The sequence below is a fragment of the Haliotis cracherodii genome, unplaced genomic scaffold, assembly GCF_022045235.1.
Source record: "Haliotis cracherodii isolate W230 unplaced genomic scaffold, xgHalCrac1.p SCAF_4, whole genome shotgun sequence".
Taxonomy (NCBI): domain Eukaryota; kingdom Metazoa; phylum Mollusca; class Gastropoda; order Lepetellida; family Haliotidae; genus Haliotis; species Haliotis cracherodii.
The window spans coordinates 10,180,233-10,250,837 of record NW_027266297.1 but is presented as its reverse complement, the minus strand read 5'-3'; the positions used below and the strand labels follow the sequence as shown (position 1 = coordinate 10,250,837).

General features: G+C 37.4%; 2 protein-coding genes across 2 annotated transcripts; one reads left to right on the top strand and one right to left on the bottom strand.

Annotated features, from left to right (window-relative positions):
* Positions 1-12,773: 12,773 nt before the first annotated feature.
* LOC139479157 (uncharacterized PE-PGRS family protein PE_PGRS24-like) lies at positions 12,774-15,964 on the bottom strand. Its single transcript, XM_071261940.1, has 5 exons — positions 15,466-15,964; positions 14,781-14,869; positions 14,072-14,214; positions 13,358-13,505; positions 12,774-12,917 (listed from the first exon to the last, which is right to left on the bottom strand). The coding sequence occupies exons 1-5, from the start codon at positions 15,962-15,964 to the stop codon at positions 12,774-12,776; spliced, it is 1,023 nt and encodes a 340-aa protein (XP_071118041.1).
* Positions 15,965-24,177: 8,213 nt separating this feature from the next.
* On the top strand, positions 24,178-48,466 carry LOC139478728 (uncharacterized). The gene is made up of 12 exons (XM_071261337.1): positions 24,178-24,253; positions 31,431-32,297; positions 32,429-32,538; positions 33,012-33,276; positions 33,500-33,688; positions 34,034-34,210; positions 35,998-36,107; positions 36,440-36,540; positions 40,703-40,865; positions 42,888-43,024; positions 46,956-47,474; positions 48,397-48,466. The coding sequence occupies exons 1-12, from the start codon at positions 24,178-24,180 to the stop codon at positions 48,464-48,466; spliced, it is 2,784 nt and encodes a 927-aa protein (XP_071117438.1).
* The last annotated feature ends 22,139 nt before the right edge of the window (positions 48,467-70,605 follow it).

The window sequence follows — 70,605 nt, the reverse complement described above, 5'->3', positions numbered from 1 at the left end:
ATCGATCATACCTCACGTCGTACCACATTTTGGGCGTCATTGTAACCATGTTTTCCAGCACCACAACACCCGTGCCCACGCTGCCAGAGCAGCAAGGGACTTCCTGCAATAAAATGGCAACAACCATGCAGTGGCCTGACTCAGCCCAGATTTATACCCCATAGAAAACTTGAGGGACGATGTTCAGAGAAGACTGAATGAGGTGCGACTAAGGCAGACAACTGCGGATGAACTCAGTAAGGTGTGACTTGCATCGGAGTGGCGTTTCTTTTGCAGTTCAACATATATACATATCAGTCAAACTGGCACCAATTACGTCACAATCTAAGTGAGGTGACTATATTATGGAAAACAAAGGGCGCAAAACGGCATTATATTTTCATACGTGTTCACAGTTTCCTGCTTGCGATGAGAGAAAATTGGGCTTATATTTTCAAAACGACAAAATTGAATGACTCGAATTAAAACATATTTAATATTTTCGAAATAAGTAATGGATTGTGTCTCCCAGGGGCTGATCAGTTAACCACCCATTTAAGTATATTGTAAGTTGGCCTCCAGTCAGACATGTACCATTTTTAATCGATCAGTTTATCAGTTCTTCCTGACTGGAGGCTTTGAAGTTGTTGACAACGGCCAACGTTTTGGGATTTATTACTTGCCTCTTCAAAGGGACGGTACATTGGAGGAATGACGAACTAGATCATTAACTATTTATTGAAATAAGGTCTGATCATTTAATATTTTGCAGGGGAGCATTGTTTGAGACAGATTATTCAGAAGTCAGAGAGACAGAAGTCAGCGCTTTAAGAAATACAAATGAATCTTTCGAGCATTCTTGGAACAGATTACACTTTTCTGCTAGATCCCCAGAATATCAAAGGGTCGGTCTTTTATATCATTATTTTCGGCTGGGGGTACTAGATTTGATTGGTGATGGTGGGGTAGCCTAATGGTTAAAGCGTTCGCTCGTCGCGCCAAAGACCCGTGTCCGAGTCCCGACATGGGTACAATGTGTGAAGTCCATTTCTGGTGTCCCTGGCCGTGATATTGCTGGAATATTGCTAAAAGCGGCGTAAAACCATACTCACTCACTCTACTTGATTGAAGCAATGAACAAATTGCCTTTGGGTAAACTATAGATTTGTTTTTTTTGTCTCTTTCAAACACAAATGACTTATTTAAAAACATAAATGAATAAGAGTTACAAATTGGCAGCTATACTTTCTGAGTGGTTAAACTGTTCGGCGTTAAAATATAACTCAGTAACGCTAGCGGCTAGAAACATGTTTTGTGTTATTTTCTGCTTTTACTTTGAATGTATGTTTTCCTGGCCTTTAGGATCATTGTAAAAGTCTAAAGCCTGCATCGGTATCATTCCATTTTAGATTTTTTATTTAAAAGATTAAAGAAGAAAATGATCGAACGTTAGACTGCGACGCGTGGATCCGACAGAAATATACTACTCGCATACAGGATTGATAAGGAGCATATATGAACAGGATCCAATAAATCAACACCAATGCCCAAACCACATCGTTGGCGCTGTAAGTGTTCAGATGTGATAAAGCACCGCTGCCTAGAAACGGGAAGATACGAAGATCTGAAACCAGGGGAAAGATATTGTTTACATTGTCCACAGGAAATTGAATCAGAAGGGCATGTCCTTTCAGAATGTCCCTTTTATGATGATGTTAGATTTAATTTTTAAAGAAGTTATTTTACCTCTCCTGGGATTTTTATAAAAGATAAATGAAGTGAAATAATCACTACTTTTAAGCAACACTTTGATCTAAGAATATTCTGCAAAATTCTGCAATAATAGTTTACTTACTTCAACGGCTAACATTGATTCTTTATATAATGTTTACATACTTGTTAGGATTATTTATGATTTTTAGGTCTCTCTCTTATACTTTTTTATGCACAGATATTTGTAGGCACCCAGAATCAACATAAAGTACTTACTTACTTACTCGCCCCTTTCGGAAACACATTAAATGGCCTGGCCGGGCCCGTGTGCGAAATACGCATCAGTCGGAAAGCGCACGTTAAATCTCCAAAGTAAGTAAGTAAGTAACATAAAGTTAACACTTCCCTCTAGTATATGTAACTAAATCTTTAAACGGCAACAGTCAATTATCACTTATTTGAGTAGCATTAACTTCATTTTCCAATGTACAAAGAACACTAGCTCAAATACCAGTTCAAACTACAAAGCTGTCTGAAGAAAATTAACTTGATTGATGGGGAGTTGTTTCTCTTCTGAATGGTACGCCAATGAAGAGATCTCAGAAGTACATGAATCATTACATGGCAACCCTCTGGTTCTTAACCGGGCGGCTGTTATCTTGACCTTTTGCGGTCGCTTCACTTGCTCTATTGAAACTCCATCTAGAAGGCTGATGCATCAAATTTAGCTTCAATACCTCAATAACATTGACGCCATGACTGGTTTCCTTTCCACGCCACGCTGCTTGGGATTCACGTATGTGTACGTTATTTGGCTTAGTAAACATTTTGTCACATACTGTTCAGGAATTACTTGATAAGTCAGTTGATAAAGCATTAACCAGTATTGGTAGAAGCATTGATTATAGTGTTGAAGCTACTGATATGAAAAGAAATACATGCATTTTCAAGAATAATGATAAGTGATTTCATAGTGAATGTGTGGAATTGAAATCAGAAATATTTCGAACTGCAAATATATTTAGAAAATATAACGAAATATATTTTCAAGATCAATAAATGATATTAGACATAAACATTACTCCACTTGCAAGCGAAATAAAATTGAAGATTTTGAAGAAAGACAACAGTTTTTGGAAAACAATATTAATGGTACCCCACTTTCCCAACATTTGTCATAACAACATGTTCAGCCAGGCGTAGAACAATAGGAGGATTAACTGGGGTATTCCACTTTTAGCGGTAGCTGACAGTAGGATCAGTTCACCCTTCACTTAGAGTTCACTCTCTCACTGTCTCATATCAATCTCTACCATAACCATTAACTCTGTTCACCAACCATATCAATAATAAGTATTAACTGTGTTCATCACTTAGGCTCTATGTCTGATATAAAAAAAAGCCACAGTGCAAGTCACAAGTCTTGCACTGTGGCTTTTTTTATATCAGACATAGAGCCTAAGTGATGAACACAGTTAATACTTATTATTGATATGGTTGGTGAACAGAGTTAATAGTTATGGTAGAGACTTTGGAGTGCAAGTCACAAGTCGGAGTCCATACCACACAACCAACTAAAACCACACAATCCTTCCGACTCCCAAACAACCAATCAATATTCACGGCAGAACTAATGGGCATGGCCTCAGCCCTCCATAATCAAGAATCCAAAAAACACAAAAAAAATCCTAATACTTACCGACTCCCTAAGTGGACTGCAAGCCCTCCAAAACAAAAATACCAAAAACCGACCTAAATTAATAAATCAAATACTTAAAAGCTCCAACGACCTAACTAAGGCAGGCAAACAAATAACCTTCTTGTGGATATCCGCCCACGTAGGAATATACGGTAATGAAAATGCCGATAAAGCAGCTAAACAATCCCTCAAAATCCCAGAAATAAGCTTAAACTTACCAATCTCAAAATCAGAAATTAAAAGCGTATACAAGCAAAAAATCACCAAAAAATGGCATAACCAGCCAAAATAGCCAAATCAAAAAAGTACTCAGCAAACCACTAACCAAACCAAAAATTCTCCATCCAACAAAAAAAATCGACAGACTAATCACTAAACTCCAAACAGGACACACCAACCTAAATAACCATCTAAAAAAAATTAAAAAACCTACTACAGGTAACTGCCCACACTGCAAACAACTAGAAACCCCAGAACACGCACTCATCCACTGCACACACTACCTAACACATCGAACCACATTACAAACCACCCTCAATCTAAACAAGGCTTTCACTCTGGAAGCAATACTAAACCCACAAAATAAACTAGAAAACTTCAAGGCCTTAGGCGTATTCTTAATCAAAACGGAACTAATAAAACGCATCTAAAAGCACTATAATCTACCAAATCAAAATTACATAAACAAACAAACATCCACCATACCCAGCTCCCTTAGTTCTCCTCCCCAACCCCATCGGCATCTATTCCAAATCTCAAAATTCCCAAATTCTATATAAGCAACCCCGAAAGCCGCCTCTTGGGTTGCACACACCACTTTCGCCCCTTTCGGAAACACATTAAATGGCCTGGCCGGGCCCGTGTGCGAAATACGCATCAGTCGGAAAGCGCACGTTAAATCTCCAAAGTAACTAACTAACTAACTAAGTCACAAGTCAATGTCGATTATGTTAAGAAGGACTTTGTACATGGTGGTGAATATTTAGTTTATAAGGGGTATACGTCTAAGGAAGAGAATTTATGGATGTCAGCTTCACGTTGTACATCTGTGGCAGGCTCAATTATGTACATAACTTTTAATTAAGATTTATTAGTGGTCTCCTCCCATTAGTAAGACAGCCTAGTTGTGAGACACCTTAAAACAACAATGTCATACATGGTTGCACATGTCAATCAGGTAACCCCTATCATGAAAATGGACTTGTCTTATTATAGACAAAAGAAATGACTCAAGATGCTTGATAACCCCTTTTACTTTATTTCATTCAACATTTTAATTCATCCATCCCTTAAATCCATTGTTTTAAAATATTCGCCACTTAGAGTTCAGTTAAAGTTAATTTCACAGTTCACATCACAGTTCACATCGAGGTTGTCACACTGACACAACCGTAATCCATCTTCAGAAGTTTGCCAACAGCATCCAAGAACTGGAGTGGTGTCTTGACACCCTGGGATAGCTGATCCTTCAGTCTGGAAAGTCGATTGTCAATCTCCTTGTACACACGCTTTCTTGCTAGTGGAGCTGCACCTAGGTCTAACTGAGATAGCTTGGTCTTCTCAGATTTCTCAATCTTCTTGATGATCTCGATGAACCTGTAGAGATTAGGATGACGATGATTCAGTGATGCATTGAGGCGACTGTGGAAACACTCCAGGTTGTTGTTGGTACTTGGGCCGAATGTCTGGTGATGGTTCCACAGTGAAAGAGGGAATCTGGCTTCATAATCCACCCAGTTGGTGACTATGTAGTCGTTGAATTCGTCAGCATTCGGTACATCGGGAGACTGGTTCATGGAGTCAATCCATGCATCCTGAACCTGTTGAAGAGGCAGCAGAGGCAAGGCAGCAGCTCGTCGGATCCACTGTTCCACAAGGGGGTTATCTCTGTATCCAACAGCAAGATCAAGCTCCTGTGTTTTCCGCCAAAGGTAAAGGGTAAAGGGGAAGAAACACCCCTTGATGTCTGAACCTTGAAACTCTGTCCGGAGGGCTCTAATGGTTCTTCTCTTGCTCTCTTCCTTAAGCTGCCAAGGAACTGGATTCTGCTGGTGTCTTCTGGTGGGTGGTTGTGTACAGTGAAATTTCTGACAAAATTTCCAACTGTTGTACATTTGCCAATGCAGGTCTTAACGGTACATCGCCAGTGAGTACCAGTTTGTCATACTTTGTTCTTGTAGTGGAGATATCCCTGAAAGGGGACCTGGAGAGTACCTCTTTGACTGGTAATGAACTCAACCTGCTGCAGACCTGCCATGATAAACTCATTTATTTCCTGAGAATATTCAAACAGAATTACTGGCCTACTCATATTAATTAATCTGCTAATCATGGGCTGTGGCCATTGTTAAGTGGGGAGACTGGCTGTGTTTGATTAATTAATCCCACCTACTCCACTGTCTTACAATGGGTGTCTCACTAATGGGATGTCTTACTAATGGGATGTAACCTTATTAGTAAGTAGTAAGGTTATATGGCCTTGTTACCATTTTAACTGATTAGTTTATTACGATATTTACATGATAAGGATATATTATTAGCTATAATATTAGTTATGTTTTATACCTTAGCTGGCCATAGTTACAACAATGTTTGTTGGTGAATTTTAGAAAATCAGTGGCTATTGTCACCTCAAGGAAAGACTCAGCGAGATTTGTTACCGCATTCATTTCTATGTGAGGATTTGGATTTGTAGAGGGATTTATTCATATTTAAGGTTAGTTGATTATTCATTTTATGATGTTGTATATATGGATGTTTTCTAATTATTGCGATTAGATATAATATATATTGTAGAATGCAGTCTTAAATTGATTATTAGAAACATAATGCAACTTGTATATATTTATAGTTCTTGATGAACTCACAGTTCAGTGAGTAATTATTATTTGTATAAAATAGTATTAAACACGAAACCTAAATATATACATAAACTAAGTATTATAATCCCCCTCTGTACAGTAATGGAAAGCAAATGTATGTCTGTATGCTTGATGTATGTTGGTAAGTGCAGGTGTATGAGTGTTGTATGTCTGAAATGAGTGGCTGTTGTACTATATATTTTTATACACTATTTTACCATAGCGTATCACTTGTATATACTATTCTGCACTTGTATTTCTTTATTATGCAGATTTCTCAGTGGCAACGGTCACCGTACACTCATTGTTACGGTATTACCAGTTCAGGTTTAACCTATCTGGTATGTTATCTTCATTATCACTTTATTTTCATATTGATATATTTTGTAACTGTGTATTGATGTATTGTACGGAGACGTCTGATGTATTGTGTAATGTAAAGTAAATGCTATTCATGTTAATGGAAGTGATATCTATATTTTAGAAATTTAAAGAGTTACTATAACGGATTGTATATATTTATTTCTATGTTATATTTGCTTATGTTGTACTTTTATTGTTTCAGACTGAATTAAGTACGTACATTCGTACCGATAATAAAATAAACGTCATCAGCCTCAGCCTCCGATCTTAATTGCGTACCACTGGGCTTGCCATCTTTGGGCTATTGAGGCTTTGATTTTGATTTTTATCTCCAGTAGTTTACTAAAGGGAATAGACTGTATCCCCGCTTTGTCTAGAGCAAGATTCGCCAGTCTGTCTGCTTTTTTAATTTCCATAAATATCTATGTGAGACGGGATCCAACACAACTTCACATGTTGCCCTTGGTGGGATAGTTTTGTATATTCGTATATAAAATATTATTGACTGTGTTTGGCCTTGAGTTTGGCTCCTTTGGCTGCCTTTGCTTCCTGTAGTTCCGGTATGAGTTGGAGTGCATGATGAATTGCCTTCAATTCAGCGGTGAATACTGACTGGCCATCAGGCAGGCGAACCGAATGTGCTTGGGGTCTGGAGCTATGGATGCGGATCCCGTAACCAGCAGTGTTGTTATTGGGATTCTTAGATCCATCAGTGTATATAGGGGCCCAGGTCTCCAGGTAGTTTGGTCTTTACAGATAGTTACTGATCGCAGTAGGGTTAGGTTTTCTTTTTTAGTGACTTCTGATGTTAAAGCAGTGTCATCTTTTGGATTTTTTAAAGTCAAGGGAGGGTTTGTAGTGACTTTCTGGTGGCTGAATGTCATCACAATTGTGACTTCGGCTGAGTTCACGTTCTAATATCCCAGCTGGATTTAGTGAGGGCTTCATCTCGGGTGTTTTTGTCTTGCCACGATGATATTGTCTGCTGTCTTCTTGGTTTCAATGGGAGTTCTCTTGTTTCTACTTGCAGTGCTTCTAGTGAAATACCTGTTGCTGTACCTATGGATAGCATTCGGGCTTTGTTTTGCATTCTGTCGAGGCGGCTGAAGACAGTATTTGATGCTGAATGAAAGGCCTCACAACCATAGTCTATTTTGCATCTGATAAATGATTTGTAAAGCTCCAGCTGAGTGTCCCTCGAAGTGCCCCAAGATGTGCCTAAAATTCCCCGTAATACGCTCAGGTCTTTTTGACATCTGTTATCCACATATTCTATAAATGTTTGCTCCAAGTAAGGTGTTGATCTCTGGGATCACTGCCAGAAATATTGTGGATTTTTCGAATCTTTCCCCCTGCGTTTGAATAGAGCTCCCACAGTTTTGTCACTTGAAATGTTTAACCCCCATTTATTGCGCCATTTATCTACCCCGTCCACGGATGACTGGAGATTTTTTTCAGATTTATGAAATATCTCTGCTTTACCCATATTGCTCCGTCATCAGCGAAATCAGAAGTTTGGTGAAGAGTTGACATGATCAAATAAATCATTGATCCCGTAAGTGGCAGTGATCCCGTAATAAGACCGAAACCATCCAATTCTCACGTAAAGCTAAACCGTCTCTAAAGCGGAACCTACTTATGGACGGAACAATCATAAAAGAAGTCAAAAGTCATAAACATTTAGGAGTGACACTCCAAAGCGACTGTACATGGACTGATCACATTAATGATATTGTACAAAAAGTTCGCCCTATGATCAGTTGTCTGAGGAGTTTTATATACCGATTATCACGTAAAACCTTGGATACTATGTATAAGTCCTATATCTTGCCAACATTTGACTATTGTTCGCATATTTGGGATAACTGTACGTCTAAGCAATCGCGTATATTAGAAAGCTTACATCTTGATGCCCTGAGAAATATATGTGGTACCGTTCGTTCGAGTCATAAGAAACTTTATAATGAAACTAAATCTCAATCCTTGCAAGATAGAAGATACTGCCAAAAATTAACTTTTTTCTTTAAAATGTATAACAACCAATTCCCAAACTATCTTTGTGATTTGATCCCAAACTTTGTCTCCGAAACTACAAACTATAATTTAAGAAACAGTTCTGAAATACAAGGAATTTATAGCCGTACTTCCTCTTACGCCAAATCCTTTTTACCAGACACAAAACACTTATGGAATGCTCTACCAAAGTCCAAAGAATCAAGTAGTCTGTCAGAATTTAAAAACCTAATTACGAAAACCGAAAATAAAACTTATTTTGATCTTAGCTATGGCACTCGATTCTGTCAAATTGTTCACTGCCGTCTCAGACTCGGTTGTAGCGACCTAAACGCCGATAAGTATCATAACAGACATTTAATTGACAGTCCGTGTTGCTCCTGTGGATATCAGAGTGAAAACGCCCTACATTATTTTTTTACTTGCTGTAACTTTACTCAGATAAGACTTAATATGCACTTTTACAATACCGGTTATAACTTGGATACTATTATGAACGGAAACAATGAACTGGCTCACTCTGAAAACCAGAAATTAGTTGAATCCGTCCACGATTTCATCATCAAGACAAAACGTTTCAGCTCTTCACAAATTAATAATTAAATTAACCGGACAATAACCTCATGATTGACTATTACCTTTGTTACAAACGACTTGTTAAACAAACACACAAGCTGTAACCTTCGATTTATGTTCACTTTGTATTTGTATTTGATGTAATATGTACAAACATATTATTTAAATAATGTCTATATCGATGGCGTCACGTCCTTCATTTCAATATGTAATATATGTTGTATGGGAGCGGTGTTAACATAAGCTGTAACGCTTGTTCACGAATCCCAACTCATTTCAATGAATAAAAAAAATGTTTAAACCAAATCATTGATCATGATGTTAAACAGTATTGGGCTTATAATACTGCCTTGTGGTGTGCCATTGTCCAGTGACATAGGATCAGACTGATTGTTCCCTATTTTAACTATTTTTCTAGTCTTAGTATATGATCTAGACAGGAATTGTGAACATGGCACAGAATATATATAGTAGGTAGATAATAAACAGTATCAACAGAGGAAGTCGTGTAGTTAATAAAGCGTCCGTTCGTCACTCCGAAGACCCGGTTTCGATTCCCGACATGGGTACAATGTGTGAAGCCCTTTTCTGATGTCCCCCGCCGTAAAATTGCTGGAATATTGCTAAAAGCGGCGTAAAATCATACTCACTCTCTCAGTAACAACCACTGCATACATTACAAATAAGAAGGTCAACACTGAAACAACATGACGGACAGAGAATACATGATGAGGAAGCCGATAAGAATGGAGAATAATTAAACAGGATTAAGTATACATAGTATACATCGGTAGGGTGATTAATTTTCCTCCTACTCATGTTAATTTCTCTCATGTATGCAATTGTTGTTAGTGTTAATCCTCCGCCTGCTATATATATATATATGTATACGCTTTCCTTATATCATTTTGCAACTCTGAATTTCACGCACCCATGGTATTGCGTACGATCATCAGGCATAATGAAACATGGTTTTTAGTTTGACCCTTTCTTTTTTGCTCGGCTTGGGTGTTTACCATGGCGACAGGTGGAAATGAGCTCGCTTCTTTTGTGTAGCTTGTTAGCTGTTAGCATGAGAATCTCGAGCTTCTCTTCCATGCATAGGTTGCAAGTCCCTGAGTCTCTTTTGTGTTTGATTTCTTGATTATGTCCCATTTAATTTTGTAATTGGTTTTGTTTCTTTTTAACTTCCAGATGTGTTTGGAGAGTTCTGTCTCTTTTTCATATTTCTGAATTCTGAATGATTTTGTGTGGTTGTTATACCTTGTCTTGAAGGGACCGCTTGCTAACCCAATGTAGGTTACATCATTGGTATCTGTTGTAACCGTGGCCTTATAGACTACGTCTCGAGTGAGACATTTACCGTCTATTGGGCAATTGGCTTTTTGTCTGCAGTTACAGTCCTTTGATTTGGTTGATTGGTTGGCTGACTTCATCACCTTGCTGTTATGTGCCTTGATTATTTGTTGGATGTCTTTCATGCAACTGTAGCTGACTTTAACTGATGATCTGTTGAATATTTTATTGAGTTTGCTGTCCTTTGGAAAATGTTTGTTGATAAGTTTCAGGAAGTGCTTGCCTACATTTGTCTTCACATTTCTGCTGAAGGGGAGGTTGTACCAAATGATTTTCCGTTTTCTTTGCTTTTTCTGTTTTTGTGTTTGATCTTTATTTGGGTTTAGTTCGCACTTCGTGTTGTATCCTGCAGCTTCAAGGGCTTTTTCGTAGTATGGTATTGACAGATTGAAAACTTCTTGATTTGAAGACAGGTTTGATACTCTTTTTACTATAGCCTCTGGTATGTTTTTGATAATTGTTGGTGGTGGTTTGACCTTGAGTGGACATATACTGTTTCATCGTTTGGCTTTCTGTAAGGTTTGTGTAGTCCGGTTTTTAGGTCCAGATTTACATCTAAGAAATTGACATTTGACAGGTTGGTTTGTACGGTGATTTTCAAACCACATGATCGAAAGATTTTGGTCAGATCTTTCCTTGTTCTGTCGGCTTCGCTTCCTGAGCATGATCTTAATGTTGCCAGCCCGTCATCTCGGTATAATCCGACACTGTCTAGTTTGATCTTCTTGTCAATTTCATTAAGAATGTATAATCCGACCAACTCGCTTACTTCTGCTTCGTCAAACGTGCCCATAGCTACGTCAAACTGGTTTGTGGTGCTAATATATATATATTCTGTACCATAATCATTAATCAGGCTTGCTTGACAACGATATAAGCATCTATACCGAAACGTCGCCTTTACAGTAAATAAGGAAATGGTTATCAATAGTCTGCGTCTTCTTTATATTTCTTTCGTCTGGCATATTTCAAAGGCTGGTGTATATTATATATAAGACCCGCATTATTATATGTTCAAACTATTGAAGCTATGATGAGTCAGAGGTTCAGTCACTATATTACAAAAGTTACAGATGCTATTATCAACTACTTTAATTTTTATTGAAACATAATTCGATATAGAATCCCACATTTATAATTCAATGTAGAACCCACATTGAACATCGAGGATTTTAACACCCTTGATATATTTTAGATAAAAAGAATTATATCTTTTCACGTGATATTCATGAATGTTCCCTCGCTCTTATGAAATGCATGCACAAGGCTAATGTACCATTCTAAGTACTTAAAATATTAATGACAATTGAACGCATACATGTATATTGTCACGATATGTTCAGTGGAAAAGAGTTTGTTGAATAAAATAATAATAATCATTGTTTAAGAATTGACGACAATATGTTTGCAATCTGCATGGGGAATTACGCAAACTGGGTCCACTATCTGTTTACGTTTATAACTCTTTAAAAGCAAAAACATATTGAAGCCGAGTGTTATGAATAAATATAAACTGCGTTCTTAAATTATCAACACAAAAATAACTAGACAGCAATTCGAAATCACTGACATCGTCCAGTTTAATACCGCAACACAAGTCCCCGCCCATACTGTTATCGGCTAATCAGGGAAGAGCAGTCCGTTGGCAGGTGTGGCCTCATTTTTTAAATGCCACGGAATCACTTGCAATTTATTTGTTCCAAAATATACCGGGAAAATTTTATTTTGCCTGTGGTTTTGCACACATACTTTAGTGATCTGGATGTCCTGCAAATAATGATCCATGTGAAAAACTAGACCCTCGAGTCAACCATTCCGTGAAACTAATGTATGTGTTGAAGCAGCGACAGAAACAATATTCTGTCTCTGACCGATAAACATCGATGAAACAACGTTAACTGTGCTCGTCGTGCCTGTAGCATAACATGCCATGCTGATAAAAGTTTTACTCAGTCTGCCTTTTTTAGTCATCAAACATAGAGAATAACTAGTGATATACCCATTCCTTTATTATTTGAAAACAACTGGGTAGGTTTTAGTTTAAAAGACTTGCTTGAATTCTGAAGTCTTAAACACTCGGTTTATGAGCCCAGGAAATTATAACACACAAAAAACAACAAATCCTGAATTTGTTCGTAGAGCTGTATTACGCCATGGGATTGCATTGGACAGTCTGTCGATTATCCGGAAGTGACATACGGTGACGTTTGAGGTCAACGGGCGTCACCTGTGAATCGGCCAAATGTGCAACAGGCCTGTGCGGTTCCTGTGCAGCGGAAGTTTTGCGGTTGGAATAGGTTGTTCAATCCAAAAACTACCGAATTTGAGGTGGAATCTTGTTCGACCCCGGTACACAACTGAAAACAGAAACCACAAAAATCAACAACAAAAATGATCAAGACATTCAGAGAGCCTGCTTTGTTCGACTATGGTCACATACGCCAACCATTACATCAGTAACATATTCATTATAGTCAGGGCATAATTTTATAAAAGCCGGACGAGACATAAACGACGATATATGTCTGGATGTTTATGTTTAGTATAGCGTTAACCACCACCTTGAGAGTGTGAAAGAGTTGTGTTTAACGTCATTTTGAACAGTATTTCAGTTTATATAAAACTTATATCACGGCTAACAAACAAAGGCTTATAACCAGGTCGGATGCTTGCGTGACAAAGGGACGGAAATTATGCAGCCAATTGCGGCGCTTTAAAAGACTGGGCCTTTCGTGTCCCCCTTTAAGCTTGGTTTCCTTGCTGAAAAAGGAGTCAAGCCTTGTCGATGCAAACTTACGGCAATGGATATTCCAAAGGCCTCTTGTAAAGATGAGATGGGGAGAGTTCTGAATGTTTTCGTCGGCACGGTTTGGCTAGGTTGTAGCGTCAATGTTTCTAAGACACCATTGTTGGTTCCAAGGTTGAAAAATGGGTCGAAGTTCCCCCTGTATAAAGTAAATAAGAATATTTGTATTGTACAATTGGTGTAGTGTACACGTCCTAATTTGTATTTATGTCAAACAATTAACACGTTATTCTGCATCGTAATACAAAATGATGGCAAACATGTTTCATACAGTAATTATATTACGTTCTATGTCAAAGTTGAATTAAACTCGAACATGAGAGCCTGATTCACATAACAATGGCAACAACACAATGGACTTTTCATAATATAATATAATTCCTAACACACTTTTATAAACACCGAAACAGCGATAATGATGCTCTGGAAATACTGTAGCACTACTAACATGGCATTACAAGAGTCAACTCCCACATTTTGCATGTGCTTTTGTACCAACATATGTCTCCTGCGGCAGTTTTATGTTAACGACCTTCGATATTTATGTTAAACATGGAACCTCAAGGCTAACAGTTTACAGTTTGTTTCAGTTCATCCTCGCAAATTAGCAATATCATAGCTGGATGACGCTAAATTCTAACACAGAACCCATATGGGAAGTTCCATAGTAACGCGACAACGATTCATCAGTACAAGTATTGGTACCTCTGGAGAATAGTCCCAAGGTTAGCAGCACTGCATCCACCCGTATTACTTCCACCCCCAAGAGATGTCAGAACGATGTTGGCCGTTCCAGAGGCAGCCGCGCCAGTCGTGATGTCCACAACTAGTTCCGTTTGGAATCCAAGCTAAAACGCAATCAGCGGTTCAGATATTGTAAGACATATTTTATTAGCATGCGAAAGAATCGGGATGGCAATAGAAAACGTACGCAAAACACTGAAAGAATCATAGCCCTGTAACACTACCCATAACTTTTGAAACGGGACTATCTGAATACGAGCCATTTTCCCTGTGAAAATAGAGACCACCATTTTGATATTCGGGAAGGGGTGGGGATACACTTTTTGAGCTGTTTTATTTATTTTTAATACAGTTCCAGAAAATAATGGGAAGAAATACGTTGCCAAAGATTTTACCAAAAAATGTTCACTGGGTGTTCTGAAAACGAGAGAGACAAAATATGTTTGTTTTGAAGCTGCGTCTCGAAGAAAAACACAGAGCGCTTTCCACTTCCCCCGACTATTAAATGATGTGTCTCCCGGGGTAAATGTTGACTGACTGTATCCATAAAGCAATAACCAGATGAATAGTGTTGTTTGAATTTTTTAATCAAACGTGCCAGAAAAAACAATCTGACCACGACAATTTCAATACGGGTAATATATGAAGTCAAGTATCAGTCAAAACTTACGAAAATATTAACGAGTGTCCTTCGAATAGTAGCAGTGAATGTGACCCCAGTCCCAGCAGTGTCCATTGACGTACACACAGCTGTAGTTGCTGAAACAAAGTAACTCGACGTGAAATGTTTTCATTTGATGCTTTCTTTAAGTGTTAGGAAGCTAGTGGTTAAAGCGATCGCTAGTCACATTGAAGGCTCTGGTTAGATTCCCCACATAAGGATATTGTGTGAAGCCCATTTCTGGTGTTCTCCGCTGTGATACTGCTGAAAATTGCTACACAAGGCGAACAATCTTACTCTTTTTGAGTATATTGAATGAGTGAATATTCAACGGTCTTTCTATTCTATTGAGGTATGTCAACATAATATGGAATGAAAGCCAATAGCCATTCATGGCCTAGATGTTTGACACTGTGGTGAAACTTACAAACCAAGGATCATATTCTTAAGGATCAGCAGATCCTGGCAATACTTAGTGATATATAGAGCGAATTATGGCGCTTGGACGATCGGGCTACTTCTACCCACATTTGGAGTAGATACATTCGACTAAAACAAAGTTATGAATGTAAAGAGGGACTATATAATATCGGTATCTGTATTCAGATTTTGTATGAAAACTACACTCAATTAAAATTCACGATGAAATGCAGCTGTTTGATGCTATCGGTTGAAAAATGCACAACCTACGTACCTGGATTAGCATTTCCAGCCATGGGATTTACAACGCCTGGGTTGCCAGCGATTCCACCGATTCCACCGATTCCACCGACTCCACCTAAACGAGGGGTAAAACCTGGGGTAAAGCCAGGGGTAAAGCCAGGGGTAAAGCCAGGGGTAAAACCAGCGGGCAAACCTTGGTTTAGGCCAGGGACCCCGATCCTAATCCCAATTCCTGGGGTTCTGAGAGCGTTGCCATTTGTTGCAAATGAAGCAGGTGGTCCTGGGCGTCCCCACCCCGTACCAGATTGTCCTGCTGATCCTCCTGATCCACCCGATCCTCCTGATCCTCCCGTTCCAGATTGTCCAGTGTTGCCTCCCCATCCTGTCTGTGCACTATTGCCTACCCATCTCCCTGCACCGGATCCGCCTGGGCCACTTGGAAAACGCATTGGTCCCCATTGTCCTGATGTGAGTTGTAAAGTGACCAAAAGTCCCAAACAGACAATCAACGTCAGTTTAAGTCCTGACATCTTTCACCTGTAAGAATTAGAGAACGAAACCCCAACTTTATACCACTGACTCGAGAATGAATAATTGTAATCACGTAAATGAAACCCATTTACATAAGCATCAGACATCTCTTGCTAACAGCATTGTCCTTAGTACGATTCAGACTATATCATAACATTGTGTTTATGAACTACTTTCAAATGGTGAAAAGGTGACCTTAACCCGCCTCAGTTATGGCATTGATATTAAATCTGCCAGAAAAGTATATATGTATGTTACATGATAAATTGCTTATTAGTAAATTCAAAAATTCAAAAATGTCAATGTATATTTTAGACACTGATAAGAATAAAGAGAAGCTGAAATGTGGATCTCTCTAAGCTGCAACGAGAGGTTGAGGTTGAATTTCATGTTTTATTAGTATGTGAAAAGTTTGAAAAGTATATTCCGATTTTAACAATATGCATAAAAACAAGATGTTAATGATCAGTCTTATGAAACCCAACAACTCTTATATGATGCGTTCGCTTGCCACATTATTGAAACACATGCTCTCTGTCAGGTATTTTCGTACATAAAATATATCACGTGACTAGACAAATGAAATGTCAACAGTACACAGCCTTAAATGCCGAATAAAATGTCTGTCTGTCTCAATCGGTCATGCCATTAATTTGTCTTTAACTTCTTTTTAATAGGGGGGCATGGGTCGCCCAGTCGTCTACGGCGCGGCAATTCGCTGTGCAGAACCATTGTGGGTTCGAATCCCAATTCGTCCGATTATGTTTCTTGATTTGCCAGCACTATACACCGAGATCGTTGGTTTCACCAAAGGTGTAAACGTCCGAGACCCGCATCACTTCTGGCTTCTCCCAACATCAAGCTGACACGCCGGGATACTGATCACAGCCGCGTTAATCACAACTCACTCACTCTTTTTAGCAATATGTGTGCACCAGTAGTACAAATTGTGAAGAACACAGACATTTAAAGAAATGGAGAAATTAAAATCAATTAAATGCCATGTATATATCCAGAGACCAGTGTTAGCTTACCTTCTTCTGGGAAAACCTTTCGCAGTTGTAAGACATGGGAGGAACCAAGCATCATTTTTATGTAGCTCCAAGGGATGTCAAAAAAACATCGCAGGCATCAATCAAACACTATGGATTCCACCGGAAGTAGGCTGCTCACCGAAGCCAGCTAGTACTTGTACATGACATATTTATCATAATTTGGTTTGTCCTATTAACATGCTTTTTTACAAATTTATTCACCTATCGTTTAATCTGTATATCTGTATTGCGTATCTAACATACGTCGACTGGCTTTGTCAATGTCTTCTAATCCATCATAATATTCCTACACTAACTGTATTGTGTATAACACTTTGTATGTAATGGACACACCACTGAGACATGTACCAACCTATCTCGAGAGTAACAACCTCGAATTTGAGCGGATTCATGATACATATACGTGAAAACATAATTTGTTTTCCAATCTTCTGGTGTAAAATACAACAATAGTTTTTATTGTCATTTTCATTGTACTGTGTGTGTAATTGATACTGTGTGATATGCATAGATATTTTCAAGCATTCAAGATTCGCCCTGATGATGTTTCTAGGTTTGTCATCACCATACCCCAACTCGTGGATTCCACCAAAACGATAACTGTCTGCGGCGTGCATCACATCTGGCCTTCCCACATTATCAAGCTGATATGACTGACATACTATTCAAAGCGACGTTAAACTAAACTCACTCATTCACGTCCCACATGAAACGTAAAACTTCGTTCGCAATACCTAATTCTAAGCTGTATGTATGTGCCTAGGGATCGCAAGAAACCTATGATAGGGGGTTCGAATACAAAATTCGCCCTGATTATGTATGTTGGTTTGTCAGCATCGTATCCATGATCGTTGGTGTCAACAAAGTAGTAAACACCTGCATTATTTCTGGTTTCTTCCGATGTCAATCTCACACGCCATGATAATGTAGGCGTTGTTAGTTTCTTGATACTACTCAACCAGAACCAGTTCCATAATATATAACAGCGACAGGATGAATTATAAAATCATAATAAATATTTAATTGTAAAGAGTTAGAGCACATCATGGTATTATGTTGCTAAAGATATCTTAAGAACACTGACACAAGAACATTGCAAACATCACGTACTTGTTCCGTACTATCATTCTTCAATTAAAACAAATCTTTTTAAAAAAATGAGACGGTAACGCCTGAAGTTACATGAACTAAATGTGACATAAAACTATCATGCTTGATGATGTCAAAATGTCTTTTGGTTTGTTTCAGCATTTTAACAAGGTCATTTCATGAGTAATATTTAAGTCATCCCTCACTGGACCATGTATCGATCAATCAATCGATAGTTATCGGCTCTGACCGCAGGAAATTATTAGCCGGAAGGGTTGTTCCGGGTCCACGCCGCACCCAATCAATTAGATGGCGAGCAAGCCCCTGGGTAATCGTGTAGGCGCCCGGATGTGAGACTTACCCCTGGCGAAACCAGATGGCGTTGCTTGTGTGTCATGATTTGTAAACGAAACATCGTCTTACGTAAGAAAAGGCGGAGTCTGGCATTTCAAACTGAAAAAATCCATTTCGATCATATTTAAATGACATGTGCTTTAACCCTAATGAATACTTGATATTTTGTAAGGATGGTCATAACCGCTCCCGAATGCGTCATATCTCCAAAGCCTGGCGAATATAGAGGAGTGACTGTTGCATGTTGACTTCATCTGTGTATTTGTAACCACATTGTGACTTCCGCCAGTTACAGAGGCTTGTCAGCACCATTTCTGTACTCGTGGGTTTCATCAAGTGGTAAACCTCTGAGACCTGCCTCACTTCGGGTTTCCCTCCGACATCAAGCTGACACGCCGTCATAAAATAAAATACTTTTCAAATACAGCGCAAAACCAATCTCACTTAATCGCTTAACCATATCCCACGCCATAAAACATTATGAAAATGTTATTTAAGTCAAATGAGAGAATATTCATGCTTACAAGTTGACAAGTTGGCAAGCTGACAACTATCGACTGACTGGTCCACCCACTTCGACTAATGTTTAAGTGAAAGAAAGGGAAAAATAATTAGGTGATGTGGGTTGACCACGTTTGGATGAATCTAGTTAATGAGGTGATGTGGCTATGGAAAACCCCACACTTGAGTTTTTAAGGGGGTGGCCACACTGCTGGGCAAGTTTTCAGAAGACACTGATCATATACAAAGCCAAGTCGAGTTTTCCTCAGAAATCACAACATGTGATACATGGAGATTAAACCAGTATATGCAGAAAAGCAAAGCAATAACCAATTATGAATTGCGCAACCGCAGTACAGGTTCACCTGTGTGCTCAATAATGGACACTACCAACGTAAATCAATGCCTGTTTTAGGTGATGTGAACTTTGATTACCTCAAGCGGTAATAAGGGATCTGGGTAATAGGTGATCCGTAAATTAGCGGATGTGAATGGGAACCAACGAGTTTGTTTTCAAAATTGTATTAACTTCATCATTGTTTATTAAGAGATTTCATTTCAACACTTCCAATTTGCAAATAATTCTATTGTTTTTCAACAAATACTCGAGGGGGAGAATCATTAATGCAAACAAAAGCAGAGTCGCGTTGTTTGTTTACCGATCGACTTAAATCGCCCGTTAAAGGCATACAAAGAACGCCGTTTAGATTGCTGTTGTATTGCCCTTGTTCGCATTCTCCTCGTGCCGTGTGCCATGACTTGTTTTTAATAAAAAGACAACATGCCTTTTGGCTTACAGTGAATATACGTGACATTTGAACACTTTGGAATTTGACATACATGTACAGGGTTTATATGGTATCTCTTTTTGTGTGTAGTGCGTCGCGGGGGACTGCTCAGAAACGATAACAATGGTTACAATTGCACAACAGCTATTTCAGAACCAATTTGGAATACCAGAATATCTATCCACACACACATTTTTTTGTTAGCTTGTGTTGGGTTGTGAGAGCTGAGCCAGCATCAATCCGAGGTATCGTTGACAGGAGACCCAGGCAAGACTGAAAATAAATACCATGGATCTCCAAAGATATTTAAATCTTTTCCTGCATTAGTCAGTATTGCACTCGTTTGACGCCGCAGTTTAGTTTCATGTACATCTAAAGATTGCGTTTGAAATAGCCCTCCCTTTTTAAGTGACGAAACTAATGTTGTACTCGATTATTAACTAAGGTAATCTATTACATACACATATAATCGATTGTCGTTCAGTACCACATCAACTGGGATAATTGATACGAACTGATTTGAATAGTGTTACAATAAATACAAACTGCAAGAAAAGCTTTGTGTTGGATTTGAGTCTACTTTGTTGATTGAACAAAACTTAATTAAACCTACTTATACATTGTCAGTAGTCAACGAAGTAGCAGTAAGAGCGATGTTTGATGTACCCACGTATTTATCATTTGTCAATGTACTAAACATGCTTCGAGCTACCTTCATGATATTGAATTCAATTTCAATTTCATGGAACAATCAGAAGAAAAGACATAATGAACAATTGTTCCAGCAAATATATAATATTTATGAGACTGCTCTGGTTTTCTATTCATTGCACAATGACAATGCCATATCATCTCTGACGATTGGTGGATTTAAAGAAAAGACACCAGCCTGTCTCGAAAGTGTGGACAATACACAGAAGAATGTTGGACTATTACCAATAAAGTAAATACCCCCCCCCCAAAAAAAAAAAAAAAAAAAAATAAATAAATAAAAAAAAATAAATAAAAAAAAATAAAAATTAAAAAAAAATATTTAAAAAATGTGATCAATCCCAAATGATAGAAAGTAACGGGTGGAATTGACGGGTTTGCTGATAAAAAGAGTTATGTTTCAGGGTGAAACTATATTTAATTAACCCTAAACAAAACCCTTTCTACAATCACAAGAACTATGTCATAAGAATTTACAATAGCCCGAAAGTATTTTACAGAATATGTGATCATTTCTCTCATATAAAACATATTTATTTCAAATTTTAAAGTAGAAATATAGAAACATCTTCTAACTGCAATTATGATATGATAAATGTGCTGGTATACGTAAATGTACATTCTTCTTTTATAGTTTGCAAACCATTTTGGTGAGCAGGCCTACTTAAAATCCACGGCTTGTAAATAAATTAAAAAATAAATTTAGTCGAGCACAGTAAAAATAATCACATTTCCCAGACGGAGATTAGAGAAAGAAAGCTTGAAGCTTAAAACAACAAAGTAAATTCTTTAAGGACAACGCAAACAACAGCCTTCTCTAGGCATCAGCCAAGAGCAGGCCGGGGCCTGGGGTTCCTTGAAGCGACTGCGGCGGAGGAAAAAGCGGACTTTATCCCCCAAGCTGGGTGGGGAATAGTTGTTGTATGTTCAGAGGGAGGACTTTTTTACACGTATATGCTTCCGTGAACAGATACCCGTCCAAAACAATTAGAAGCGTAACAGCGCTGGTGATCTCACAAGCAATATTCAAATACAGTGCAAGGCTATGGATTCGAGTCTGATGCCATGATTACATAATATATATCTGATGGTTTGTCTTAGAAGCTATAGTGTACAAAAACGAAGGCGTTTATAGACAGCGGAGGTCTTGAATAAATAAAATACGTGTATTTAAATCTGTTTGTGAGACTTCATTTGTAAGATCTGATAACATCCGCAGCAAGGTAACATCAGTTCCAAAAGAGGAATAGTATTGGCCCAAGTACGATTGCACAATACTACTAATACAACAATTCCCGTAAACAGACTACTGTTTTAATCAGCTGTTTCTCTTTAGCACATGTTCCGATGGAAGTTAGACCACATAATCAACAGTGGTCTGTTTGGTAAACCTCAGCCACTGACACACCATCGCTTTGACTTCCTTATTGATATCAAGTGAAACTGAAGTTACACCTACAGAAATCAATGAGCTCTGTGTTATTTATTGAGAATATATGATTTTTTTTATGTATAGTTCTTAGAAACAACGTTAAACGGGACATAAAATGTTGATAAAAGCCATGAACCCAATAGGAGACATGCCTCTTAGACGGTAACTTCAAATTTGTCCTCCATGATTATATTTATACCATTATTGTCCATTCTCAAATTGAATGCATTCATGGCATTTGATTATTTAGAAAGCAAAGACCTAGAAGAGTGTTTGTGTCTCATCGGAAAGTACATATTCATCCACTTTCCCACAATGGAATGAACGTGCAATGTGTATATTGCACTTTGACATTGCACTGCTAAAACACGAAAAGACATATCAGGATATATTTCTTACGTTTAATTGTTTAATACAAGACAGGAGAACAAACTAATACAAAATTAAGACATATAGATATATCAAGGAAAATGCTGTTAATCCCAAACAAACGAAATGCAACGTGTTATAATATTGTTATTCTTGTTGGATTGTTCTTTTTTCCAATTAGATGTTCATTTAAATATAAAACGTCAACGCCCGACAATAACCAGTCTCGATTATCCCACGAAACAGATTCCATTGGGCGGAAAGGGCAAAATAGGGATGATCATTACATGAATGGATCACTGACAAGTAGTGATGACACCAGGTGTTCACGAAAAAAAAATGCACTGAATGCATTACATGTCCTGGGACTTTACATTTGTATTTACTGAAAGTATTTTACAGTAATGTGTGATAATTTATCTCAGTCTGTAAGCATTTTTACATGCGTTGTTTTATGTTTATGTTGATGTTAAATCACCAGTGTATAACGAGCATTATTTATAACAGGGTATTCAATATTAAATGTATTATTTTGATTGATCATGGAAATACAAATAAAATGAGACAAAACATGTCACAACTAGGGGGAAGTGGCCTAGAAACTTAAACATAAATACGAATGTTAAATTAAATTCTTAAGATTTCTATTTCCTTTGTCGACATGATATATTTTTGTAGAATATTGCCCTCAAACGGAGGGAGATACAAGGGGAGATATATAAATATGTATAATTAACATGCATTGTAATCGTTCTTGCAAATAACAGACAAATCGTGTCTTTCCAGTTGTACGCTCCTCTTTCAATAAACGCAAATTGAAACTCGTACTGAAATACGTTAGTAATTGTATTTCCAGCATATGAGAAAGTCTTTTTAAAGAAAAAAAACAGTGCTGCAAAGATCACGTGAACATTCCCGCAGATAATTAGCGCTGTTTCTCCCAGTCCGTGTTTGAGGGATACCACAAGACCTCTCTACAAACTTGAAAGCGAGAAAAAACCTTTCCAACTTTTATTTAAATGGGCGTATGTACCATAGTTGTTGTCTAATTTGTCGACTAGCACGCCAACGTTAAGTTCCACATATTTCATCTAGAATCCCCAAAGCTAATTTTACAATACCAAGCCTTTAGAACCACATCGACCAGCCCTTACCCGAAACAATGGGTCCATTTGTTGTTATTTTGGGAGAAGGTGGACCTACAGATGCTGTTAGTGTTTCTTATTATATGCTCTATGTTTTTTCACATAGGCTTTGATTTGTTCCTTCGAACCCACCATTGATCCACATGGAATTCTCATATATGATAGCCACGATGCGGGGAGTATGGCATTCATAAGAGGAAAATTGTGTTCTATTGGTGTTAAGAATTAACTAATTCAGAATCTATGTTTGAGAGAAAAGGTTTATTTGCACGCAGAGCAAACCTAATTTGAGCTCCAAAGAATACCAGGAGTTCCTGCTTGAAAAACTCAAACTGTTGACCAAATAATTGCGAGTGTAAGGCGAGGATGCCAGTTTGTCAGGATTAAGTGAGTGACAGAAGAACTCCCTGCAATCCTAACCATGCCTAAATACATTGATCCCCTTCGTCTCGCGCACTTTCGGGAAAGTACAGAGACCCTCTGATCGCCAAATGTCTGAAAAAGGCGGATAATCTTTGTCAATCGTTTGAGAAATCCTCCCTAGCCAACGAAATGGCGGATATCCGCCGCTAATCTCAAATCGACATTCGGACAAATATGAAGTGTTTAGACTTCGAGGAGGAACCATTTGACAGTTTGACAGCCAGTACCGTACCGTGGGGTCCTCCATGCCAAGTTGACTAAAGACCGAACGCCAAAGACAGAGAAATATTAAACGGGGACGAATAGTTGGAGCCATTTATCCGAGAGGTTCGGCATTACACAAAGATGGCAATGGCGGCAATAATAGCTGTAATAAGTTTCACAATACCTGGATATATATCAACTGATAGTTTTACTACAGGTAAGATTTCTTTGTAATGTTAACATACGGCTTAATGTTGTGCAATGTATACTATGTGCATATCCATCATAATGATAAGCAGCAGAGAAAAATACAATCCTCTGTTCAAATGTTATTGGGCAAGTTCTTCTTTTTTATTTCATAACATACATATAAAGACCCTTCCAAATTATGAATAACTGCTCATTACAGCGGTATTTGTACAGTATGTGTTTTATACTATTTTGGTCGATATATAGTTGGACATTTCTTCTATATCTGCCAGTCAGCATTTGATTCTACAACAAAACGTTTTTCTAATTGAAAACATCGACATTCTGAAATGTACATATTTGTACATGAAAACTTATGTTTAATTTGCGTGCTGGCCCCTGTGAAAGTTACATTTCAATTCCTTTTTATACCACAAAGATGTGTAAAATGTATCGATCCAGTATGTAGTCACGCTCAGATCATATAGACTCTAGGATATATCTTAGTTCCTTTACAAGCATAAACTATGACCGATGAATTGGTCATTCTTTAGTTTTCAATATTAAGCCTCTGCATATTCTTATTTAAACCCAAAGGACGTTAGCTGAGGTATACAGTGTATATGACATGGTCAACAATGAAACGTGTTCATAATCTGCTGAGGTAACAAATGTGAAACAAATATTTTCAAAATGCTTTAGAAATTGTTCATTCGAAGATGATTTTGGACGAGTGACAAATGTTCTCTGAAGTACTTGTGTTTAATATCTTGCCTCGGTGACGTTAGTTTGTGGTGTTCTGTCAATGCAGTCTAAGGAGATGGAGCTAATGAGAGGCACGATTCCATACTCTGTGCCTTTGTTGCTTTATAAAGCTTTAAAATGTTAACACATGGTTCAATTTGATAATAAGATTGAATGCCGGAAGAAAAATGTACTTATGATGATAGCATCCATTTTGTGCTGTATCTTATGTTACACAATGTTCAATTCCATTTACATACACTAGTATATAACAGTATAATACATACTGTTCAATTCCATGTACATAAACCACTATATCAACATATAATACATAATGTTCAATTATATGTACATATACCATTGTATAATACATAATGTTCAATTATATGTATATACACCAATGATTGTATAAAACCTTATTACTCATAGGGTTAGAGATAACCGAGTTCATAAAAATCGTAGGTGCACGAGTGCAAATGTCATTTCTAACGCACCAGTGAAATGTTTACATCATCATTGTTGACGTCATTCAAATGTTATTGTGACGTAAGTTTGGACTAACGTCACACTAGAAACGTCGTCATAGCTGAAAATAATTGACGTCATTCGACATTTGTGGTTTTCTTAGACGTGATCAATGCATTTTTTTCTAAAGGGATAAAAAGGTCTCGAGCGGATAAAGAAATAATTGTAAATAAAGAAATTACACACGCATGTGTGTCATACTGATTTTACGAAAATCGTGTAAGAATGCATGTATTACCCTCGCTCTCGCTTGGAAAAAACAATAATTCTGACAGTCGTTTCGTAAATTCAGTATGACAGATATGCTCGTATAATAATATATATAATACATAACATTAAATTTCATGGGCATACATTGGTATATAAAGGTAAAATACAACATACCGTTCAATTCCATGTCCATACATAAACACCACTATATAATAGTATAAAACATAATGTTCAAATCCATTTGCATACAGTTCAGTATATAAAAGTACATGTATGTTATATACTGTACAATTCCATGTATATACTAGTGCACGACTGTATAAAAGTATCATACATAATGTTCCATTACATTTACTTGCACCAATATATAAAAGTATAATACAAACTGTTCAATGCCATGAGCATACACCGCTGTATAAAAGTTTGATACACAATGGTCACTTACATGTACAGATACCATTGAATAAAAGTATAATTCATGATATTCAATTTCATGTCCATATACCTCTATATGATTGTATAATACTTAATGTTCAATTTCATGTGCATTCACAAGTATTTGAAATTATGATACATAATGCTCAATTTCATGTACATACACCAATATATAAAAGTCTGTTGCACAAAGCAATAGTGATTCAATTATGTGAATCGTGAAATAAACAGGAACGTAAATAGGTGAGGATAAGATATATTGATGAACAACTTCTTTATTACAATTAGGTGAGTGAGTGAGTTAAACTTTTAAGTCACTATTACAATTAGGAGCGACGTTTCGGTGTAGGTTCTAACAACGTTTTCAAGTACTTGCTTGATAACGCTGTTAGTACCTACAACGAAACGTTGCTCCTAATTATAATAAATAGTCCAAAATATTAGAACTGAAAGAAGGAAATTAATTTCTTTAATTGTCAAAGCACAAACACAGAAAGTAACAAATACGCGAGAAAACGTATGTTTTCTCTAGTCTTTAACAAAGGAAGTACGTCGTTTTTCCCATTACCAGAGGCATGCAGTCTAACGCCCATAGCAAATATCACAAGAAGGTCAAACGACGCAACGCTTACTTTTACGCAACAACGGTATATTCCTATTGAAATGTAAAGCCTGAAAAGTAATTTCTTTTGTTTTCTTATTTACCTGCTACCAGACGCCGATTATCCTGGAAAACACACATTTAAGGTTGTAACTTATACTTGAAAGTGACACCTCTGATAAGTCGTCAGAAGTATGAGAAAGCGTAGCGTTATATGCTTTGTGAGGTACAGTATATTATATGTGTGTTGTAAGTAATGCCTGTATCTCTCACAGTGTGTATGTTTATTCAGATTTGGGATTGAGGAAAAAGGATACTTGTCTATGAAGAGTATTCATACTGAGTGAAAAGTCAAATTGCAGAACATACTCACATTCATAGTTATAATGGTAGGTTTACACATAGTAATATATTTTGGAAAGCAAACAGGAAGGTATGTTACTAAAGTGAGTGGGTGAGTATGGTTTTACACCGCTTTTAGCAATATTTCAGCAATATCACGGCGGGGGACACCAGAAATGGGCTTCACACATTGTACCCATGTCAGGAATCGAACCAGGGTCTTCGGCGTGACGAGCGAACGCTTTTACCACTATACTACCCGACCGCCCCTATTTTACTAAAGAACTAAAAAGCAGAATGGTACATCGTTAACTTGAAGTGCTTGGCACCATCGACAGTTTCGGGACCAACGAGGCCGATCCAAGACATGCAGTGTATATTATGGTCAATTGCTTAATGGGAAGAATAATATAGCTTTAATATTGACACCAATCTACATACATAAGATACATGGAAACGACAGCCGTTATGTTTGTTATGAAGACAGAATATTGCTAAATGATAGTGGTATTCCGTTCAATTCATCTTCCTCCTCACAGACCGCATCCGTGGGCGTCTACCGGGAGAGCGTCGGTGGTTCGATCCCCCGGTCGCGTCATACCACAAGATGCCTGATGCGCGGCGTTAAGGGGATAGAACACGAACTGGTAGGCTCGGAGTCACTATACTGAAAGGGGTATCCATGTTAAACTGCGGCATGAAATCTCAGTGAGCTAGCACTATATAACCAGCATTAGTCTGGACGCACACGCACACGCACACACACGTGCATGAACGTCAATATATAACTAATATCTTGAAAGCGACGTTGAACCAGTTCACCTCGCCTCACCTCCTTCTCAAAGCTACAACATCCGTCAGTGCACGTTACGTATTTGGGGACAATGTGAACAATGGCATGCTTAAACTGTGTGTTATGCCTGATACACCTGTAACGCCAGTGTTACTTCAATGTTTTGTTACGTTAAGGTTACGTATGCAGTGTCACAAGAACGTAGATGTATGGGGCATCTAAGATTAAGTGGACAGCAGTTGGTACATCTCACATTCAGCTATATACTTTAGTTATGAAATTGAAGATAAATGATCATATCATTTAATGCTTCTTTTCAACGTTGCGTATCTATTTCATAACACAATATTTTTATTGTTATCCATGTGACATTTGACAAACATGACAAAAAACTACTTCAAAATAGAGCTAAATTATTCTACAATGAATTTTGTTGTTAAGTACTCATTAAACATGAGTACATCATGCTGTTGTGTGGGTAGTTCTGACTTATAACCATTTTTTGAACATTGTTAGGACACGTTAGGCAGTATTGTACACTGCTTGCCCTTGCTTTCATATGTCAGCCGAAAAATATTCTCTAATCACAATTGTTATCTCTGAGAAATGATATACCAGTAAACGACACAGAAACACACTAATATGTTCGATAAACTATCCACTTCAATTATCATGTATATATGATCATCATACAGTCGTCTTATAGATGAAACCATATGCACACTCGCATGTAAAATTTATAAATCAACGTTTTACTCACATTCGTTTTATACTGATTAAATTACAAACAAATAATGATAAAGCCAACTCCTATTCAAGTGAGTATTTATGGGTCGCTTCGGTCGTTCATGACATTGATCAGGCAAGACGAAGGCCTCCTGTATTTTTGCTCACCTGGTCGCAATTTCCAACCGGCGACTCGGCGTTTGATTCAAAGAAGACTTTGCTACTTCTCACATATGTGTTTATTTACCAATGCGAGGATCAGCGATCAAACGCTATTTCTCAACAAATTACGCTACTAAAAAAGATACGTGTTTGTTGAAGCAAAAGGGAAATATGTAAAATCCCCATGGATGTTGGTGAGAATGGAGCAACTCTTCGCTGTAATGTCAAGAGATTAACCGGTGGGTCGATAAGTGTGTGCACCGCCGTCACTCATGGGACATTGTAAATATGTCCGTTGTTTTCATGCACTAGAACATGTTATGTGCTTTCGAAATTTAAAAACTTAACGGTTTCTTTCTTGGTTTTTACTTCACCAAAGTTAAATCATGTTTGACCTATTTGAGCCACGTGTCCAGTCAACATAGGTCCATGTATGTAAAGATTAAAATCTCTTTATGTTTCTCTACATGATGTACCAAGAGTCTAAATACGTTTTCATTAAGTGCTGATTCAAAGTTATATTTTTTTTAAAATTTGGAACCATGTATTTACTAATTGAAATTTTCATTCTGCTTCTAAATAAATTGCTATATTCATATACCGAGTTATGAAATTTTACACGTTTTGTTATTATAGTTTAAAGATAACACTCAGTGTATTCCGCGATATGTTTAGTTTCTTAGCGGAATGAGGAAATCACCATAATAATGGTCACTATTTACTATTCTGTATTTACAAATCCCACATGTCAAGCAACAATACTGGTTACACTTTTCTTTAACAAAGAATAAATAAAATGCTCAGTGTCAAGCGATAATAGTTTTGCCAAGCATTTACTGTATTACATTCACCCTAAACAGTAAAAACGTATTAATTGTAGAAATGAATGTTTCTCGAAGACACGATCGTATTTGGATAACAACTTGTTATTTCTAACGACGATTCAGGGATACACTTGTGCTATCATCCGGTAAGAGAACATCATGTTGATATAGATAAATAACGCGAAACAACTCTTTCCATTATCATAAGAAGTCTCTCCTAAAAGGAGAGACCTTTGTACGACTATATCATAAGTCGGGTTTATGAATCACTAACAAATAGTGATGATACAAGGTTTTCGCGAAAAGATGAGCGTATTCTGCTCCATCTGTGGCACGAGTCATAAACACATGTAAAGGTAAGCGGACAATTCACCTGAATAAACATGGAACATATGGCACAAGTCAAAACAGGGATTTGCATCAGATATCATTTTGTCACTGATGCGTCGAATTTGGACATGAGGCCTTGAATGTTGTAACCTTGATGAAATAACTTTTGAACAGGAGTCATATGACCCTCTATTAAATCTGAGTAGAAAGATATTGCTCGATATAACCTTGTGGATAGTATATTTGCATCTTAATCTGATTGCATATATCTAAATATGAAACAGATGAGACGGTTTCATCGGCCTCTGTTACTTCCTACACTGGTCTCTTTTTGTAGTTCAATCAATGCAAGGGAATTGGCTATTTGACCATTAATTAATGATTTTCCTGAACCTTGAATTAAACATCTTGGCCAAATCTCTTTGTTTTGATTTCGCCAATCTGAGCAGGAATTCTATAGTTGCCACGTTTAGGGCCACGTGCCCCAGGGATCATGGAATGCCGTTTTTCCTTGTCGTGTGGGATAGTGTTGTGCAAAGTTAAAAATTCAAGTGTTTTGACATAATTCCTTTTCTTTTGTCGCCTACAAATGTTGTTGTAGCCATGGCTTAACGGTAGCATTCACAGGATGGGTTAAACTAAAACATTATCATCATTGGGTTAGAAATGTCTGTAACGTATTGGAAGAATTAAACTCGACCATGTCTGACTTACATCTGCAAGGTGTAAAACAGATGCGCAGCGCCATTACAAAATCTACATGTGAAAAGATGTGATCCACTGAGAAAGACACAGTACCAGAATCACGTAAAAAACAATTACCTCAACAAAGAATAACCTCAACTATAGTACATACATGTACACACTATTCTGTTTCCACGGGGAAAGTGTTGAGCTACATTTTTTATATCTTTTCTCATCAACGACCGCCCATAAAAACCGGCCCGACCCTGAAGTATTTTTAAAAAAAGAATCCAAGCTAAATTCTGTTCCGGTTCCTCGCTTTTCGGGTTACTTTTAATTCCGAATTTGAACTTCTTCCTTAAATTCTGGCCTCACAAGTTATGTCGTTCATGATCAAGTCAGGAAATGTTGTTGTTTTGAAGCCTTGAAGGTTTGTTTAGTACAACTATGAATTTAGTTTTGAGTATTTGGGAATAGAAATAAAAATTAAATTCGACCTTCCATCCCAAGTGACGAGAAACATGATTCGGTTTATGTGACTTGATAATTTTTAAGGAACCAATAAGCCCCAGAGTAGAACTTCACATTTTCATTTTCTTTCAACATATGCCAACAGGACCTTAGAGCCAAATCCACATTTTATGTGCCTGTTAAGATATATGGGCATAGCTTGCCTTGCCTTACTCTTTGCAGGTTTTACGTGTGAATCATATGTTGAAGGGACAATAGTTTATACAAGTGCAATATAGCCAAAGTCTAAAGATATTTGCCTGTCTTTTGATGAAGATGATGATGATGATGATGATGATGATGATGATGATCCTTTCAGCTGAACAAAGGCCCCCGGGTACCTCGATGGACCAGTTCAGCGAGACATGGTCAACCGGACAGCACCTGGAAAGAAGATTCACGGACTCACCTCTGATTGAATGGACTTTCTTTCAGAAAACAAACGACGTGTATGAATCCAGTGACAGTAGTACACAGAATTCTGACTCTAGTCTAGGTAGTTATGCAGATTCTGGTACAACTGAGCACTACCAATACGACTATTATAGTGATGATAGTAAATCATCTAACACTGATCCACACGCCTTTTATAGTACCAATGAAGAGGAATGGCGGGAAACTACTAATTCAGAACCCAAAACAGCATATTCTGAAACGCGGCATTTTAATTCTCATTCAAGTCATGTTATATCTGAATCTAGTACACAATATGAGTCTGTAACACCAAATGTAGATAGCAGTACCGTTAGCCAGACAACGGTTGCAGAAACCCATTACGCTGATTCCACCTTAGGCTCATCGGGAGGGATCTCTCAGGATCTTTCCACATCTTCACCTAAGTTCACTGATTGCGTTTATGATGTGTCAAGGACGTCAGGGGAGATTATCTTTCCGGACAATCTACCCAGAGCAAATTCATCCGAGGTGTTAACATGTAAATGGAGAGTTCGAACCCCCGTCGGACCAAATATAAAACTCCATTTTAGAAAGTTGGAACTGGAATTAGGATCCGAGTATCTGGAACTTGCAGTAGGTATGGCGAGAAATAAAGCTACGAGGCTTATCACGGGGACCAAACTGCCAGCGGATATAATTGTAAAGGGAACAGAGTTGTGGCTGACACTTAAGTCAAGGCAAAAGGATGGATTTACGCAAGTGTCTCTTGAGTTTGAGGAAACAAATGAAAGTATGTATACCTTTGTACCTGTTCATCCGGTTTCATTCTTGTGTCCACTTTTTGTTGATATTGTATAATAAAGAAATGCTATTAACAGCCTATGTAGCAAAATCTAATATTTGAATCCGTAACTATTTCAGACAGTACATTCCCTGTATCTGACAATACAACTTGTGGCGGTCTTTTGGTCGACATGGAGGGCAACGTCTCGTCTCCCGGATACCCCGACAGGAATTACTCCACTAACGAGGTAAAGAGACCGGATATAACGAAGTCGGATATCACGAACCGTCAGTTAAAACTAACCAATTGCTAATCGCTTTACAGTTCAACGGTAAATAGTATTAACCTTACAAATGCTGAACGTCAGATACTTAGAACTGAAGATGTACCTTGGTGTCAGTTATATTCGGAAATGGCTTATCAGTTAAGGTACAGCGTGAAAACATAAGGTAAATTTAAACAATTAGAAATGTTACGTAACATTTTACACTTACATGTTACTGTGAGAGAGGAACCATTTCCCTTTTCTACGTACATGACGAACTAAAACATATCGAACTGATAAAGATGATCGGAAAAAAGGAAAAGTTAGTTAACAGCTTCATATAATTACAAATGCTACTAAATTCGAATTTCCTGTTATCCTTTCGTGTGTTGCCACATATTCATAATATTTGTGAATATTGTTGCATGAAATTAAAGTAATTTCTGTCCTTTCAGGAATGTACCTGGTACATCGCTGCCCCGGCCCACTCTGTTATCCAGATGAGCATCATGGGTTTCAAGACTGAAGTATACGACCAAGTCCGAATTGGTGTGGGCCTCCTAGCTAAGGCTCCAACTAGCAGGCTCCTTACTCTCTTTGGCGATCTTGTTCATGAGAGGGAGACCATAGTCCCCGCCAACTCCTTGTGGATAAACTTCTACTCAGATGACACAATAACTGCTAAGGGTTTCTTTATCCGTTACAAGATTATTCCAAGAGGTTTGTAAGGTTTCATATTCCACATAATGTTGTGATAATGAAGCAATGGAACATATGTATAGTTTTTATATTTAATGATAATCCACATTCAGATAATTGTTTTATTATTTGTAGTGATATTGTATACAAAGTAACGTGTTTCAGTAAAACCATACGGAACCGTGATATTTTGTGTCCATTAGAAATGATATTGTTAATCAGCGTTTTCACTTTATATTGTTAGCTATCTGCAATACAAGCAATGTGTTCGACTCTGAAAGTGGTGCCATCACTTCAGTCAACTATCCGAAACCCTACCCCATTAACAGCGAGTGTACCTGGACCATCGCTGGCCAACCTGGGTCCTACATAAATATGACCTTTCACGACCTCAGGATCCAAGATGGCCGCGATTTCGTTCTTGTTGGTCAAGGTTTGTTGAAAACATCGAAATCGCAATCGTTTACTACTACAACGCAGAAACTTTAACGCATGCATCAACAAAATATGAAATCCCTTTACATATTCTAATAAACACAATAACCTGATTAAGGACGATAGAAAATAGATGGACGGTCGAAAATTGTGTTCATAATGTAAAAGATCCGGGTTCCAGTCCTCAATCATACAGTATATAAATCTTCATACTGCATTCCATGTCCTACTAGTGGTACTAGTTTTTCGCACCTTGGAAACGAAATATTCACGTATAATTTGTTTCATGAGAGTGTGCTTTTACTCAAGAGTTGACACAGTGTTTCATATTCCCACTTTGAAGGTAAAGAAGTTTTCGATGGTCCATTCACTACCTACACTGGGAACATCACCCGGTCCTTCACATTGACTGTGAAGGCCAGTAATGCTTGGTTGCACTTCACGTCAGATCATCTGATGGGGGGTGATGGATACAGGGGATTTAATATCTCCTTCAGTGTCTTTGAGAAGGATCTTGATGGTAAGTGTATCAATCTTGCATGTTCTTGAATGTCTTTTGTTCATATGTGTAATATTATAAACCCATGTATTCCTTCGTTTACGAATGAACATCTTTATTCTCTTTTTGTATACGTGTGTACAGCTGTGTAATCTCTCTTGTCATATTTGCATATTCTGTATATGCAATTAACTGAGCACAAAAAATACATATGTATTGGTGATAGAAACGTTTAGAGTTTGTCATCAGATTTTGAAAATAACCCGGAAAATTTATAAGGATTAATATTTTTATTAAACAAATTATCTCTGTATACGTGTATATACATGTTTTGTTTATATTGTCATATTTGCATATAAAATGAATTAATCGCTTAAACACATATACAAGTACAGAACTCAATTTAATGTTTAAAACTAGAGTACATTATCTGGAGACAAACTCACCCAATGAGGATAAAATTATTGCAAATGCTATTTTAAAGTCATATTTTATCAATGTTATGCATATTTTACATTGCATATACCATTGGAAACACACAGAGTGCAGATGTGATTATTTCTCACACTGTAATTTGTTCAAATGCCCACAACACAAAAACCCTTTTCTTTATGTAATATTATTTAACTGACCTAGTGTTTTGCTGACGATGGGCGTGGCGGGATCACAATCAGTAATTTCACATAAACCCAAGGGAACACCGTACCGCGTTACATTTTTATATCCCAATAGCGTTGACACTACTTCACATCATCTTGGATTATGTGGTGGTCTGTTGTCCACATAAAGGTAGTGGTTGTCTAGCTCAAAATCTTAAGAATTAATATACTTCCTGTATATATATTTTGTATCACACTTTTTTATATGAAACGTGATCACCTACGACAGAGTATACTGGAACGCTGGCATAACAAGCTTCATTAAAACCGAACGTGACGATGTTGATGGTGAATGGTTCAGCGAGTTGATATTGTCATGTTGGGGCAAATAAGAATGTTACAACACGGACGGAATATACGTTCTTTACATTCCCCCAGTTCCAGTTACCGCCGTTGTTTTAATAACTCCATCTTTTTCAGTAATCGCTACTGAGTATGAGAGATGTCTTCTTCTAGTACTCTTAATCACCCACGCAGTAAAATTCCTATTCGTACTGGCGTTTTCTGTAGATTGGTGTTACCGTTATTGGTCGTCCCCGTTCTGTGACATTTGCTCTCACCAGCAGATATCTCTCTTCAAATAACGTACTAATGTTCAAAGGTCGAGAGTATATATCGATATCTACGGGCAATAATATGGTTAGCAAAAGAGAAAATCGATTGGCAAAATGTATTGTAAGAATTTGAACGTTTTGAAAAAAATAAGATTTTATGTAAACGTCTCTTATGAATCACATGCAGAATACACATGACGTATCCTTAGAAACGTCTATTTTTGGAAAAGAAACTAGGAAAACAATTTACCGAGATTTTTTACATGTGTGAATTTGTACATTAATGAATAACAACATGTACAGGATTTGACCCACACAATGAAGGTTGTGTGTTACATTGATATATGTATGTTTCATACGTATAGACGACATGTTTATACACAGGGACGTCGTGTCATACGTTGAGACATGTAACAATAAATCCGTTATACCAGTTATAAGTTACCGTGTAAGTGCCTTCTCCTTTGACACAGGTCTTCATTCGCAATTGTGAAGCATTTCATCGATGCGTTAAATAAGCTAAATTATTCACTCATATAGCCGCTAATGATTTAGACGAGACGAGTATTGACATAATTATCAAATGTTCTTGTAGAACAACCCACAACTCCAAGGGGCGTCAGGATTGAGGATAACTACAAGTTAGACCAAGTTCCACGAAAAGATGTCCTCATCTTTAGGCTTACTGGTGTGCAAAAAGAACAGGTATGGATGGAGATATGTATGCATAATCCAGAGGCATAATACTTTTTAACAATATGTATAGTGCGGAACAGCAGGAAAGGAGGAGCAAAAAAGGTTGCTTAGTTGTCCCAATGGCAGTGAGTAAGAGAATGTGATTAACACCGTGTAAGAAACAAGCGGGAAACGTGAAGTATCTTCGTCATTTTAGACTTTCTACCACAATGAGTTGGCTTTAAACAAATCAAACCAATCATTCTTTCACTCACTCACTCAATGTTTGTAACACATTATTGTCAATTAACCTGACCCAAATGTTACATACACAATCACATCGTTCGTTTTTTAACCAACAGTTTGAATCCCGACTTACTCAGTTCCGAACTGAATTAACGAGGGTAGTCAATGAAAGATGTCAAGCGAACCCATCCTGCAAAGATAGTGACAAACCTCTCAGGTAAGAAATAATTAAACCAGTTCCGTAACATTTTTGTTGGCACTGCTTGGATGAGTGAAGAAAGTAATAAGTGCCAAATGTATACCAACATAGTTTGACTAATGTGCCCCAGGGGGGGATTCCATGTCAGAATTGATCAGGGGACTAAACGTATCAGTTGGTCAGGTTAGGTGACTTTATTGATTAGGTGTCATCGTACCACGACGGCGTGAGGCGTTTCTCATAATATCAATCACTGGTCAGTCTGGTCCAGACTCGCCTACTTGCAGGCCACCATCATACAGCTGGAATGCGTCGTTAAACAAAAACAAAGCAAACAAACATTATTTGCATCATCGACACAATTGATGCAGTGTGCAGTATATGCCATCCATTGCATGCCTAAATCTGTAGTGACGCAAAATTCCTATGAACAGGCTCGTGTTTCCATATGAGTCACTTTTTACCAACTTAAAAATCTATTTTGAAATTATGTTTAAACATGAGACATATGCTTTATTCAAAAACTATATAAAAAAGTATAAAACAGATAATATATATATAACTATAACTATATATATATATATTATCTGTTTTATACAGTGTCATTCTTCTGAATTATAATTCTTTTAAGAAAAATGTTTCTCATATTTTTTGACACATCATGATGGAATGATCTGATTCGGATTCCTAACTATGAAGCTATCTTTTGCATTATTATTCAGAAACAAATGATAAAGCTGAAGGTAACAAAGAATATAGCTTCTGAATTGAAATAATGTCAAATCATATTGGTACTCACATGCTTACAATATGAATTGAATGTCGAACTGTCCTCAGAACAATGAAACCCGTGTTTTTGTAGTTTACGTCAAACATTCATTAAAAGTATGTCATTTAAGACATGCCATGTTGAGGTGACAGAATGCTTATTACTGTTAGATAAGGAGATGTTCTTGTCCGTTCAGTTGGTGGATGTAATTGAATTCTATTTGGACGTTAGTTTGTTCAGCAATTTTTTCAACTTTCTTCCGCAGCATCGATTCATAACAAACATTCCATTAGCTTCAGCATGTTTACAAAGGCAGTTCATGGCATTGTTTTTAGCATTCCCCTAAGGACACGACAAAACTTGCACTTTTAATTATGTCATAAATAATAACTGAGAGCATCACTTTTTGTCGAGTTTAATTTAACTTAGGCTTATAAGCTTGGACCTTATTGTCAAAAATGTTTAAAGTCAAAGAACATAATCAAAGTTAAAATGTCAGAAAAATGACAAGAGCGAAAGGTGAATGCCATATATTTACAGTGAAACCACATTACCTAAGAACTCGATATATCGCTCGAATAAGTTTAAAGTCAATGATATGACAAGGACAAAGTCGTGTCAACATCATATTAGAATTGAAATTAGGTTAACATAACAGGAGTCGAATGTGTGTCATTACTATGATCAGAATACAGTGGAATGACATACATTTACAGTAAAACCTCATTACTTTGAACTTGATTAACTCAAAATATCGCTCAATATATTCGAATTGAAGAATCCACCGTTGTTTATTATATCCGCCTGACAAGAAATCATTTAAGTTGCTCTACAGGATAGGGAGGTGCCATCGTTATCATTAACATACTAGTATAGATCCTCATGGTTTCGAAGTAATCTTTCTCACATTTGCTATTCTTGATTTACTTTTGATATTTGGTTAAGTACATTTAATGAACATGTACCGGTAACTTCTCTTGTTACATAAACATGTCATGGTTAAATAATCGTATCTCATAACTAATATTTTTCTTTCGCACTTTACTAAAAAAAATTTAACCTGTTTTTCATCGCTATATTATAGTGATTCATAAACACATGCTCATGATACAGTCGGAATTGTACACTCAGCTGTGTTTAGCAGAAATTATTTATGAATATGAAAAGGGGTTTGTCGCTTTTATTTTGTCTTTGAAATTCAATTTTGAATACCACCAGCCCATTCGTTTCCATACACCGAGGAAAATGTTAAAGCATCACTTGCTTTATATTTCTACATAAAATAGCCAAAATTGTACTTACATCCGGTATCAATTTTTTGACGGAAGATATTTTTGTTCCTAATAAAGTGCGTACTTATTTTGAAATATATAAAACAAAATTAGTTATCGTATGACTTCTTTTCAATGGTAATAGTAACTAGAGAGAGAGAGAGAGAGAGAGAGAGAGAGAGAGAGAGAGAGAGAGAGAGAGAGAGAGATTTATTTCCTCCAGAAGTTAATCCGAAGATTATACATAATTAATCAAACGTATTCACACAAACTCATATTATCTGTACATATATACATTGTCAATAAAAGACAGTAGCACCAGTGTCATGCCATTCACACAGTACAAAAGGTTAGATCAGATGACATAATCAAGGTAAGGCTTTAGTGTAAGTACATGTACATAAGCAGAAAATATCAGTATAACAGATTCCCATGTAACTATATCAATACATTGTGAGAAGTGAGTATCAGCACCAAAGAAAAATGACAACATAGCTTCTTCATCTTGTAACTCCAACTGGACATAGGTTTCAACATCAAGCAGATCAATAAAAGTTGAAAACAGTTCAAAATTAGTTATCTTATGACTTCTTTTCAATGGTAATAGTAACTAGTAATTGAGATCCCTTTCAGTTGCTTCCTGAAACATACAGTGCTCTTGTACCAACTTTTCAACAGGCATCTATTGTAGTCTCTCTTACAGGCTCCTGATCATATATTTAATAAAACATTCACCCCCATTCCACATATTACCCCCTTCTCTATCAGGCTACACTCATTCCATTCTCAGCTCTGAAATTAGGAGTCTTGAGTGTGCTTAATAATCAAAGGTGCCTATATATAATTATGTTTATTTAACCTTGCACTTTAATTCAGTGACTATATGTTAGTCTAATACCGGTGGAATGTTAGACATCTGCCAAAATGAGTTCGGTGTCATATGAATGATGTTTTTACAATAGATATTGAAGTTGAATATATATGAACACAAAATAGGTGGTGCTTAACTTATTTCCATGTCTGTATCAATCTTTACATTGTCTTTAATGAAACCATTCATATAGGCACAGTAAATGTTTCGGGGCTATTTTGGTCTTTTACCGCAAGTGATCACAGCAGCTAATGAGTTGTAGAATGTGAAAGGAGTTGTAAAATAACATCAGTAATGACCTTCCTTTGTTGAGGTGCATGTAAGTGACTGAAATATATATGCTATTTACATGTCTGTCTTTTGTTGATTAGTCTTACTCATGTTTGCAAATATCCATCAATAGATGTTAGTATCGTGCCAGGCACGAACAAAAAGGTATTGGCATTTCTTCTACCTCTTTTTAGTGGGATCGGTCAGGCTTTTTTTATCCCATTTTGGGAAGAAACTCACACACAGACATTCTTTAGCCTCCCGGATTATAGTAAATACATCTGATGAATCGCCTTTCAAGGTTTCAAAACGTTTATTTTTGTTCATAAAATAAAAGTAAAATTTCGGGGGGTTTTATAACTGATAACTGAACTTTTATTTTTCACTAATAAAAAGTGTCCGGGAATTGGCAGTTTGTAGAAAATGAAAGTTCGCTCTGATAATATTGAATTATATTTCCTACTCAAATGAACATTTCCAGTTGAAATTTTGAATCGAAATACGTGTAAAGGAGTTTCTAGTTCGGGTGAGTTTTTCCCCGACAGGCGCTTGGCTTGTATTTGTCCAGGGCTTTAAGCGGGACAGTCGAAGTATGTTCTCTATGTGGCTCCGGACATTCACAGGGGCGCAAGGTTGACAGTCACTGCAACTTCTCACGGTAGTACGGACTAGCCATGTTCCCCGTTTAACATTTACTCTCAAATCGGGAAGAATGTCAAAAAATACCTAGTACGAACATTTCCGCAAATACTAAACTACGCTACAAATCAACCTGTTTGATATATCAAAAAAGTGTAAAGAAGTACTCTCATCATTTAAAGATTGATATTATCAAATACTGTCAACCGTCTAACATTAGGCGTAGACAAATTTAGCAAAGCCTCTGGTTCGGATGACAAACATGCTCTGTTTGGTTATCTTCACGTGGTCAAATATGTCTGACGTGACGTCACAGAGATCGAGTGATGTCATGGTCCCAGTTTGATGTGTGTGTTTCAGGACAGAGGACGTGGAAGTCACCTCACTGACAAACGAAGGTGACCAGTTGGTTGTGGAAGTGCTTGTACGAACAGCTCTTGTTGGAGACTATGCCATGGACTCTCTGGACTATGAGGAACTAGAGAAACTCTTTCACTCTGACCTGCAGACTCTGGATCTTCAGGTAGGACATCTGGTTTCCAGGATTATGTATTGGATTTGAAGGGAATTTCCGACCGTTTGCTCAGATCCCCACATTCTTTGCCTTCGAAGCGAAAATCCTTCAGAAAGCAAAGCATTTAGGCTATGGGTCAAACCTTGTTATTTAGCACCTAGTTCATGAGTTTCACGATCATTATGTCTACAAAGCTCCTTGCCTCAAATATATTTACTTGGTAGTTGAAATAGAGTGAAGAGATTGATGTGCTGTTTACTTATGACATTGCTTTTAATGTCTTAAGCTACCATATCCATAATGGTATTGAAACTGGCGCCGGACAGGTCATTGAAACGTCTACATTTGATCATGGCGCTAAAACGTGCAAATGTTATGGTCAACAGCTTAGGAAATATGGACGCCTTGCTCAGAAAGGCGTCATATTTGTTTTGTCTAATTTGTAAGTCCTAATTCTATGAAACAAATAAAGACTCGTAGCAGAATGTAGATCGGTAATAATAAGCTTTTCCATAGAAATAGAGGCATTTTGCAACATTTTGCAGCATATTGTTGGGCCTACACATTAACTACCATGTTACTTATTAAGAGGCATGGCTTTCCGGTGACATAAGAACAGCTATGTCGTACTGTGCCGTGTTTTGCTCGAAGACCTAAGTACAAACTCTTTCCATCTTTATCCCTCTGTATAAATCATGTTCTTAAGGTATCTAATAAATTCATACGTGCATGACAATCATTAAACGATTGCATCAGACAGTAGACATTTTACTTCGATCAAAACCCCTACAGTCTCCAGATTAGGTTAGAGGGTTGTTCATGTTTGTGTGGTGTCTTCAGCACGTAACATAATTATTAAGTAAACTTCTGCATTTTCATGTGAAAGATGTGGACTATAAAGTATTTTCAATTTCAAAGACATACAAATATATTATCTGTAATGTTATTTCTATTTCGTCTATAAACTGCAACACACATGTGCGTATTGAAATGTTCCAGCTTGACTTCGACATTACACCCGCCATATTTCTCTCATTGTTATTTTCAACCACCAGGTGTTGATTCGGCGCTCTTTGACCCCAGTAAGTGGCAAGGTGACCTAAGATCCCAGACACGCTGTAATCAATAACTGTATTTCTCCCCGGTGGGAATAAACAACTGTTGTTGTCCTAAAGATTTGATTTTCAGTCCAATTTAATCTTTCTGCTTAAATAACATGTGCGACCTTGTGTTGTGGCACTCGTATGAATCATCCCTTTGATCACAGCGTTCCCATTATGACGCAATCACACTAGTTCAACTTTTTTAGCCATAAAATCAAGAATGTTGTTCCCATTGGGTTGCATTTGATTAGAGGATGTGCTAACTTAACGCTAAAACGTTGTTGGAATGTTTTCGAAACAGATGCGTCATGTTTGATGTTGACAGGGCAAAATTATGCTATGAATTTGCATGTCCTGTGAGTTGTTCATATATGTAGCCGAAGCAGATTTCATAACTAGTAACGATTAACTCATGCACAGTGACTAATAAGTGCTAAGAACGTTTCATAACGAAGTATGTGCTCTGTAGGTCAATTGTATATATTCGGTTGCCCTAAAACACATCAATACATTCACATACGTATAAACTGCACCGTGTAAGGCAGTGTCATAGTCATCCCTTCTGATCAATGCGTTGCGTTAGCATTTCCTATCCATTTTTTCCCGTTAAACCTTTGCATCATTGTGTTTCGTTAGCCACTAACATGAATTTGTTCCGTTAGCCCTTCTTATGAATGCGTTTCGTTTGCCCTTTTTATCAATGTGGTCCGTTAGCCTCTCCTACCTATGTGTTCTGTTCTTACTCGTGCGTGTGTTAACGTTCGTTAGTCTTTCCTATCCATGTGCTACGCTGTTACGCCTTCAAATCAACGTGTTCTGTTAGCCCTTCCTATCAATGTTTTCCGTCAACCCTTCCTATCAATGTTTTTCCGTTAGCCCTTCCTATCAATGTTTTCGTCAAACCTTCGATGTGTTCTGTCGTCTTCAGCATGGTCCTGGTGGTGCAGAAGGAGGGGAAGAGTCGAGGTTACCCGAGTGGCTAATCGGGGTCATCGTGGTGGTCATTCTGCTTATTGTGGTGTTCTTTGCAATGGTCATATACTCTCTGGTGAAAGAGAGAAAGAAGTAAGTATTTTTATAGATAAAGTCATGGGTACATGGCGTAGGTTATGTATATGTGTAATAAACCTTTTCTTAATTATCATATATATTTTGGTTGAATTCACGTTATATTTGCACGTGCCATAACAGTAGCTTGTAAGAAAATAGATCATATTTACTGTATTGAATGGAAAGAGATGTTCTGCCACAGTATTAGGGGATGCCAAAACGTTACCACTGCAACATAACAATTGTCAGTTGTTATTGATATTCACCAGTGTACATAGGGAACAACACACATACTTCATAGTATGTGGTTTAACTTTCAGTGTTTCATGACCTCCTAGCCTTAAAACCGTTTTGTAGGTGCAAAGAGGTCCAGGCGCATGCCTTTAAAATCCGCCTCTACCCGACAACGGCTGTGTTTTGTGTATGTTAAAAGGCCCAGGCGCATGCCATTACAATCCGCCACTACCCGACAACGGCTGTGGTTTGTGTATGTGAAAAGGCCCAGGCGCCTGTTGTTACAATCCGCCACTATCCGACAACGGCTGTGGTTTGTGTATGTGAAAAGGCCCAGGCGCCTGTTGTTACAATCCGCCACTATCCGACAACGGCTGTGTTTTGTGTAGGGCTAGGGGGGTTGTCGTTACAATCAGCCACTACCCGACAATGATTGTGGTTTGTGTATGTAAAGGGGTCCAGGCGTATGTCGTTACAATCAGCCACTACCCTGTAAGGTTGTGTTTTGTACGTGCAAAGAGGTCACTGTCCAGTCCAGAATAAATCACTGAAAATCAGTGATGACACCAGGTGTTCGGGAAAAGAGTTAGCATTTACTGCCCTACCGGTAGTACCCGCCAGACACACAATTTACATAAAAACAAGTGTTTTTTTCCCTGACACCACACATCAGTGCATGCTATCAACACAGACCACACAATAAAGTTGTGGACCAGAAATCCAGTCAAACGATAGTGCATTTAATGATTTTGATGAAACTAAAAACGATATGTTAATGTTAAATGACTTCTACTGTGTACAGGGACGGTCGGGTAGCCTAGTGGTTAAAGCGTTCGATTGTCACGCCGAAGACCCGGGTTCGATTCCCGACATGGGTACAATGTGTGAAGCCCATTTCTGATGTCCCCAGCCGTGTTAATGCTGGAATATTGCTAAAAGCGGCGTCAAACCATACTCACTCTCTATACCGTACAAGTGCAGAGGTTGTGCTGCATATAAGTAAAGAAAAACAACAACATGTGAAACATATGTGAATACAAAAGTACAAAATCATACATGCCCTGTGGAATTGTAAGACATTATATTGAATTTTGCAGCTGTATGGATCTTCGAGTAACCATGGGTATTTTTGGTATTGCTTACATAGCCCTTAATAAAATCACAAAATCACCCCAACTGATTTCTGCATAACAATAAAGACATATAAAGAGCAGAAAATGATAACGATAAACTTGTCTTATCGAAGTGTTTTAGAACACAACAACACGCAATATGAAAAAGCATTACACAACCGCTTGATAGCATTCACACTACAACGCTACATATGACATGTATTAGTGTATATGAAGAACGCACTGGTATGTCAACTGACTATACATATAGTAAAATAAATGAATCCCGTGATACAAGTATGTTATCAATAACCATAATGGTTATCAAATCCTTCGTTCATCAAAACTGTCCCGGGATAGAAATAGACACCATTCTTTTCTTATGATGTTATCAAAACCTGATTTGTCTTGTCAATACTCCAATTATTTACAAGCCGCTGTAATATAGCTGCAATATTGGTGAATGTGGAGTGAAACAAAACAATTACAACAAGCACTGTTACACACGATAATATGCATTGCAAGTATAAAGAACTTATATTAACCTTAATACCAAATCCCACTTAAGTCAATGCTACTTGCTACGTGCGTCAACAAAACAATATAAACACAACGCGTTTATAAAAAGATACACATTTTATCTGATCTTATACATATAAAAATATCTAACACGATTCTTATATGATATAATCCTGCTAAATAGTAGCAATAACATCATCATAAGGAATTTAGTCAGTGCAACGTAACCTTCGCACGTTTCTCGGGAGTATTTGCTACTACCTCTAGTACAAGGTACAGAACTTCAGAGCGATGCATGTATCCTAAACGAGAACGTTATAAAAAGAAGATTCCCTGCATTCTCATGCATAAAAAGTGTAGGAAATGGTTGACGTCGTATCTCTGTCGACCAGTGTCAACACTGCATCGTGGGCCGCTAAGCGGTGCCCGTACAAAGATTTAATATCGGGTTTGAGCGACTTGCAAGGCCGGAGTCAAGGATCCGTGAGAGAATGCCGCATATGATGGTCTTAAGGACGGGGCTTAGGTGATTCTGAGCAAACAGCTGGGATAAACACGCCATATTTGACTATTTGGAGTCCATGCGAGACGCTATAGTTGTACAGCAGTCTTCTTTCCCTCAGATTCAATATTTGAAAACTTTGTGGCCATCGATAAATACCTTTCACTGCACTTATCACCTCCTTGCTATGCAAGACATGTTTTCTTAATTACTTTCACGGTTTAGGTTGAAAATACTGGCTTAAAATGATACAATAAAATGTTTGACGTTTTTATTCAAGAAGACAGCGGGAGAAAACATATTTGCATTTGAAGACCCCCCTTTGTCAAGTTTTGAAGCAGGGCCTTTCGTTAAATGTCAAATTTAAAGACTGCTAGGAATACTCTTCACGCGAAACATCAAATGTTCGTCGTTTGTCTTGGGAAATAACATGCAGGCAAGAATTAGGAGGTTATGTTCGGTAAAATGTGAACATCAAGGTCGGCTGGACCTATTTTTCAGTGGTAAAATATGTTCAAAACAAATGTTTCATACTTGTTTGTTGAACTTTGCGTTTTTCGAACGTGTGTTTTACAAACTCAAATACCACGCGGTTTATTTGGATAAAACGATTGTATGAAAATTGAAACCTAGAGGCTTCAACGCGATACGTGCTGCAGTTTCAAACGTGTGAAAATGTGCACGTTGAAATTAATTGAAGCAATTAGCAGTGAGTTTGTCTTTTCCTTTGTCCAAATAATGCAATATTTACATTTGCAGTGATTTTGGACAGGTCTGTTATATGAGTATATATTCACTATTTCACTTAAAACCGATGCCTTATCTTGCACATTTAACTTTGTATAAAGAAATATATTTTCTCTGCCTTAGTCACAATACAGCAGCATTTATATTTGCTGATCTGTGTCTTGTATTTAGTCCGTCAAATGTGTATATATTTTCACTTCCATTCGAATTTGATGCCTTATTTTTAATAAAAACACATATGTACGCATTATATTTAGGATGACAGTTAGAAGTTTTCTCTACCTCTTTCCCAAAACAACAACATTTATATTGCTGTGTGACATATTTGTAGCTAGTTTATCAAGTGAGCATATGTTTTCTATTTCACTCGAAATTGATGCCTGATTTGAATGAAAACACACATTTTCGTATTTCATTTATCTTCAGCAGTAATATATTTTCACTATCTTTGTCCAAATACAACAAATTACGTATTTGCTGAGGTATTCGTATTTTGTCTTTTCTATGTATGCTATTGTTTTCTTTACCTCAAATACTTGTCCATTTCTACATGACGTCCCCGAGAACACTAATGCCATCGTAATTTGGTATCCTGACAATTAAAAATACATGTATCATTATATGCGCCAGTTATGAAATTGCACACAAATATTTGTCACCAATATTTTTACTTTAACACCCACTGGAATCTGATTATTCTCTGGCGTTGACGTTTTATATTCATTATCTTTAAACAAATCGAGCTGGTTTTTGAGACTTACTGCAGGCTCTCTGGCTTTGCAAAATTAGTTATGACTTTGTTGTTATATACAACACTTAAATGTCTTTGCAGGCAACGAGCTGGAAGCTACGGTGGAAATACATCGTCTGCATCAATGTGTGATGAGGTGGAGGTAGGGAAAGATGACGGAAACATACGAATAACCTCGTTTATTGTCGACAATGAAAAAAACAACGGAAACGGTTGGGTAGATACTGAAGCCTCTACGCTTCAGAGACGTCCCCAAGCCGGCATCCACGGCTGTATGAACCCCGCTTACGTCGACGACGAGGAACAGGGAAAGACTAAATCTGCCGACAAGAAAAAGGATCACAAACCAAAGGAAAATGGTAAAGAAACCAGCGATTCAGACGTCAGAGAGAAGGCCGTTGACGTTGAACCACAAACCGATAATGAAGACAATGAGGTTGACATTAAAACTACAACGCCATCGATCGAAATTAAAACGGAACAGGATCCAACACTGGGAGCTTCGACGTCGAAGACGGAAATCAAAACTGTTGAAACCCAGGAAGCTGAAGTAAAGGATGCCGACAATACGATATCTTTGGACGCGGACAACCAAACACGGTAAACTTTTAGGTTGACGGATGTGTATATGGAAATAATATCCAGTATAAAATTGTTTTAAAGTGACCGATCGATTCATCGTTGTGAAAAGGGATGGGAGTGTTTGCTGCAATTTGATTGGTTGAAAAATGTTGAGTATCCGTTTTTTCTCAATTCCCAAATTTGGAAAGAATGTGCCATTCGGTCTGGCTAAATGTATACCACATAAATATTTGATTTGGTTTGTTTCACATTCTACCAGCCAGGTTGCTGTGACCTACGGAACATTACTGCAAACGTTTGTATTTTACAATATCGACAAAATTATGTGTTTTCAATCAGGGTTCTCTTTGTAGTGCGAAGACCCTGACGTCCAGTATGCCATGATAAGGAAATGATATTAACCTCAAACGTCATACATTCAGTAAATGATTTATACCAAGTTAACGCATATTATGCACAGTTGTAATATTATATGAGACAAAAGACGAAATGCCGTTTAATAAAAATGCTCTAATGTCAACCACAGACATAAAAACGCATTATTTCGAGGGTAGCAATCGAGAATCATTCCCGTTTGAAATCGCATGAAGGGGAGTTAAATAATAAGTAAATTAGAAAAGAGTTGGGTGTTTCGCTGCTTTCAACAGTTTTTCAGTAATATCTCGGCGTGTCAGGTTGATGTTGCAGGGAGGCCAAAGTCAACCAACGTAGAAATTTGCCGTTTTGATCGAAATAAAGCAAATCTGGGATTCGAACCAAACGACAAGAAGATCCTAGCATTTCTAAGAGACGCAGCTCTGCATATCTAATTGCGGTGCTTTGGCGACAGGATCTTTGGTGCACTAATGTAATGAACCAAACGAGATATATATGGCACGTATATACTTACATGAATACAATGACTATCCATAAGAAACCGAATGGTCTTTTTTATTGACAGAAAGGACAGCTCTTCAGATTCCTGCAACAGCGACAAGGGAGATAATTCAGACTTGAGCACCAACTTGTGAACCACGGATTGTCGGTGTGAAAGTACGGATTGGTACATAAAAACGAAATGACAATAGCTTCCGGGACATGTTGTATAATCTACAGCTTATGCTTATTACATGTGGTCGTCAGCATGCGAAGTGTTGCATTATGAATACTTATTTTTATTGTTTTGTCACAACATTGTGTATGTTCCCGTTGGTGTGAATGTGGAGAGAGTTTGGAGTACGTTGTTTTATATTGTAAAATACTGTAGATCTAGAGAAGAATAAAATATAATTTTATGTATGTTCTTTTTATGTGATGATTTGATGTTTCTGATTTTATGATTTTATATGACACCAAGTGACACTTTTGAATCACTATTCTCGAACTGACGGAAGGGTTCCGACGCATGTTGCCTATCGGGCACTATCCTTTTATTGAATAAATGTTGCACAATCTGACAAAGTGAAACTTCCATGTTAATTACTACTTAAAAACTAATCAGATCTTGAGAGAGAGATATATATTATTAAGATACAACAAACATTACTTATGAATACATTTTTATGAAAATTGTATGAAACATATCAATATCACTATCAAAAATGGAGTAATATTTTCCCTAATGTCTCCATCCTATGTGGGTAACATGAGTATGAAGGAGTATTTTGCCGGCACTACAATGACAGTTGTCCAGGTTTTATTTTGCAGCAACATCGAACAAATTAGACTATCACAAATGAAATCGTTGAATAGTCTTTATCAAATACACGTACAATGTGTGAACAGATCATATGTAGCACGGTGAACTAAACTGAACAAAAAGAATTTGAGAAAATGAAATATTTATATAACGTACTCATTTAAAAATACTCAGTCTTCATTACGAAAACATATCCCCACAAACATTCACAACTTTTGTTTGTTCTTTATATATGAAAACAGCATCATGCTTTGGCGGTACAGTGCTTCTGCTTTTTGTACATATGTACCTGATACTGTTATATACTGGATGGAAGTGTACATGGGAGTTTCATAACGTGACATCTTAGGCATCCAAGTGATGGTTTTCACGAGTAAATGTAAAGTGTCTGGCATGTCAAGTTATCATGTGAGATATGTTGTGGAGGTTATGACACCGTCTAGAACCTTTTTCCGGCGCAAAGTCTAGATAACATCACACCAACACTGCTTACACTTATATGTTATTACCCTGTGTCGCACATAAATCTGAAAGCAACTACTGAGGAATTAATTGGGTTTTTTTTGTTTTAAAAGTGAGCCAGCGTATAACGGTCACACTTTTACCATACACCATACTCAACGGGTTCGATTTCCCACATGGTTACAATGTCTGAAGCTCATTTCTGGTGTCCCGGCAATGATATTGGAATATTGCTAACATCCTCGTAGATCCATACTCACTCATAAATTGTCATAAATGTTCCTCTTACCTTGATACACACATTGAAAGGTACAGAATATATTTTGTTAAGTTTAAACGACACTAGGGTATTCACCTCACAAATCCAGTGTGTCTTTTTAAACCTATACAAAGAAACTGCTAGTGGCGCTTTATTTGACATGTAAAGTGACGGGACAGTGTCAGTGATCCTTCAAACTTTTGTCAAAGCGTTTGGACATGACGTTCATCGATTCTCACACTCGTGAGAATCTGATCGTGTTGGAAAAGAACGATGTCATTTCCAGTGTGTTTGTTAAGAGAGAAGATCTCACGTTGGGGAGTCAAAAGTCACAGTACGTTGATAACTGAGGCGGTGGAGCGCTCAATGTTTACTGTGAACCAGCATCAGTGATTGGTTTGTCTCTACCCGGAGAATTGGGCCAAAACCTGTTTGTAATTTGCAGGCGATGTTTTTATTTTTATTTCATTATCAATGTCCAAACTCAGCTGCGTTGGGTTACAAAATAAACATCTAAAAGTTTAGAGGTTTTTAAGGCAGGTCTGTCTTATCTAATTACATGTATGACCTGTTCAAGCTAATTGCAGGTGATAACGAGACTCCTACGCGCTTATACAAATACGTTCCTGACAAGGAACAAAGCAAACACTCGGGAATGAAAGCGATATAATACTGATTATTGATTTCAACTAGATAAGAAGAATAAGAGATGTTGCCTATATATAACCTTTGCCTTTGTTTAACGCCACACTCATCAATATTCCAGCTATATGATGGCGGTATGTAAGAACATCGATCCACGCAATTGAGATACGATGACATGCATCAAAGAGGTCAGCGAGCCTGACTTCCCGATCCCGTTAGTCGCCTCTTACGACAAGTATGGTCGCCTTTTACGGCAAGTATTACTATATTGTATCCATATTTAATAGTTATATGCATACGTGTAAACAGCATGTTTGATCAATCGTAAGCAGCATCCAATAATCAAAGCTACAATGTCTGATTGTTTGTGATGACCCAACCCATTAACTCCTCTCTGGGGACCCATCACTGGTTTTAGCTTTGCGCAATATTTATCAAATGTTAACAGTAAACAATTTAAGCTATGCCATTCGAATACACCCCGTGTCATCACTATTTTATAGTGATTCATGAACAAATGCTCACGGTATAATCGGAATCGATTCCATTTGTTATGATTATGGAAGTGGATTATGTCGCTTCTATTTATCAAAGTTGGTAAGAATAGTTTGCACAAATGACATTGTAAATAGTCAGCCTACAGCTCTGTATAATATGTATTTTGTCAATTTCTGCGTCTTGGTTCGTTCGGGCCAATGCTATGGCCCACCATCCGTTGATATATTACATAAAACAAAAGGAATTTACAAATGCAAATTATGGGAGTAATGGTTGTCTGAACATCATGACATTTACGCCAATAGATTCTGTTTCGACATATAATCGACACTGTTTTTCTCTGGCGTTGACGTTCTATACATATACGAAGCAGGCTACATGTCTCATTACAGACTCTTGCCTGGAGATATAAGCATATTATATTTTGACAAAGTAAGCTATACAAAATATTTTTCAGAAATATATCGGCGCCAGAGATTGACAGAAACTATACAAATCAACATGTGTTCTCTCTCAACATATCCCTTTGTGTGTATGTTGCAACCCTCAGGGATTAGAAAGCCATATATGCATTAGACCTTCCGTGGTAGTGTACATATCATTTGTCAATCTATTTATGAATAATTAAAATTTCCTTGTGTTCATTGAAATTCCTGCTTTCTGATTAGCTGAATTGTTCACGTGTTATTGCATTCATTTCCAAATGAATGTAAAAAAAATTAAGCCACGCCCACTGAATGTCGGGGAATCCCAATATTACAGTCGATGGAATTCCCTTTCTGCTCACGTGTATTGTCATGCACAGGACATTTAGCGTAATTCATGCATATTCATTGTCCAAACAACCCTTTGAGACCGAAGGCCGAAAAGGAATGAAACAGCAAACATCCAGGCTCGCTTGTTTGTTTTCCCGCTCGCCTCGGTTCCACAACTTTCATGTCTTCGGATTTCTTTTCTAACTAGCATGTTTCCGACTGTGTCTTTCCGTTCTCAGGGAACTAATGTTTGAATCTGGTGGTAACTGATCATGTCATTTGAAACAGCCGCCTTTTCTCCCGGACATATTTGTTCCGGCTCGTGACAGTTTGAGTGTTACACTTTCTTGCCTACTGTCTTGATTGACATGTCCTATGAACATTGTTTTGGTCTTACTCTCTGTTGATTGGCTACTGACTTTGTAGGCGTGTAAAGTTATGTGCATAAATTAAACAATCACCTGATTTATGTCACGGCACAGTATGTATTGTTTATCAATCTCGTCATTTTTGTCTGTTTTGATATATACAACTGTTTTTTGTAGATAAAACATGTTTTCGTTGTCGAATTTAATTATAAGCATTCAGTGTGTATTTTTTCGGTTCATTGAGGTATGAATTGAAAAACCGATGTGCAAACTGTATGAATCTGCGTAGCTCAAACCTTAATTAAAGAACAACAGCGACCTGAAACATCTTCCCCAACAGGAGAGAGATTAAATAGTTGCATGCATAAGGTCATAACACAACCATATTATCAGCAATATATAGCATACTAGATCTCCAGTAACGCCGACAGATGGGTATAGGGAAATATAATTATATATGCTTTCGTATTTATCGGTTGACATCATCATATATTAATGTTTCATCCGTGTATTGAACAGCCCTGTCATAGCTAGAGCAATGGAAGGTCCTCATCTGATACACATCAAGTTAAAACTAATGAATTGTACATAGAACAATCACTATATATATTTGAGCTCCACATCAATCAATAGAGAGTATGGATGTTTCGGCTGGTCGTATGCATGATCCAGCCATACGGACAGATCGCAGTATGTGTCACACCTTTCCCATTACAATGGGTGTATTTTAGACTGCGATTAAAATGTAATAAGATCATCGAGTAGCCTGCACTGCCAGGTGTATTAAATCGGGGAATTATATGTTTTTTCAGTTTCGTCATTTATAGACTTCATCTGGACTATTAGCGTTGAATTATTCTTTCAAAATGCAGCCCAGACTCTCTTTCTTTGTGTTACTGATGGACTGTATGTGCCAGCGCATGGTGAAAACAAGCATCGCAGATGAGTTGAAACTGATCAATGATGTCATCGAAAAGCGTTCAATGTTCTCTAAATGTGACCCTCAAAGTGGAAGTATTGTTTCTGTCAGTGTCGTTTGGTACCCTTAGTTTATCATTGGGCTGGATGAAAGAGAACAAGTTTTTACCTCAAGTGGGTGGATCGACCTAGCGTGGACCGATTCGAGACTAACTTGGAATGCTAGCATCTATGGTGGGATTGACAGAATGTATGTCAAGCAAACTATGATATGGATTCCAGATATCATGATTGAAAATTCTGTCGCAAGTTTAAGTATGTTGGGATCTGGTCAGGATTTTGTTATAGTTCATTCTGATGGAGAAGTTGAGTGGTCACCAGGAAACATTTTCAAAACTATCTGTATTAAATTAATTGTGTCACATTTCCATTTGATTCTCAGAAATGTTTTTTTAAATATTGGCTCATGGCAGTATTACAACGATGAGGTGAAGCTTGTGGCATCAAAGGATTCCATTAATATGGACTTTTTTAAGTCGAACTCTGAATGGAAATTGTTAAACATATCAATCGAGGAAACCGTTTCTGTATACGAAGGTGTGGACAGTATACAGGAGAGTTTAGCCTTCGTTTTCAAGCTAAAACGCCACAGTGTTTTCTACGTCGTGAAAATAATCATTCCAAATGTGATCTTATCCATTTTGAACAGTTTTGTTTTCATCGTTCCACCAGAGTCCGGAGAAAAAGTATCCATGTCCGTAACCACAATGCTATCCCTGACAGTGTTTCTCAGTTACATCGGTGACATTACCCCAAACAACTCAGAGAGCATCCCTATCATAGCTTTGTTCGTTGTCCTTCATCTTGCTCTGGGAGCCTTATCCATCATCTGTAACATCCTCATTTTGAACATACACTACAAAGCTATGAAGGAAAAAGAAAAGAGAGATTTAAGAAGGGAAACAAGGGTCAACAGACCAAACAATAATGAACCTGAAGAAGTTACAATGGACACAATACCTAACTGTGCGGAAATCCATGATGGTACGAAGGCTGAGAGGGCTATGATAATTATGAGACACATTTTCTTTGCTTTCTCATCTTGCTATCAGCTGGTGTTACGATTGGGTGTGTAGCAATGATGTTAATTTAACATTTACGTCAACAAGTTCTAAATATAAAACAACTTGTATGTGTAACAAATGTTCACAAGTATATCACCTTTAATTTATATACCTAATTTATGTACTTGCAGTTGCTGCAGTGTGTCAGCACCTGTGTGAGAATGATTTTACGTCGCTTTGAATATTATTTCAGTTATGTAATCGAAGCTATTTCAGCACAATGTCGGAATATAGTCATAAATCACACAAGGCGTAAATAGACACAAATAGTGGACTTGTACTGATAAACTAGGGGTATCATCACTATTTGATAGTGATTCAAAAACACATGTTATTGACATCATCGGAATCGTACAATCGACTCTGCTTTTGGCGAGTAGGAGGTACGTAACAAAGTCAGTGAGTGAGTTTGGTTTAATGCATCTTCAGTACAGTCTTACGGTAATGTCAATTTATATTTATGGGCCCAAATTGACGTTCAATACTTTTCTTAAACCAACGAGCATATGCAGATGACAGAGGATTTACAATATAATATGTATATATAAATATTTACTATCAGTGTTTGCAACTGATGGATTCTGTTGTTTTTATATTAGGCTCGTGGGTATGTTTGGCATGCCATGCTTTAACTTACATCACCAAAGAAAGAAAACCATTCGAAAAGCTTAAATCTTCACGTTATCTAATGGACAAAATCTTGGCCAATGATGATTAGGTTATCAACCACATGTGCTCGTATTTTAAAATCCCACTGATTTACATTGACACAAAACAGTCAATGTGTTTTCGTATTTTACAAATTGTAAAAATTGATTGAGACACCAGTTGATTATCAGTTCAGTTCAGTAATACAACCTCTGAGAGATATTTATAAACTATTCAACAAATGTTAATGAAATTTTCTGCTAATAGCGACTTTCTTTACACATTTGTGTAAACGATGGATGGCATGAAGCTCAAGTAATATGTTAAAATGCGCATTGTGTTTTATCATGCATTTTTTTCCTTACACTCGCCATTGATCCGTGGAAGCTAATCATATAAATCTATGCGTTGAGTAAAGCATAAAGTCATTATGTCGATTCTATTCCAATAAACTAATAATAAGAAATAAATATCCCGAATGCGTCTTGATACAAAGCATAATTTAGTCGTTTTGAAGATCATAACTATCTATACCAATTAGCATGCATACCACATGTAATTAACGATAAGGGTTATGTTGCACAATAAAACCAGGAAACTGGATAATATGGTTTATTTTTTAGCAATTGTTATCCTCTTAAATTGATAACCACAAACTAGTCTCATCACCTTAAAGACATTTAGTTGTTAAAAATAATTTTCTGTGTGAATAATGATTATAACCCGACAATAAAATAATGTTTGATGTATGTAAATGTGTTTACATGTATGATCAGACATTTAGGTATTTTACTGTGATAATTAATAACAATGTTTCCTTGAGAATTCATTAGTTGCCTACCTGTATCAAACAAAAAACAAACCTGTTTCTGTCGTCAAATATCAGATCAATTGAGTATTTATATGTTATATTTTAGGGATTGTAGGATAGCCTCATGGTTCAGCGTTCACTCGACACGCCGAAGACCAGAGTTCGATTTCCCACATGGGTATCATGTGTGAAGACCATTTCTGGTGTCCCCTCCGTGATATTGTTAGAAAATTGATGAATGCGTAAAAGCATACGCACACACTCCCTCACTCACTCGAATACTTTGAGGTCACAGACCAATGGTACATAATGTAAACAATACAGAAGCGTTTGTAAAGTTTAAAATAATGTATTCCTTTGTGGCATAGTATGAAAATAAACAATGAAAGTGTACGAGTTGTCTTATTGTTCGTACATAACAATAATGAAGTAAAGTCATGTTTTGTCGGATGTACATAATATACACAATCCTGAATATTTTTGTTTCTACAATTCAAAATTAAATGTCAAGCTATCATGATGTTTCTCATAATTGTTGATATGGCAGTGGTGCTTGACATCTCTCTGTATATTTTCCTTTTAATAACCATTACTATCTCTTAAATATACCTTTCCCAATCTATATCAGAGTTGTTTGTTTTGTAGTTGTAATCAGTAAATACGACAATGTTAGATCCTGAATTGAAATGAACACGTGCAATTAAAAATCCACACAAAAGGTTTACAATGACACGCAAACGGCCAAGTCACCGAATCTGATCAGCTGCCCCTCTTAATTTCCTATGCGCAAAAGCAAGGGATAGTGGAGACCTATGCTTCCCTGGAATCCCCAAATGATTCAATATTGCGTGTCTTAACATTACTCTTTAGAATCCTGAGTTCCGATTAGTTCGTCAGCCGTTTCGAATCAATGTTACATCATGATTTTGCTGATAACCGCATTACCGCGCTAGAAAGAATTTCTTCAGAAGCACTTCTTTCGTTTGGCAATTAGAAATGCTGATATTTCTTCATTAATGTTGCTAAATAACGTGTTGTGGCTCCTATTTTGCTTCAGCAAGTGCAGCAGTATACTTCAGGTGGAAATCCGGAACATATACTGAGAGAGAATGTGTAAATTTTAATAACATCAACAGGGTTTTGGCGCAAACATCACCAACTGTGATGTCATGTCTGCCACATCACAATAGCTCGACTTCCAATTTTTAGAACAATATGACGTCATAATGGCGCTTTGTACAAAGATACAAAGTTTCATTTTCTCTGGTGATGTATGTTGAATAAAACTTTCAGGATTTCTACCTACGCGATTTATTCGTGTCTCAGTGAAGTGGTTCATGTTTTATGGTAAAATGTATGGCTTAGGTACAAAAAGAAAACATATATGCAGATTAAAACTAATCTTCACTGATCCCTTTGTACCTACTGAATATTATGGACTCAATCTACGCCACATTACTGATCATCTCCGCTATAACCAAAGAGTTTCGAAATCTAGAATTATACACAACTGTGTTTGAAAACTGTACATTGAAAATTCAGTGGGTCATCTCCTTATTAGAAGCCTATTTCCAATGTATTACATAGTTATGATCGGATACTGATTAATTGATTCTACTAATTGTGTAAATAACGCTTTCACACGCAAGCAGTAATGTCATGAAGAGTTTGAACAAATGATACTACGGCAGCTGTCCCTATATGAATTGCACTAATGGCTCTGTATTGATCCTGATGTTTCTTTTGACATGTGTTTAAATGTGATGAACAGAATGTTCAAGATAAGGTTGTTTGAATGAGTGATTGTGTTGCTTAACAACAGCTCTTTGGGGTGTATCTCACCTACTTTAGAGGAAAGCCTAAAGTGACACAGATCGTAGACAGTGTCCATTCTTGGGATGAAATCCATGGGCATATATGGCGTTGTCAAGCTTGAGTGCCTGAAACAGTAGGGCTTTAAACCGCTTTGAACATTATTCCGTTTGCATAAAAGAAAGTTATTCAGCTTGGAATGAAGTCCAAAATGTGACGTTGATGTGGCCTATTTTGTGTGAAACCCAATAACAGGGGACTGGTGCTGTATTCATCTATTATTGGAAATATTAAAATCAGTGGGATTCTGACTCCCACGACAAAGGGTACGTCATAGTTTCGTAAGGAAGTTAGTGAAAGACTTAGGTTTAAGACATGAACAGTATTTCCGTAATTTCACTGAGTATATATGAAAGATTAAAGCCTAAAGTGACGGTTTGATACTTTGATTAAACCCGCGAGTACAATATATATGCAGGGAATGATATACTATGCAATTTGTGATGTTGTCAAGCCAAACATATTTGGAGATAATCAGGGATTTGAATCTATGATCAATGCATGATGTGAGAGGCAACTCTGCGAATCTAATTGCAAAACCTTACACCACTGAACCACTGATGACACAAGATAAAAATAAAATAAGATTGAACAAAAGCACAGTTGGGTATCTGTTTGCTATACTACAACTATTGTGTAACAATCTGTACATTGTTTTTTATGCATTTACTTTTGAAGTATTTATCAACTATTTGTTGCAAACTAAGTGTAGTTTCATTTGGATACAGGAATATATCAAAATATCAACACTTCTTTCAAAATTTACGAAAGATATTTTTTTCATGTCTTTGGAAAACGATAACAATTTACCTCTAAATATATATGCTTATGGATAATGTATTGACCACCCCTGTGGTGACCTGGATGGATTGAAAGGTCGATGGTCCGATTACCTGGTCGCATGATAACGTCAGGGGTATTGCTGTTACGATGCCAGGAGCTCGACAGGAATAGATTAAACTAGAACTGGTCGGTTCGTAGTCAGTATTATGAGTCTGAGTTGGGTATCCGTATTTATTAGCGGCGTGGTATCTCAATGGTCTCATAGAGGTCCTAAACAGTACGTAGAGGGAAATGTCCGAGTAACTAAGAGTTACGAAGATATTCCCCTACTTAAAACGCATCCCTACTTTTACTCTTTGACAAAATATTCTGTAGTTGAAAATATTTGAAAAATAAACCAGAACTCTTTGTTGTCTGTATTTGTACTGCGTGAGTCGACCTTGCGTGATGCACGAGGAATACGTTCTCTGCCGCTGTTGCACGTGCGCCAAGCTCCGTCGCGAGCTGACATTTACAATGCATGGTACACGGCTCTTCATAATTTTGTTGGGCTCTAAAATAGTATTTATCAATCGCTTGCACATTGTTAATACATGCTGATGGGTATAATAGGAAATATAGAGCCCCGAATAAGCGAAATCTATATTACCTTATTTGTTTTTTCTCGTCAAGGTTTATCTAAATGCTATAAATATGAACATTGTTGTGGGTAACCTGCTCTAATACAAAATATATACATATTCTTTTGAGCTTTAAAGCATTATGCAAAATTATGCAAATATTTAATAGTTAATTTCAGACCATACCTTCATGTGCCGCAGTAGCTGAGATTGACAATTACTCGTTCTCAAATCAAACGATGTCGGTTCGAACCCCGCTGACGATACATGTTTTCGGAAAAAATGAAAATATTCACTTGTAAATAAATGTAAAAAAATAGTTCCGTCTGTTCCAAGTGGAAATTAATTCAAATCTTGCTTCAAGATAATGTACAGTTGACAAGCAACTCTCCATTCCTGAAAAATAATGGAGCGTTCAAACAATAGAATGACTGTTTTAAAAACAGTACCTACACACACACACACATATCCGCACCGCTATATAAGCTTCATCAAAAGAAATATCAGCTAAAATCAATCGTAATTCCGACTATATCATGAAAATATGCATTGATGCACTATCTAATGGTGATGATATCAGATGTTCGCGAAAGGGTGAGTCTATTTCACTTCACTTCATCTAAGTATTGAACAGAATAACCACGCCACAGCAACCACAATTTGACATTCAACGTGAGATAAAGTAAATGATGATTTGTTTGTGGAAATTTCCGCTTAATGCCAATCGATAGACAGGTATTAAAGGTACCGTATTATACAGACCATTGGCAAGGCAACCATATCTTGTTTTTCAATGTCCCTTCCCCTATGGACCGATTCAGGGGGATTGACGTGTAAATACACAAAGAGCGAAATGCTGTACATACAACTTGTAGTTTCGTCACTTTAGGGCGAGAAGAATTGAAGTATAGTTGTTATAAAATGGAACCTCGACTATTTTCACTTGTCTTGTTGATGATGATGATGTACTCTTCGTGCCAGCTCATGGTGACGGCAACCATAGATGATGAGTTTAACCTTATCAATGATGTCATCGAAAAGCGTACATTGTTCTCCAAATGTGACCCTCAAAGTGGAAGGATTGTTCATATCAACGTCATATTTTACCCTTTGTTTATCATGGAGTTGGATGAAAGAGAGCAGGTTCTTATCTCAAGTGGGTGGATTGACCTGTGGTGGACCGATTCGAGATTAACGTGGAATGCCAGCGACTATGGTGGAATTGATCAAATGTATGTTAAACAAAACATGATATGGATTCCAGATATCATAACTGAAAATTCAGTAGCAGGTTTTAGTATGTTGGGATCTGGTCAGGATTTTGTTATGGTTCATTCTGATGGAGAAGTTGAGTGGTCACCAGGAAACATTTTCAAAACTATGTGTGAAATCGATGTTGTCAAATTTCCATTTGATTCTCAACAGTGCTCCCTAAATATCACCTCCTGGATGTATTACAGCAATGAGATCAGCTTCGTGGCAACAAAGGATTCCATTAATATGGACTTTTTTAAGTCGAACTCTGAATGGAAATTGTTAAACATATCAATCTCTGAGACTGTATCTTCCTTCAGGGGTGAACATGGTAAACAGAAGGACATTTCTTTTTTATTTAAGCTGAAACGCTTCAGTGTTTTCTACGTCGTGAAAATAATCATTCCAGTTGTGATCTTATCCATTTTGAACAGTTTTGTTTTCATCGTTCCACCAGAGTCCGGAGAGAAAGTATCCATGTCCGTAACCACAATGCTATCCCTGACAGTGTTTCTCAGTTACATCGGTGACATTACCCCAAACAACTCAGAGAGCATCCCTATCATAGCTTTGTTCGTTGTCCTTCATCTTGCTCTGGGAGCCTTATCCATCATCTGTAACATCCTCATTTTGAACATACACTACAAAGCTATGAAGGAAAAAGAAAAGAGAGATTTAAGAAGGGAAACAAGGGTCAACAGATCAAACAATAATGAACCTGAAGAAGTTACAATGGACACAATACCTAACTGTGCGGAAATCCATGATGGTACGAAGGCTGAGAGTGCCATGATAATTATGAGACACCTTGATATGATTTTCTTTGCTTTTTTCATCTTGTTATCCGCTGGTGTGACAATTGGGTGTGTAGCAATGATGTTAATTTAACATTGACGTGAACAAGTTCTAAATGTTCAACAGCATATAACTGTCACAGTTGGTGTGTTTACATCTAGTATCAGTCATGTGATTGTGTCATGAAAGACTACTTATGTTTTGTTTATATAGTCAAAGATTCGTTGCAATGGGGTATATTGATATGTTCGCAATGGAGAAATATATCACCTTTACGTTAAATATCTTATTTCAATACATGCACATGCTTTAATGTGTCAGTACCAGAGTGAGAATGATTTCCCCGTAACTTTTGATATTATACAAATACACACGAATGGTGGATTGATGCTGATAAGCGAATGATAATAATGCCACGACAAAGATCTTCAGTAGGTACATAGCTTCAAGGTTCGTAGGTACAACTTAGTGAGTTGGGTTTAATGCATCTTTGCTTCAGTATTTCAGTATTGTCCATTTAAATTAAGATTAAAGCCTAAAATGACGTTCAATACTTAGATAAAACCCAGCAGGATTTAAAACTTCTTTATTGTGAGGAACACAACGTTTCGGAGTATTTGCTTACTCCTTCATCAGGTGAGGGGCGATCGGGTAGCCTTGTGGCTTTCGCTCCTCACACCGAAGACCGTGGTTCGAATCCCGACATGGGTACAATGTGTGAAGCCCTTTTCTTGTGTCCGCTGGAATATTGCTAAAAGCGGCGTAAAATCAAATTCACTCACTCACTCATTAGGTGAATGAATGAAATGAGGCATTATTCCCGGCCTCCCGTGTTTCCCAGTGTCCATTGCCTATTACCTATCTATGATAACCTAAGGATGGCTTCTATACCTTAAGAGCTAATTACTGTAAAGTGTTGGCTTCCATTGTCTATTGCTAATCACCTATCAGCGCCAATCATCTGTTGGCTTCCCTTGATAGTTTCTACCCTTTGTTATTTTCCACCTTTTGTTATCTTATTAATTTTGTTGTCCCCTGTGATGGCAAAATCAACACAGTCAAGCAGGACATGCTTGACTGTGATTCTCTAAACACAAGGGATATAAAATGGAGGATCCTCACCTTGCAACGAATATTCATGTGAATAACGAGAATGGCAATATGACATCGTCGTAAAATGAACTCTTCAAATCTGGAGTGACAACCCAAGAAGGTGTAGCCTATAGTTTATCTTATTTCATGTAAATTATTTATACCTACTTGGGTGTCGTAATTCGACTTTGGATCTCTGATGAGACATCGAATGACAGGTGTGATTGCTGTTTGGGATAAGAAGTGGCGTCACAGATTTGTTGACTGCTGCCATTGTATTCCCAATGATTCCAACAAGGCTGGGTAACCAACAGAAAACGATGTCATATTGGCCAGTCGCGAGATCATTAAACAATTCAATTAAAAGTGGATGTATGGAAGGCAAGAAAGAGAATCTGAAAAAATAATGAACTGTTTATGTTAAGATGGCTGTTGATATATTTTAGCGCTGTTAAAAAACAATTCGTTTCTGCTGTGAAAATAGAACGGTTATCTGGAGGATATAGTCCTGTATCCAATGACAGTGGCGCTGGCAACAGCGGCACCATCCTTCGATCTATCTGTAAATATAGATTTGTAAGTATCATATGAGCTTCGTAATTCATCATATTGTTTCTGATAAATTAGTTGATTTGTGTCTGATTACTTTAGTTCAGTTAATGTTAGGCCCACCTCTGGCTTCACTGCCTGCCATGGTGGAGAAGAGAAAAGCTGAGTAGGAGCAATGTTTTCAAGACTGATTAGCTCAGCAGAAATAGCAGATTGTATTCTCATTCCAGATGGTGGAATAAATGAAGATTTGTATAGTAGAGAGTTTCGTAAAGTTGATTAGACACACAGTCGTACGCTGGATTGGAATTAGTAGAACATAGTTTAAACATATACTGTAAAAATATTTTAATACGACGGTGTTTAAGGGGTGTCCCATCAGCATCCACATACAAACTATGCATAGGCGAAGTTCTAAAGGCAAGGGCTCAGACCTTGATGATGAATGATGATCATAATTTCAGATTGCTTTTACAAGCCCCACCATAAATAATGGAGCGTCTTTTAATAAATCAAGGTCCTTTAGATTTTTATTCTTTAAGTCTTTAATGCGGGGCAGAAAAGGTAAGATGATGGTAAAAATGATTACGTAAAATTTTGGCATCATTTACAACTTTAATAAGGGTGTTTTCTAATATTAGTTCTGGGTCTTAGTGAGGTTTTTAATTTCTACAAAAATGAATACAGTTTGTTTAGATTTTGGGAATTTAAAGCCATTTTCTAAAGACCATTTATGGATTTTATTTAAACATAGCTGCAGTTACCTTTCAATGGTGTTCATGTTTTTGCCACAGGAAATATTAAAATCATCAACGAAGAGCGATCCATCATTTACAACTTTTGATACATTGTTTATCATAATACTAAACAATGTGACAGACAAGGTACTTACTTGTGGGACACAGTGATCTTGATTATAATGATCAGACAGGGTAAAGCCCAAACGGACTTGAAATTACCTGTCGTTGAAAAACTGGAATTAGATTGGGGCAAACGGCCTTGCAATTCAAAATCATGTAAATCCTTTAAAATACCGTGTTTCCAGTTATATGTCATTTATGATTTTTCGAGATCGATAACGTTGGACATTCCATGTTGTTTGTTGATTATTGCATTTTTAACGAATGATTCTAAGCGAACTAAATGACCTATGGTATTTCTGTTTTTCTGGAAACACATTGTATATTATTAATAAGATTGTTGGTTTCTAAGTACCAAACTAGTTGATTGTTTATCATGCGTTCCATGGTTTTGCAAACACAGCTTGTCGATGATATTGATCGATGATTTGAAGGATCAGTATGATCTCGCCCGGGTTTGCTTATTGGGATAACTGTTATAGCATGACGTCATGAAGGAGGTAATTTCCCTGACGTCCGATTTTCAAAAAAAAATTCAATATTGTTTCTATAGATGATTCTGGTTAGTGTTTCAGGGGTTAATAATGAATTGTATCAGCTCCTGTAGCAGTATCGTAAGCTTGTCCAAGGGTAGTATGGAGTTCATGAATAGAGACAAAGTCATTATAATCTTCGCCGTAATCTGAATTAAAATTAATAGGTTTCTTTTCTAGCTGGTTTTTATGCTTTTGGAATTGAAGTACATAGTTAGACGAGGAAGCGAAAGTTTCACCAAGTTTATTATCAGTATCTGATTTAAGAGTTAGTAGTTGGTCCCCATTTTCAAGATGGTGAATACTAGATTCAGTTCCCATACCTTTGTTCTTTTTGGATCATGTTCCATACCTTAGACATTCATTTTTAAGACATAATATCGCCACGATTGGCGTTTACTTTGTTTCAATGAACGCCGTGCTTAAGCGTTCAAAATTTTAAATTTATTCAAATTGTGGAAAATAGGATGGTGACAGAAATAACTTCCTAGCTTGTTTGCAATCATCGTATAGTTAAACCATGGTTTACGTATGTGTGTAAATTGCACAGGAATTTGGAACACATTCTTCAGCTATGTCGTTTAGGTTGATCAGACAAGCATTGTGTTGGGTCAGGAAAGTCAGTAAAGCGATCAGATTTTAGTTTCGTTAAACAGAGACCAGTTAGCTTTGGTAAAGTTCCATCGAGATGATGGAGGAACATCAGATTGGGTAATAGGGTTTAGAAAGTGGTCACTTCCACAGAGATCGCCGTAGACTGACCACTCAAATTCATTCCGCAGGTTGGAATCTGTAACAGACAAATCGAGATAAGAGTATTTGCCTGTACCAGGATGTAAATACGTTTTTGAATTATCATTAAAAAGGCATTGAGTATTGTTGGAAATAAAATCTTCTCGGATCTTGCTTGTATGATCACTACTCCAAAGTGGATTATGTCCATTCATATCGCCCATTATGATACATAGCTGAGGAAGCTGTTCATAGAGAGTTTGAAGATTGGTTTGCTGAAGAGATGCAGATGGAGGAATGTAAAGACAGCACATAATAAAAACAATGCTGCTGAATTGGAGTATTTGGAGATTGTGACAGAAATATTTTGAACAATCATGAAAAGAGATATTGTTACTGTGTTTAACTTTTAGTATTTGTGATTGAAGAACAAATTCTGGACAAAGTTTAGGTGAGGCCAAATGACCCCCCTGGCAATGTTGACATTTGATAGGATCTGTGCACTCTGTACTCTCATAAAACCAACTGCAGCGGACGCAGATTGTACTGAGAGTGCATGTCTCAGCACCGTGTCCAAAGTGTTGACATTTGTAACATCGGCCTGGGTTTGGCACATAAACCCCCACTCCGATATTAAAATATCCATCCTTGATTGATTTAGGAATGTTATGACGGAAACAGTTCAGAGATAAGTACTTAGTCTTAATGATGTTGTTATCCTGTTTTCTTGTGAAACGCTTTACAGCTGTAACACCTTCTTGTTGTCAGTTAAGTCACAATCTCATCTTCACTCATGTCAGACAGGCATCAGGCTTTGTTTCTTACGAAGTCTCGACACGAGTTCAATGTTCTGCGTGCTTTGACAGCAACCTCCACATTTGTAAATTGGCTGAGTAAATTTAGAGCTTGCAGCCTTGATGGCCTTGGATATGGCAAACGGGTTAAATTTCATAGGTTGATGTTTGGATGCCTCTAATACGGCGAATAGAGCCCAGGAATCCAATTGGAGTTCAGTTTCTTTCTGAGCTATCATCTGGGGTTTTTTTTCTTTTCGAACCAGAGTGTTTTGTAGACATATTGTAAGAAGTGGTTCTGCATCCCTGCTCCCCACCCACGGTCGAGTGTACACAAGAACGATGTCTTGTTGATTTGGATATCCAAAATGCAAAACACCAGGGCTACAGGGGTGTTATACTCCAGCAAATATGACATGAATAGCTCTATTTGTCAACTAATTTTCTGCCAAGCTGGTTCAGCCCATAACAATAATTTAGAGACATACAGAATACAGCATTCAACATTACAAGATTTGCCCATGGACCACTACCTTCTGGCATAGGATTATTTCAGTAATTGTGTTTTTAAAGATCGAGGTAAAAAATTATGAAAATAAAATACATGTATGTTCAAAAATAAGAACTAAAATTATTACGCACAGGGTGATAGAACCGGGTCCATTCTAACAGTTCAAGGAATCCATGCCCTCAACTACCAGACTCCCCTCCTCTACCGACACGGGGGCGCAACCCACGGCAAACGGGTTGCCCAATTCGGTCGCCTCTTAAGACCAGCAATGGGGTGCTGGGAACACGTTTTACCCCGGGTCCCCACCGGGGACAGACAGGCATATTTGCTATCAGTGTATGCGCCTGATGGATTCTGTTGATTGACATGTTGTGCTTTACCCCACAGCATCCAAGAAAGAACAAATTCGAAAAACCTAAATCTTTGTCAACTATGTCAAGTTAGCAGCCATATATGTTTGTAATTGAAAGTCCCAGTGATTTACATGGACAAAAACGGCCATTTTGTCTACGCATCTTGCAATTTGTACAAATTAATTGTGATAAGAGTTTATTATCAATATATCTATAATCAGTTTAGCAATAAAATCTCTGAGATGAACGTGTCCTGAATAAACCTTTCTGCAAATAAACTCTTTCTTTACACAGGTGAGTGAACGATAAAAGGCATGAAGCTCACTTGAAATGTGACTATTAGCATGTAATATTTCCTTACGCACACCTCTAGCTGCATTTATCTACAAAAGATAATCTATAATGATATGCGTTGAGTAAACTTAAAATTTATAGTATCGATTCCACACCATCAAATTCCAGAGTAATAATATATAATATGACATTTATATTTGGCACATTTCCACATCACACAAGGGCATACTCAAAGCGCTATCACCCCGGTCACTGGATCAGTGTGTACTTTACAATCATTTTCAGCTCCCTGGGGAGTACACAACCCAAGCTGCCTGTTAGGCGCTAGAAGGTTTACAGCCACATTGTCATCTCTTCCTATCGGGTATTCCTTCACAGCTACGTGAACAGAAGCACATTTCGAACAAAGTACCTTTCCAAGGAGAGATCACATATGTTACATGTTCTTCAGTATGGGACAGGACCGAAACGCTAGGAAATCTAAGAAGCCAAACTGCCGATACGCGGCCGACCATCCAACGACTCTCCGCCACCGACGTTGTTTCCAAAGGACTACGTGCCACAACTAGAATAAATCTTGATAATATGAGCTTTCCCGTGGTAATTTTAACGGTATGAAAGGATCATATGGTCGTTTTAAAGTGTTTTACTGTCCATTTCCATGAGCATGAATGCCAAATATAAAACAAAATACTTATTATATCGAAACATATAAGAAGCAAATTAGGTATTATGTTTTATGTTATATAAATTGTTATCCTCGTAAACTGATAACAAATTTTAAATTCTTTATTTAGTAATTAAAATATAATTCTGCATGAAAAAAGCTCCAGAGTATAACACCCTTCAATAAAACAATGTTTGATATGTACAGATGTGTTTACATGTATGATTTATGCCACCTGGAATAGCTGAGCATATTTCGTCGTTTTAATCCGATACTGGTCGATTCTACTGATTATGCAAATAACAAATCCGACTGCAAACAGTAATGTTACTGAAAAGTTTGAACGATTACAACTGCGGCAGCCTCTAATTGACTTCTATTCGGACTCTATATTGATCATGATGTTTGGATAGGATAGGGTTATTTGGATGAGTGATTAAAGTTTTCAACCGCTCTTTGGAGAGTACATCACCCACATTAGAGGAATTGTTGACGGTGTCCATTATAGGGTGTGAAATCCATGAGTATGGCATGGTAAAACCTGAGCCAGAGAATATTTTTAAGTGGCTTTGAGCAGTATTTCGATAATATAATAGAAAGCATTTCACTTAAGGGTACGGTTTAGATAGGTTATAAAATAATGGGTGAGTTAGTAATGTTTTCATCAGTATTTTAGTAAGGTCAATTAGTATTAAAGAAAGATTGACGCGTAAAATTACGTTCAATACTATGATTATACCCAAGAGTACATGTTGATGACATTAAACGAACTACAATATAATATCTGGTGTTGTCAAGCCAAACATATTTTGAGTACTTCAGGCGTTTGAGCCCAAAAATTTACCGTAGTTTCATTTTGATACACGGACAAGCTTCGCCACGTTAGATGGTGTAGAGTCACTGGCGTACACTCTCCGCTCGAGAACAGCCCACAGATGCTCTATTGGTTTCATGTCGGGGGACTTAGCGGGCCTTCTCATCTGAGATAATCGGTGACAACCTGGGCACGAAGTGTTCTGGCATCGTCTTTTTTCACTTTCAGATTTCTTGAGATAATTCCAGCGAACGGAAAACGACAAGACGCAACATTTCGTCAACACATCGCGGGCCAGTCAAAATGTCCATTCACATCAACCAAATGAACTTTAGGTAAATGTACATTTTTAAATGATAACAACTTACCTTTGGAAATATTTTATTGTTATGTTAAAATTCATAAAGAGAAGGTTTGGCTCCATGACTCCTCTTTAAATAGTTCAGTTACCCTGCCTGGAGCTCGGCATTTAGGGGATTAAACGTGAACTGGTCGGTTCTGAGTCAGTGGTATGTGTCTGAGTGGGGTCTCCATGTTTAACTGTTCAGCTGATATCTCAGTGATCCAGCGCTGAAACGAATTGAAAAACTGAAAAAGCAACACACACAAAAATGATCATCCAAATTCAGAGTCCAATGCACAATTCTAACTGTGTCATGTTTAGGATGTATGTATGAACATAACACGTACTTGTAAACAGAACATCCCTGTTACCACCACAGAACAGAGCGTCAATGCGAGACAAGCTATATGATGATTTCTCGTTTCCCCCCAAAGCCAATCGATAGACAATTGACTAAACGTACCGTATGGTATAGACAATTGTCAAGGCAACCGTATCTTGTTTTCCACTTCACTCCCAAAATGGACCGGTCCTGGGCGGGGATTGACCAAGAGGAAAATATGTACAAACAACTTGTAATTTCGTGACTTGTAGACTTTATCGGGACGAGAAGATTTGAATCATACTTTCAAAATGCAACACCGACTATATTTACTTGTTTTGTTGAAGATGATGATGATGTATTCCTTGTGCCAGCTCATGGTGACAGCAACCTTAGATGATGAGTTTAACCTTATCAATGATGTCATCGAAAAGCATTCTTTGTTCTCCAAATGTGACCCTCAAAGTGGAAAGACTGTTCATATCAACGTCATATTTAACCCTTTGTTTATCATGGAGTTGGATGAAAGAGAGCAAGTTCTTACCTCAAGTGGGTGGATCGACCTGTGGTGGACCGATTCGAGATTAACGTGGAATACTAGCGACTATGGTGGAATTGATCAAATGTATGTAAAACAAAACATGATATGGATTCCAGATATCATGAGTGAAAATTCAGTAGCAGGTTTTAGTATGTTGGGATCTGGTCAGGATTTTGTTATGGTTCATTCTGATGGAGAAGTTGAGTGGTCACCAGGAAACATTTTCAAAACAATGTGTGAAATTGATGTTTTCAAATTTCCTTTTGATTCTCAGCAGTGCTCCCTAAATATCACTTCCTGGATGTATTACAGCAATGAGATCAGCTTCGTGGCAACAAAGGATTCCATTAATATGGACTTTTTTAAGTCGAACGCTGAATGGAAATTGTTAAACATATCTATCTCTGAGACTGTATCTGCCTACATGAATGAAAATGATATACAGAAGGGGATTTCTTTTTTATTTAAGCTAAAACGCCACAGTGCTTTCTACGTCGTTAAAATAATCATTCCAGCTGTGATCTTATCCATTTTGAACAGCTTTGTTTTCATCGTTCCACCAGAGTCCGGAGAGAAAGTATCCATGTCCGTAACCACAATGCTATCCCTGACAGTGTTTCTCAGTTACATCGGTGACATTACCCCAAACAACTCAGAGAGCATCCCTATCATAGCTTTGTTCGTTGTCCTTCATCTTGCTCTGGGAGCCTTATCCATCATCTGTAACATCCTCATTTTGAACATACACTACAAAGCTTTGAAGGAAAAAGAAAAGAGAGATTTAAGAAAAACTTTCAACAGGTCAAACAATAACGAACCTGATGAAGTTACAATGGATACAATACCTAACAAGGGGGAAATCCCTGAGGGTACGAAGGCTGGAAGGGCCATGATAATTATGAGATACCTTGATTGGATTTTCTTTGCTTTCTTCATCTTGTTATCCGCTGGTGTGACGATTGTGTGTGTAGCAATGATGTTAATTTAACATTGACGTGAACAAGTTCTAAAAGTTCACCAACGTATAACTGTAACACGTGGTGTTTGTACATCTAGTAACTGTTGTGTGATTTTGTCCTTAAGGACTAGTTACGTGTTGTTCATTGCTTCAAATATTCGTTGTAATTAGGAATGATGAAATTTTCAGAATCGAGAAAAAATAATCTTTACATTAAATACCCACTTCCAATACATGCACTTGCTTTTGTGTGTCAGTACCTGAGTGAGAAAGTTTTCTCTTCGCTTTTAACATTA

Bases quoted from the DNA above. Each gene is read 5' to 3' on its own strand.
- LOC139479157 (XM_071261940.1), bottom strand. From the start codon at position 15,964: ATGTCAGGACTTAAACTGACGTTGATTGTCTGTTTGGGACTTTTGGTC. The intron at 13,506-14,071 runs GTACCAATACTT...TACTTTATACAG, and splicing joins CTTGGGACTATTCTCCAGAG to GGGGAACTTCGACCCATTTT. The intron at 12,918-13,357 runs GTAAGTTTGCAT...TTCTGTTTTCAG, and splicing joins CCTTTGGAATATCCATTGCC to TTGTGTACCGGGGTCGAACA.
- LOC139478728 (XM_071261337.1), top strand. From the start codon at position 24,178: ATGGCAATGGCGGCAATAATAGCTGTAATAAGTTTCACAATACCTGGA. The intron at 32,298-32,428 runs GTATGTATACCT...TAACTATTTCAG, and splicing joins GTTTGAGGAAACAAATGAAA to ACAGTACATTCCCTGTATCT. The intron at 43,025-46,955 runs GTAAGTATTTTT...ATGTCTTTGCAG, and splicing joins CTGGTGAAAGAGAGAAAGAA to GCAACGAGCTGGAAGCTACG.